General features: G+C 43.6%; 1 protein-coding gene across 1 annotated transcript; it reads left to right on the forward strand.

Moving 5' to 3' along the window:
* The first annotated feature begins 705 nt into the window (after positions 1-705).
* On the forward strand, positions 706-50,089 carry MAPK11 (mitogen-activated protein kinase 11). Its single transcript, XM_066591868.1, has 12 exons — positions 706-885; positions 15,901-16,030; positions 22,853-22,911; positions 26,679-26,790; positions 30,015-30,044; positions 31,635-31,682; positions 31,786-31,900; positions 39,660-39,731; positions 40,763-40,842; positions 41,218-41,296; positions 41,997-42,170; positions 45,011-50,089. Exons 1-12 carry the CDS (start codon positions 773-775, stop codon positions 45,082-45,084), a joined length of 1,086 nt encoding a protein of 361 aa, XP_066447965.1. The 5' UTR covers positions 706-772; the 3' UTR covers positions 45,085-50,089.
* The last annotated feature ends 5,044 nt before the right edge of the window (positions 50,090-55,133 follow it).

Below are 55,133 nucleotides of genomic sequence, written 5' to 3' on the forward strand. Positions count from 1 at the left end.
CGGCTTCCATGGACTTCAATGGAAGCCATCTGTGCAGGATCCACAGTAAGGCCCCCTGTCCACGGGCGTTGCAAAGATTCGCCGCGGGAGCAGGAGCCGGCAGACGAATCGCGGCAATTCGCAGCATGCTGTGAATTGCCGGCTGCGAGCGGAGAATCGCAATGATTTTCCGCTTGTGGACACAGGCCGGCGGTTTCCATAGCAACGCTACGGAAAGCTTCAGACGGCGTGATTTGCTGGCGATTTACCGCTGGCAAAATCATGTCCGTGGACAGGGGGCCTAAAACGGAGCGTGCGGAGACTTTTCATCCGCGAGCGGAAACTGCATTTGGTGTCACTGGTGGGCATGAACAATGCGGATTCTGCAGCCCAAACCCCCCGGTTTGCAGCAACCTTAGCGGTCCTGCTGTCCTTCCAACACACATCCAGTGAGACATGGCGGGCTGCAGCTATGTGCCCATGAGGGGGCTGGTGTCCCTGTGTGAGGGGGCACTGTGCTGCACCGCCTGCGGCCTCACGCTTTTGTCAGTCCGTGCTGCGGGTCTGAGGCCGCCGGGTAGGGGAGGTGATGTACAACGGCTGTGGGGCTCCTGCAGAGCGGCAGGTGTGCCGGGCACTAGCAGGGATGGCAGACATTACTGTGAGGCGCTTCCCATGTACCGGCCCTGCTCCCTCCACCTGACCGCTCTCTCCTCCCACGCCCGCCCCGCGCTTTCCTCTTCCCGCCTCCTTCCTCCCGGGCAGACAGAGCTGTGTTTGCCGGTTCCACAAAATGAGCAGCCGCGGCGGATTCTACCGGCAGGAGCTGAACAAGACGGTGTGGGAGGTGCCGGAGCGGTACCAGCACCTCACCCCCGTGGGCTCCGGGGCCTACGGCTCCGTCTGGTAGGTGAATGGGCCAAGAACAAGCCCCGTCCGCCGCTGCAGGGCCGCTGCAGCTAGTGAGCCCTGGTGCAGGTGCCGGCTGGTGCCCGCTCAGGGCTGTGCAGAGGGTACAGTTGGTAGCAGCAGTGTGCCACCTACATTACTGCCCTGATGAGTATGCAGCAGCCGCCTCACTGCCACCATGGGAAATCTGGTTTTTAGATTTTTGGTAAATAATGCAGCATTCTCATGGGGTTTTATAGCACTTTGGGATTCCATCGGGGGTTCTGCCGCAGGTGCCGAAAACCGCATCGTGATGGGACCTGTGACCGTGCACTGACGGGAGGGTAGCGGGCGTCACTTTGGGGTTCATTTGGTCTGGTTTCCATTAGTTTTCGCCATCTTTGGAGTGTAAAATAGTGTCGCTGATTATTCTATGCGCCAAATATAATGGAACCAAAGTGGAGTCCGTTACGCTCATGGCGTCACAATGCTGTTTTCAGCACCTGGGATGTAACCGCCAGATGGAATCCTCCAGTGCAGGGAATATCGCTGTGGGAGCGCTGCCTGGGCGCGCTTTCATACGGGCGGAATTATTCCACAACGATGTGCAACTTGCGGAGTCCTCAGCACCAAAATCCATGTTGCGAAAGTGCAGGTTTTGATGCGGAATGAAAATGGTGTAATTCTAACTGCAATTCCGCATGAAAATCCGCACTAAAACTTGCGCAATTTCAGGATAGCATGTTGTGGAATAATGCCACCTGTGTGAAAGCACCCTACATTATACCAGCAGTGGTTTACAAACGGCTCTCCCTCTACTGATGCCCCAAGAAGAGTGTAGGGGGGGAGCCTGAGATTTAGGCCGGCTGTAGAGGAATGTAAGTAGCCGCCTGCGGTCCTCATGTGACAGTCGTGCGGCAGCACAAGTATGTAATGACATTGCGCACTTGCTGTGGGCCGCTGGTTGCCATGGACTTGCAAAACAATACACCAAGATAGAACAAGGTGTGATCTTTATTTCACGTCTCTTCCTGGCGATACGAGTGACTGGCGGCATGGGAGCCTATGGCAGAGTGGTACAACGTATTCTGCACACGGAGTATGCTGTAACAACACGGTCACGTGAAGCAGCCCTTATAGCTTCAATGCCATTCTTCTCAGTGCGGCTCTAATGAATCCTGGTAATACCAGTCACTTGGAAATCCTACAAGGCCGCCTGCACACGAACGGATCTTTGCTGCGGAATCCTCGGCCGGCGTCTGCACCAAGTACCATCCATAGTATGCTATGGGAAATCGCTTTTTCCTGCACACCATTTGGTTCTGCGAGCGGATGAAAAATCGCAGCATTCTCTATTTTTGCGCAGAGTCCACGCAGACGGCTTCTATTAAAGTCAATGGAAGCAGTCCGACCTGCAGCCTGTCCACAATTATTATTGTGGACAGTTTGCGGATCCCGCATCATCGCCTAGCAACGGTGCGGGAAAAATCTGTACTGTGTATGTCCGACGGTGAGCCGCGGCCAACTGTAGTACAGATGAGGAGGACAAGAGACGGGTACGGGGGACGCCACTGCTGTCGGGTCGGATTCTGCTGCATGCTCCGCCATGTGCAGGCGACCTCAGAAATGTGCTATAACTCCATGCTACGCACTGTATGTGCCACTAGTGAACTATGCTGCGCTACTACCGCTGATGGTCCCATCATGCAGGTTATATACAGCTACGTCTCCCATATACTGTATTCTGAATATTAGGGACATCCCACGCTCATCAATGACTTGAGGTCCGTGTTGTATTCTGCATGACTATTGCTGTAGTGTTCCCATTGGTTATCACAGGAGCCATACAGCTAATGCACTCAGCAACAGCAAGTGACTGAAGTTCCAGTTGTACCTGTTTATGATTTACTATAGATCCTGAGAAATCTGGTTGCCGTAACTATTCATTTAAGAAGAGCTAAGTAATTGCTTTCCCACTTTTTTTTTTCTAACCAGCAGGTCTCTTAATATTCTGCTGTCCTCAGTGCTGTAATGGCGTTCCTCAGAGTTGATCTCATGTACCACCAGCAGAAGGGGTGCAGGGATTGTTAGTAGATATGTTACTTTTAATGGAAAGGCCTATGTAGACACAAGATCCCTGTCCGACATATCTAATGTGTGCAGTGGTGTCTAGACTTCCCCCAACAGCAGATGTCGTGTGAAAGGAGTGTTGGACATTTGTTTGAGTTCAACTTGCCCAAGCCTTTAGAGTGCTTTTACACGGGGTTATCTAACGGGCAACAGATGCCGGACGGGCTGTCCCCATGATAATACTTTCTGTGGTTTTACACAAGAATAGGAATCATTGACTGATTGACGGTGACGCAGGTCGGGGATTGTTCCAGGCCGCCTCCACAGTAAACAGGCAGTTGATAAGTGAACGCTACCTGTTTACATGAAACGATATGTCATTCTGTTTTCTGCATGCAGAAACTAAAGAACAAACGAGAAGTGAAAGACTTCTTGTTCGCCGTTTAGTCGATGCATGCATTTGCACTGATCGATTAACGGTCAGACTCTTCCTTGAATCCCGGCGATAATTGTTCAGTGTAGAAGCAGCTTTAGTTTTTGAAAGAGGTAAGCTACCACCAGTGGGGTGTGACAGCGGATAATTCTCCTCCCCTACACACGGCCAGATTTGCATTGCGGAATTCGCAGGAGCGTCCGCTTCCAGATTCCGCAGCAAATGCCACTCATAGCATGCAATGGGAAAGCGTTTTTTTGCCTGCGCACAAGTGGAAATTCAATTTTGATTTTTTTCCGCTCACGGGAGAAAAATCGCAGCATGCTCTATTTGAAGGCGGATTACGTGCAGACTGCTTTCATTGAAGTCAATGGAAGCCGGTCGACCCAGCGGCCCTTCCGCAATCACCGTTTTGGAAAGGTTGCTTAATCTGTGTCATGGCCTAGCAAGAGCTCAGCATTATGCTGGCACGATGGGCGGCATATCCACAGTACAGAATAAGAAAAATCCGGACAGGTACGCAGTGTCACCAGCCGGGCACAGGGTCGGTCTCTGCTGTGGGATCCCGTATGTGGAATCCAACCTGGCTGTGTGCAGGCGGCCAAACAGTATAAGTGTATGTGGGGGTTAGAAGAAATGGCTACCTAAAATGAAGGGCCAGCTTTAATCCTCTGACCTCCCCATAATTTCAGTTTGATCATCATTTCTCCCTTTTCTGTTGTCCATAAACAGTTGGAAGGCCCTCATACACACTTTATCTTCAACAGATCCCACCAACATTAGTGTCTAATCTTTACTGACACCTATTAATTTTTGGCCATATTCAGACATGAATTCTAACAGTTTTCAGGCATGATATTTGCACCTAAGTCCTCTTAGAATCTGCTAGTCTTCCTCCAGCAATGCATGTGGGTTTACTATTTTATATCTCACTGCTGATCAATCAGAAAAAAAAATTGGTGCAAAAAAGCAACATGCCATAAATTTCAAAATCCACATCTTATCATTACTGGTGCTGATTCCAAGCAAAACCCGCCCCCCCAATAACAGTATTAAATTACAATGACCCTCATCCATCCGTGAATGCATATGCCAACCGGAGTTTGTTCCTGACCAGGTCCCAATGGAGGCCCCAGCACATTCATGCATTATGTGGGTGACCATTTGAATGCGCGGCTGCCTGTAGCTTACCCTGGCGATAGCAGCTGATTGCAGAGCACTAAAGAAGCAGGACCTGCAGTCATAAAGTGACCCAACACTTGTTTCTTCCTTTTTGAGGGTCTATCTTCATGAGACTGCTCCCTTTTAATACCTTCCCAGTTTCTAGCGAACTTGTACAGAGCATAAGAATAACTTCAATAGAAAGATATTAGTTCCAGAATGCTGGTTCTATCTTTCTATTGAAGTTATTCTTATGCTGTGGGGATCCACGAGTCCGGATCCATTGAGGAACCGTTTACCAGGTGTTTTTTCCACTCTTTCCTTTGATTGAAGGTTGTGCTGCTCTCCATTTTTTTTCTATACTACTGGTACAGAGCAGTGAATGAGTTGTTCCCACAACCACTGCACACATATGGCACAATGATGGCCGCAGCTGTAACATAGCTGACAGCTTGCAGCAACTGTTGGTGATCTCCATTTGCGTATGTTTCACCCCTTAGATGCCTTTGTCAGTAGTAACCGTGGTATCTAAGGGGTTTGAAAGAGGGCCTGTTTCCCCCATCATGGTATGCAGATGTATTGTCGTGGTAGAAGCACAGGTTATGGGGTAAGTTTCTGATTGTTGGGGGTCTGACTGCTGGGAACTCCACCGATTCTAAGAATAGGTGTACCGAAGGCTCTCAATTGAAGTTGTTATCATGCACTGCTGTTCGATTTACTTCAATGGCACTGCTAAAGATGGCAGAGTTCAGGTGCGTGGCTGTCTCTGGCAATACCATTGAAATGAAGAAAGGTGTGTGTGTGTGTGTGTGTCCGTGTGTGTGTGTGTGTGTCCGCGTGTGTGTGTGTGTGTGTGTGTGTGTCCGTGTGTGTGTGTCCGTGTCCGTGTGTGTCCTCGTCCTCGTGTGTCCTCGATCGCCGCTCTATTCATTCATCCGAGGACTTTCAGGATTGGTGGGTGTCCCAGTAGTGGAGCCCCTTTATTTTACTACAGTGTAACAATACCTTTTTTTAACACAGTATCATGAGGAACATCTTTACAAGAACTGACACAATGTATTGTTAGATACCGTACACTGCTTCCCTTCCCATCCAGTAAGCTACTGCTCATACTAGAACTTCCATGACTTGGAAGCATTCAGTGCATAGGTCGTGTACTCTGCTACATAAACCATAAGGGTGGGAGGAAAGCTGGCATACAGGCATCAGATGTACTGATCAATGGTCACCTCCAGGATTCATACCACTTATATGCCAATTTCGAAAGAGTTCAAATATTTGCTGTTTTGATATCTAACAATCTACTGGATGCCCTGGGAAGATAAAACAAGCCGTCTTCCTGTGGTGCTGGGAAGAAATTAGAACATTTAATGACATTTTCTTTGAAGCTTGGTAATGTGAGCCGATAAATATCTGCCATGCGTGGGAATAAGATAGTGTTGTCTTTGACCTAGATGGTTTCCCTTTTGCTGATTAAAATGTGTCCCAATGTTACGTGAGAGCGAGCTGAGACATACAAGATATATCCGCTGCCTTCATTTGGAGGGGGGAAATGCGCTATGAAAATCTGCAGCCTAAATTGACCTGATTTTCCCCGCTGCGCATGGATGTGACGTCTACATTCCCAACCACAATGCTTACACTGTAACTGCTGCAGATTATTAGCAGCTAATTCTTACTCCGTGGAAAATTGTGTGCAGCAACTCTGACCCGTCAAACGTACCTAAGTGAACTTCCATTCACTATGGAAGTTGTGTTAGACGCAAACTACTACTGCAGTGCAAAAACTGCTCAGTCGCATTCAATTCACAGCACGTCTCTGGTGCTTGGTTGGTACATACACGGGAAAAGTATCCCAACGTATATTCCAATATGCCCATACATAGACTTCAATGGCCAAAAACACTAAAAGGTGTTTATTTTTGTTTTTTCTTTAAAACATAAACTGGAAATTTTGTTGAAAATGAACATTCTTTTTAATACAGAAATATTGTGCCCGAGGGATACTTTTTTTCCCCCTTTAAGAGAAAAAAACTGCAAGGAATGTATTAAAATGCCATATTTAAACCTACCCGATCTGTGATGTGGGGACCTTTTTTATTTCAATAACTACTATTTCAGGTTTGCACTGTGCAGCAGCTACACTACAGCTGATATGTCAGCACTCCACAAAACACATGTTCTATACTTGTGTACATTGTTTATAGATGAGTGGAGCCTTGATTCTCTTACATATCTCATCAAAGAATACACTCTTAGCAGAAATCTCAGTATTCATTTGTCTAAATGAATCCACTTTCAGCAAATGCTACCAGTAGCTTACTTGTGTTCATTTCTGAAAAAGTGGTGTTTGGAGTGGTGAACTCAAAATGTGTTGTAGTGGCTGCACATGGCAGAGATGGAGCCCGCAGCGGAATCTGAGTGTGGCAGCCAGCGGGTGGGCCGCATGGCTCGCCGTCAGGCATGTGCAGTATAGATTTCTTTCTTTTTTTTTCAAACTCCTGCTTTTCCTGCATCATCGCCTAGCAATGATGCAGAATCCGCAACCTTTCTGCAATGTCAATACTTCTCTCGCTACAGGGAAGTATTTCAATGTCTTGGAATAGTCTAGTCATAGCCCAGACCTCCATCCAAGTAAGATCCTGTGGCTGAGGACTGCGGGACAACAACGCGGCCCGTCTAACTTGAAGGAGTTTTGCTTGGAAGAATAAGTAAAAATTCCTCCTTTTAGAAGTGCTACGCCAATAGAGATACACCGATACCCCAAGAGACTTGCATCTGTGGTTGTGACAATTGCAGCTCCACAAATTACTGATATCAGAGGGGTGAATACATTTGCTCATTCAAAATAATAGGCATGTTGTAGAAGTCAAATGGTACAAACCCTCTAAAAGCCCATTTTAATTCAAGGTGGTGGTGCAACAAAACAGAAAAAGAACAGGAGGCAGGTGTATAATTTCACAAGGCGCTGTACCTCGATGACATGTCATTTGTAGCCGTTGTCACCGTGACACAGTTTTATATATATAATTATCATTCATCATGTAATGTCTGCTCTTCCTGCGTCTGGTTTTTCCTAACATCGTGCCCTATTTATACATGTTGATCTCTGGGGTTTGGTTAATCATTTCATCTATAATAAGTATTTCAGGTCCTGGAACCAGTCCTTCCAGTTACATGGATATACTCCTCCCTATTAGTATGGCCGTGATGGAGATGTGTAAGCTAGTAGTCACTGGTGGCCCGGCAGGTTCTCACACACGGAGCGCTGATACATTGTTGGCTTGTGATTTAGGTCCAAGCTTAGTAGTCGGTAATACATCCAGAGAGTGCGGCGCCCTAGTTAGTGGTAGTAATCACATGAGCGCTGGCTTCTCTACAGGTAAATATTTTGATAGGATTAGACAGTCTTTACAGGGAGAATTTGCATCATAACTACAAGAATCCTGACTATTAGGGGCCGGGCTTGTGCGTTTCACCGCTGTGTGAACCGGTATATGGCAGCGATATTTTATTTATTTATTTTTTCATTGCGAATGACAGCGTGTGGCCGCCTGCAAATGGCCGGGTCGGAACCCACTGCGCGAATTCCCGCAGCGGGATGCAGACCCGTGCCCCTGCAGAGACCTCACCCGCTCCCGGGATGCGAGACCCGCCCAGAAACAGAACATGCCGTGATTTGTTTTCCGCGTCTGACTAGGATTTTTTTTAATGCAATTCTATGGCAGCGGCCACGGGCGGAAATTTTGAAGGAAATCCCGCTGCAGAATTTCCGCCCATGTGCAGGGGGCCCATCATGTATGTTGTCATGTGCAGTCTGACTTAAACAATTTTTTCAATTTCCCTTTCTGTCACTTAGCGATGTTGTGTATAAATGTCACACATACGCAATATAATTGCGTACGTACAGCATTATTACGCTCCCTAGAGAACAATGGGGCTCTTTCGTGTATAATACAAGGCAAAATAGAGCATGTTGCATCAATGAAAATCAATGTACTGTCATTGACTCTATTCACCACGTATTATGCGCACATAATATGCAATGAAATTACACTTTTCTGACCCTCCCCTTACCTGTAAGGAAACTTTCTTAGGTCTTCTGTACACGGGCGGATTTACATTGCGAAATCCGAAGCTGGATTCTGCAGCAAATCTGGCCCATAGCATGCTATGGCAAAGCAGGATTTCCTGCCCACAAGCAGAAATTAGTTGCGATTTTCTGTTCGCGTTGGAAAAATCACAGCATGCTACGGTTTTGTGCGTGCTAAGCACAGCCGGCTTCTGTTGAAGTCAATGGAAGCTGTCCATCCCGCAGCCATTGTGCAATGATCATTGCAGAATTGCCCCATCATCGCCATAGCGATGGCGCAGCGTCCTCTGTACTGCGCATGTTTGCCGGCGCGACGGCTGGCACATCAGCAGCAGAGAAGACGGCGGAGAGGTACGCTGGGGTACTAGCCGAGCAGCGGGTTGAACTAAGCTGCAGGAATCCTGCAGGCGGCCCTATACAATCAATATTTACTCTCTACAGTCAGTATAAAATATTTCCACTTTGGTCACTATTATAATAAGTCGGGTAATGATAACATCCGTCTGCGTGTACGGTAGTTATGGCTACAAATCGGCATTTTAAGAATGAATGCTGGATTAACTTTTATTTAAAATACACCTAATTGAAACCAGAAGATTAAATATACAAGAAGTATAAATAAATAATCATGGCATGGTGATATTCAAATAACCTACGGCACTATAGAAACATTATATTCATTAATGACTCTACTTTTGTGCTGCAGACATTAAAGACGTTGCAATATACTTTACCGTTTCAGCCCTCTTGGGCCTCATGGGTCATTCACACTGGGCAATTACTGCTCACAATTTGTTCAAATGAGCGATAATGGTGCAATGTAAATGCACCAAAACGGCTGACTTCTTTATAAACCAAAGCTGGATGGCGGGCTTCTTGTTCTGTATTAACGCTCAGCGCCTCCCATAGGAGGGGAAACGCTGAGCAGGAAACGGCCGAGAAGCTCGCGATCCAGCGGTGACGTCTTTCTGCAGAAACGCTCTGCACGACCGCTAGCGACCGTAGCGGTGACGTCGTTTACCCAACTGTCAGCCCGTGTAAAAGGGGCATTAGTCACATAGATGGCAGACGCCATCAGAACGCCAACAGAACAAAGTAAAACTATTTCATTTTTTAAAGGATTGAAAATATTTTTAATTTACAAGATTTACTAATATCTTTGTTAAATGGAATTCGGCCCCCTTCACACCAGCGTTACGGCTCCGTTCAGGGTTTTCAACTCTCTGCTGCGTTTATGGAGGAGAGAATCTGTAAAAATGAATTATTCTTTTTTTTCCTGTCATTTATTTCAGTGAGCAAAAAAAAGCAAATGGAAAAGCTTCCATCCCATCAGGTTTCCATTTTTGGGTGGAAGAAAAATGCTGTAGACTGCGCTATTCTCCCGTCCAAAAAAAATGGAAACCTAACCCCCCCCCCCCCCCCCCCCTCCACCACCAAAGAAAAAAAAAACTATGGGAGCTTGAACAGTTTTTTTCTATTCTATTTGTTTCTCCCCAAAAATGGAGCAGAAACAAAACCCGAACTGAGCCGTAACGCAGGTGTGAAAGCAGCCTTAATTATATCAAGGTGCAGAATCCTGGCCTGCAGACATGAGGCCAGAAAATACAATATACTCGACTGTCCATACACTGCGGGCTCTTCTCCATGCAGGCCAGATCTTTTTCTTCTGCATGGTGGATGCGCTCAGGACGCTGGCGGTCTTTTTCTTCTTTTTTTAAACACCTGCTTTCCGGCAGTCCGCGGCACGGACACAGTGACAGCTGCATCTGTGCCGCGTATCTGGACGACTTTCATTGGCTTCAGCGGGACCCGTCCGTGTGGGAAAACCACATTAAAATGCAGCGTGCTGCGGTTGTTTTCCCGCGCATGTGATCCACTCTCCGGAGGAAAATGACATCTGCAGATATTTAATTACCTGCGGGTGCCCAATGATTCCCTATGGGTGCAGATCGCACACGCGGGAGACCTGCTTGGATTTTGTAAATCCTTTTATGCCGTGGACATGAGGCCTACGTCAGGGCTCTGGCATCTGTAGGGCATTGTCTGTGCTAGTACTTCTTCCCTGATACTAGTGTGTGTTGGAGGATCATTGTTATTATTTTTGACACAAGAGAATTCAATTAGTATTTCCTCTGAGTGCCACAATTGCTCCCTCTGTGCCCATATCAGTAGGTTTAATTGTTGTAATGGTTCGCTGTCTGTAACGGCAATTAAGCTCCTCGATATGCATGTAAATCTCTTCTGATTAAAATACAGACACAACCAGCAAGAGGGAGGGGGCTAAACTGTGAGCTGTATGATGTGATAAGGGGCTATCCCCTAATCTACAGACACAACCAGCAAGAGGGGGGCTAAACTGTGAGCTGTATGATGTGATAAGGGGCTATCCCCTAATCTACAGACACAACCAGCAAGAGGGGGGCTAAACTGTGAGCTGTATGATGTGATAAGGGGCTATCCCCTAATCTACAGACACAACCAGCAAGAGGGGGCTAAACTGTGAGCTGTATGATGTGATAAGGGGCTATCCCCTAACCTACAGACACAACCAGCAAGAGGGGGCTAAACTGTGAGCTGTATGATGTGATAAGGGGCTATCCCCTAACCTACAGACACAACCAGCAAGAGGGGGCTAAACTGTGAGCTGTATGATGTGATAAGGGGCTATCCCCCAACCTTACAGACACTACCAGCAAGAGGGGGGCTAAACTGTGAGCTGTATGATGTGATAAGGGGGTATCCCCTAACCTACAGACACTACACCGTGCCGGAGCCCTCAGTCAGTGCAGCAGTACGGTCATGCAGGGCGACACACTGAGCACTCGGAGCGTCTAGGAAAACTCTTACGTCCAAGGTGGGGGAGTTAAACCTGGAAGGGGGAATGGGAGTTCTGTGTATCCCTGACTCTGTGATCAGTGTATCCTCGTGTGTAAATAACATGCTGACTTTATCTGTATATATATACCTGATACACAGATGAAAACCGTACAGATAAGCATCATCCCCTTGTGTGCTGCAGTGCGAGAACTGCAGCAATAAGATTTTGGAGGTGGAGCTAGGTTAGCAGGAGAGGATAAGGGAGGGGCCATGAGCCCAGTGTGCTGCTGGGAAATGTAGTTTAGAAGCAGTCACATGGTCTCTAAGGCAGGACAGCCCAGAATGAAGGCACTCATAGGATACATATTGCTGGGAAAGCCGAGCAGAATACATTCATGGGACAAAAACCAATTCCTCCCCTAGAAGGAGTTGTCAGAATCAAATGATGCTCTCTGTGTGATTGTAATGTTGGTATAAGTGACTACAACGTCACAGCAAAAGGAGAATTTATTGTAGAAAACTGAACACTTGTATGGAGGCTCTAGTACCCTATTGTAGTGCCTCCAGCTTGGCCACAAGATGTGATACGGGTGGGCATGGAGGCTCTAGTACCCTGTTGTACCGCCTCTAGCTTGGATACAAGATGTGATACAGGTGGGCATGGAGGCTTTAGTACCCTGTTGTACCGCCTCTAGCTTGGATACCAGATGTGATACAGGTGGGCATGGAGGCTTTAGTACCCTGTTGTACCGCCTCTAGCTTGGATACCAGATGTGATACAGGGGGCATGGAGGCTCTAGTACCCTATTGTACCACCTCTAGCTTGGATACAAGATGAGATGTGGGGCGGGCATGGAGGCTCTAGTACCCTGTTGTACCGCCTCTAGCTTGGATACCAGATGGGATACAGGGGGCATGGAGGCTCTAGTACCCTGTTGTACCGCCTCCAGCTTGGATACAAGATGTGATATGGGCGGGCATAGAGGCTCTTACCATGTTGTACCGCCTCTAGCTTGGATACAAGATGTGATACAGGCGTCCATGGTGGCACTAGTACCCTGTTGTAGCGCCTCTAGCTTGGATACAATATGTGATACAGGTGGGCATGGCGGCTGTAGTACCCTGTTGTACCGCCTCTAGCTTGGATACAAGATGTAATGCTGGCGGGCATGGAGGCTCTACTACCCTGTTGTACGACCTCTAGTTTGGATACAAGATGTGATACGGGTGGCATGGAGGCTCTAGTACCCTGTTGTACCACCTCCAGCTTGGATACAAGATGTGATACGGGTGGGCATGGAGGCTTTATTACCATGTTGTATTGCCTCTAGCTTGGATACAAGATGTGATACAGGTGGGCATGGAGGCTCTAGTACTCTGTTGTACCGCCTCTAGCTTGGATACAAGATGTGGCATGGCTGGGCATGGAGGCCCTAGTACCCCATTGTACCGCCTCCAGCTTAAATACAAGATGTGATACGGGTGGGCATGGAGGCTCTAGTACCCTGTTGTACCGCTTCTATCATTGGATGCTAGATGTGATACAGGCAGGCATGGAGGCATACAGGCTCTGTATGTTATCCTGCAGCATATCTGTCCACATTTGCTGTAACTGAACCTCTAAATCGTGCAAACTCTTAGGCCGCCTTCACACAGGCGAGAAAATCACACGATTTTTTGAGCGGTGCGAGAAAACAAAGAATTATGAACCCAATAATTTTAAATTCCTTCCGTCCCATGTGCCATGTTTCCCGTCGTGCCATGTTGCTAGATTTGGAAATCGCAGCACGCCGTATCTTTCTGAGTTTTGCTATTTATTTATTTTTTTTGCCCATGTTTCCCTATGGAGTCTCCAATTTATCGCATCGCACGAACTTGTGATGTAGATGTGATGCGTTTCTAACATTAGCAACTCCTGTTGTCGTCGGCATCGCATGAGCAAATATGTGTTACCGGCGCGAGTTTCTCACGGCAATATCGCGCCCGCCATGTGAAGTAAGCCTTAGGCTGCTGTGCGTTTTTAGTGCTTGTGCATCTTTTTTTACATGCGTGTTTAATCCATACTTTTTTCACATGTTCAAAAAAAAAAAACGCAAGTGGGCTGAATGGATGTCACATTTTTTTTTTACCAACTGTCTCCTGGCAACATGCATAATAGCGTCCCGTCCGTGATGTTATTGCAAGGTACCGTTCGGTTGACATAGCAGCCTGGGGCCTTCTGAAGACCCATAGTGCTGCCATGGCTGATTGCCTGTGGAGTGGCTTGGTAGAACGCCTGTCAGATGGTAGTATAATGCAATACTGTGGTAGTTGGCATGCAGTTACAATGGGGTTTGGAGAATCCTCCCTGCTGTCATTAGTCATCACATACTTGAATACATCCCAGGAGCTAGGATAAGGGGAACATTCATGAAGTTTGGGGACTGTTTCTTTGCTGCTTGGATCTGTTCCCATTCATAACAAGTTCATCAACTTGCTTTCTCTTTGCTTGGCAGTGTATGAATAAATAGGGACTGCAGCGTGATTTACTGGATGGGGAAACACAGGGAAGCTGTTTATACCTACTTCATTCTCTAGTCATAATGATGCAGTAGTTCCCCCAACAGTGTGACGGTCACATGAAATCTAAGTACAGAGATCACCAGGATGGCAAACCTGAATCTGCCTTTTTACTGGACAACTTAAGGCCCATTTACACAGGATGAATGTCGGGCAAACGATGCCCGACATTCGTCCCTCTGTTTCTTCGCTCCCATGCTCCTGCAGAGGAGCTAGCAGAGCTGGCTGGTTCACTGAGCAGCCAGCAGGGGGGACGGGGCAGTGCAGGAGATTTCTCTCCTCTCGCTCCCCCGCCCCTCTCCATTGCCATAACACAGCGGCTGTTCACTACTGAACGGCCGCTGTTTAAACTAAGCAATGAAGCTCATTGTTTATGCAGCATAAAAGATCATCGATAAGCTCATCGTTCAGTTTAAGCAGCGGCCGTTCAGTAGTGATAGCTAGCTCCCGTGCAGGAGCACGGGAGCGAGGAAACACAGGGACGAGTGTCGATCATCGTTTGCCCAACATTCGTCCCGTGTAAATGGAGCTTTATCCAAAAATCATGGACAACCAACATTTTATTAAGGAGTTAAAACGCTTTTACACGCAAAAATAATCTTAGACAGCTGAACAATTGAATGACATTTTTGCATAAAATTACACATACAGATACTGTAGCTAAAGTAAACTCAGTGTTTGTTTGCTCAGGTGGGCTTGTGTTTATGCCAGGGATTATCTGGCCAGAAGGATTCGATTGTTTTGTCCCGGCATGAGTCTCATTATGTATGCAAGGCAAACAAACACTTACCCCTCCTGTCGGCAAGGTGCAGGAATTCCATTCAAATGGAACGAATTGAGAGAGACTTGAGGCTAAAAACCAGCAGCAAATGACAAGTGAACGAATAGCGCACAGCTGCCCGTGTTTACACGTAACAATAATCGCTCGCTTTCGGCTGTTTGAACGGATTTTGAACGATAATCGTTGTCTAAAAGAGCCTTAATTCTAAGAACAAAATGAATCGCACAGATTAGTCTTACATGTCCATAGCTTAGAAGATTCCTAAAAAGACATTAGTAATATTAAAGGCCTTTTCCGGGACTAAACTATCGATGACCGATTCTCCATTGATCAGTGGTCTGCTACTAAGGGCCCCCGCTGATCTATTCCGCCCACACCAGGCACAGTGCCATATGTTGTAGAGCAGCTCCATCCTATTTATTTGTAAGGGGCAGAGCTGCTGTCAGGCAGTGTGACCAGCAGACATGCTGCAGCCTCCTCAGGCAGCTGAAAGCTGGGGGTCCCGAGTGGTGAAGCTAAAGCCCCCTGGTGCAAGCACCGAGTCATGACCGCCTCCTAGGGTGACGTCACATCTAGACTCTTCTTGCAGGGGACGTTTGCCATTGCTTTCCCTAGTCCTCTTTTTACCCTCCAGCAAGCTGGGTACTCATTTCGCGACCAAGTCGGGAACACCCGGCAATCAACTATTGATGACCTATCCTGCGGACTGGAAAACAATAGTTTAATCCTGGAAAACCCCTCTGTGAACTGTACAATAATTACAGTAGTCTTCACAGGCTCCTGCAGCTCTTTAAAAAATAAAAAAAAAATTAGGTGTTTTTTTTTTTTTTTTGTTTTGAGAATGCTGGGGAAAAGATTTCCCTATTTTTGCAGACTGTCTAGAAACTTACCAAAAGTTGACCACCCCGATGGGCCTAATTTATGTCACACATGCTGTTCCTGTGCAGTGGTTGCAGACTTGGTATATTTGTTCTTGGAGGAAACATTTTTTTTTTTTTTTTTTTTATTATTATTATTATTTATTTATTTCCCCTAACTGTTTTAAGCTAGCACACTGATAAGGTAACTGCAGGACTTTTATTTCATCATCTTTATTGTATTGTATTAATTCTCTTTCAGTTCTGCCTATGACACAAAGACGAGACAAAAGGTGGCAGTCAAAAAGCTATCCAGGCCTTTTCAGTCCCTTGTCCACGCACGACGGACCTATAGAGAGCTACGTTTGCTCAAACACATGAAACATGAAAATGTAAGTAACCTATTCCTGGAAAGCTATTCATGAATATAACAGTTAATGTATCTCTGTGTAAATCTCTTATAGCGGTCTAAGACCTCATTCACATAGATGGAGGCATAAAATCAAATCTCAGGCCGGCTTGCACAGGCGGATTTGGATTGTTGACTCCAGGTGGTCGATTCGCACTAAACAGTGGCCATTGCGAGATATGTATTTTCGCTCACACTTGCGGATACAAACCGTATGCGTAAAACCCTGCTTTTTTTTTACTGCTGTGGAGCCTGCGGAGAGCCGGCCTATCGCTGTGTATGGCAGTATCTTATGCGCGCTGTCATATACAATCTTCCTGTTTTTTCTTTTATTTAAATTTCCCGCTCTGTAGTTTCGCAACGGTGTGCATCGATGACCGCCTTACGCTATGTAACTTGGAATGGGCAACGTTGATTATGCAACCATAGAGAACACTGGGCTCTTTTGCACATAATATGCATTAAAATAGAACACGCTGTGTTTGTTGTTTTTTTTTTTCTGGCTTGTGTATTATGAAATTCTTATATGCAAATATAAGTGAAACAGTGTAAGAAAAAGCATTTGATTGCCCGCGAATAATGCTTTGTATGCTTCCACTCGTTTGAGCCCGATTCTCCTGTAATTTATTAATGAATATAAACAGGAGAAATGACAGAGGAAAAACCCAGCATACGAGTTATACGAAAAGATATTTCAGAATTATCATCTGATAAGAAATGCAAGTACCGTATATACTGGAGTATTGGCCGACCCGAGTATAAGCCGAGACAATAAGTTTCACCACAAAAAACTGGTAAAACTTATTGACTCGAGTATAAGCCGAGCTATACTCGAGTATATACTAGGTTAAAAAACCCTCCATACACACCTCCCAGCCGGCGTCTGTGTGAGAAGGTGCTTGAATTCTACCTGCTGTCATCCCCCGCCGTCCTCTCTGGTCGGCTCTGTCAGTGCTGTGTTAAGTAAGCACTGTGATTGGATTGAGCGCCAGCCAATCACAGCGCTTACTTACACAGCACTGACAGCAGGGGATTTGAAAGCTGAGCAGGAAGAATTCTAAAGCAGCTGGTTTGGCTGTGAATGATCGAGCACCCGCTGTCATTGGCCGACGTGCGATCCAATCACAGCTCTTACTTACACAGCACTGACGGAGGGGGATGACAGCAGAGAGAATTCAAGCAGCCTGCCGCCGAAGCCACAGATGCCGGCTGGGAGGTGAGAATGGAGGGTTTCTTTTGTTTGTTTTTTTTTAAGCCTTGCCTGACTCAAGTACAAAAAAATGTGTTGAAAAACTAGGCTTATACTTGAGTATATACAGCAACTTATTAGTGTGTGTATGAAATGTTGCATCAAATCACATTGAACAGTGTGACTTTAAAAAAAGAGAACAGCCTAATCCGTTGGTGACCACCAATACACCTTTTTATGGTGGTCAGTAATGGGCTTTCTTTCGATGCATGCACCTTTTTACTTTGCCCCATCAGTTTGCCTGCCACTGGTGTCCTGCCTGTGCTTGGTATGGTTGGCGCTTGGCTGTCTGACGGCTAGTTTACCCATAAGCTCCCTGCAATACAAAAACTGAAACTGTCATTAAGGGGTTAAAATGTAATTCTTTCCTGTGTTGCCAATATATATCCAGCTGATACTTTGAGGAAACCGATTGCCTAAGCTTCCTTCATTACATTCTATCACTCGTCAGTTACAGATTGTGTGGCCATCCATGTGCGTCATTGCATAAGTCTTTCCTTTCAAGACCTATTGCCATTACAGCGAGACACGAGAAATAGGAAAGCTCTCAGTTTGCATAATCAAACCTGATTCTGTACGTCCTGGGGTACGTTCACATGTTATGGACTTACTGAGGATTTTCCGCAGCTGATAAAATCTGCACCAGACTTTACCACTTTAATGGATGGGATGAAATCCGCTGTACATCCGCAGCAAGTGGTAAATTTGATGCAAATTGTGGTGTAGATTTTTTTTTTTTCTCAGCTGCAGAATGGCGGTACTCCAGCATGCACTTGGTGAAACCAACAAGATTGTGTACAACACAGTGAAGATGGCGACTGAGGCAAAGGTCAGATATGATCAAAGCAGAGACGGTCTCCAAATGATGCCAATGCTATCTGCCTGTTCCTCACTGGAGTTGGACTGTAACTACTGCAGGTTTAAACTGCTGGCTTTCTGACATTGACAAATGGCATACTGCAGCATATATGTGTGCTGTAATATGTGGTCAGATCCGCTGGGCAGGAGTCATTGTTACTTGTTTGGAGACCAAGTAATTAGTTGTTGTTGCAGTGATTTACTGTGCGGGCCCCACAGTGAAGTGTCTTTTTTTGTTTGTTTGTTTTTTTAAGTGGTGTAATTGTTCTGTGTTTTTATTGGTTTTAAAACCTATTGGTTTTAAAACCTATACTTTTATTAATGTCTTTATTATTGAGCCGTGTGGAGAACTGTTTTTTTGGGGTTTTTTGGGTGTTTTTTTTGGTTTTTTGGTTTTTTGAAATGATTGTATTTTCTGGTTTGTAGATGCCATGCGTCTTGCCACTATATATCTCCATTCTATTTGGGTTTATGAGCTGCCCTGTAGGTTCGTTATTTCATGCCAATCTTTTCCAGTGTGTGATTGTTCTCAGTAAGAGAAACTAAATAATCTTGTAGATATGATAGCTTTTAATGGCTAACAAAAATACATAATGTTAATGCGAGCTTTTGGGGATATTTCACCCCCTTCGTCAGGCTAATGAATGAAACTAGTTTGGATGGCACATGATTATAACATACAGATGCAGAGGGGAGGAGAACACATTCCTCTTGATCTAAATAAATGTTCACACACAGAAATCTGAGACTGTTTTACACTCAAAACCTAAAACAGACAAACTGAGCCGAGATATAAATCATAAATCAGGCCACTGAGCTCAGGACAGATTTATGATGTGTATTATCTCTCCTTCAACCTGCACATGGAAGGTGATGCAGCACTACCTAGTGGATGACAACATAATTACAAGTCAAGTTCGGAATTTTTATGAAGTTACTTGGTTTCCCCCACTGAGAACAATCACACATTGCTCTACTGGCTAACACAGGACCAAACTTTTTTTTCGTTTAATCTTTCAGAGCATGGGAATGGAGTATAAAATACCCAATTTACATGAGTTGCTGGCAGAGTCTTAATCAAAACCTATGTGACAGAAAAATTCTCAGCTTTATTTATGTAGGAATAGATTTTATCAACTTTAAACTCTTTTGCAAATCCTGTAAGTTAGTTCGCTCGCACACTTTCTATGTTTGAATTGCCACACAATGTAAGTAAGTTCTGAGCAACTAGAAAACATGGTAGCTTTTTTTTTCTGCATAGACTAAAGCCTCTTTCACATGGCCATGAAAATCGCACAAGACTTGTGTGTTGTGGGACGCACAAATATGAACCCCATTCTAAAGTGTTCGGAGGCGTTTTTGATGCAGAAACGCCTCACATCGCGGGGAACTCGCACGTACCCTAGCGTAATATTAGGCTGAGATTCACAACCCGGTATCACACTAGCCCATGAATTCCCTGAGAGGCAGGCGGCTACATTGGATACAGTCCGCTTATGTTCAGACAACGAAATCCATGTTTGATTTTCCTGTGCAGGTTCTGCCTCATGGCAGACATCAGCGCTGAGCCGCAGATTGCTGCTGTGGGTTTTCACTTCCGTGTACTGCAGATCCACACATAGATTTACCCCTTATCAGTAGGCAAATCTGCAGATTTTCCGGTGCTGACTCTGTGCTCAGAAGTGACATGTCGCTACTTTCTTTTCTTTGGCCCATAGATTTCAAATCTGACTATGGAAAAATCCAGACCTTATAGACTGTGGAGCAGATGCCATGTAGAGGCCGTGCTTATTGGATATGGACTGTCCATAAAACCCACAGCCAATAAACGCCGTGTGAACATATATACCTCTGCTTTGCTGACACGGTTCTCAATTCTCCATGTTGTCAAAATCGAAGAGTCCAAACTAACTAGTTTTATTAAAAATATCCAAGTGCCTCTATGGCGGAAGGAATATCTCAATAGGTTACAGTAATTAAGACCACAAGTGTATTTAGTTTTGAAAAGTCTGCAGTAATTACAGAAGAAGTCACGTGGATGAGACTTCACCAATCTCATCCACATGGTGCTGGAAATAGTTCACCCGCTCTGCAGTGGGGCCGCCGTGTGGTGCAGGCATTAGTTACAGGATGTCCATTTATACTGTGGACTTTCAGTGTGGATTTCACCTCTTTAATTGAGGGAGGGAAATCTATATTCCAAAATCCACATGATGCATGCGGTTTTTGACAGATTTTGGCGCATACCAAAATATGCTACAGGTGCGCATAACCTTAATGTTTTCACACAGCGAGTCTTTTTCTATATGCAATTAAGTTTACACAAGTATAATATAATACATTTCTATAGTTGTAAAGGTTCTTTTAGTGTGTGTGTGTGTGTGTGTGTGTGTGTGTGTGTGTGTGTGTGTGTGTGTGTGTGTGTATATAATATAAAAATAATATACCAATGAGCGTAGAAAATCTGTCCACAGATTTATTCTGACTTAGTTGTAGATACAAGTGTGTGGTGATGAAGCGACTAGTGCGGGCACACCTCGGTTCCCTGTTGGTAGGCATGAGCTGGCTTCCTTTAGCTTCTGCATTGTGGACATGAGTCAGTGCCATCTCCCAGTAGTGCGGCCCTCGCAAACCTACACTCATTCCTGCTGTCATTTTGCTGTGAAAGACCAGACTAAAATACTCCGTGTCTGACTGTAATGTCTTGGCTGCAGATGGACCTAATAAATGTACAAATACTGCAGTGAGGAGGAACAGACGCTGCTCTAATAAGGAATATACTTATGAAACTGCAGCCTTGGTTCCTTTTTAAGCCTATTTGTATCACTCATTTTGTGCTCCAATCTAATTATACTGCTGATCTAATCCATCAGAGGGTGATTTATGTGACTCTTTCGTAAGCGCTCCTATGTGGAGATGTTAGAATTAAATTAACCTATTGATGAATGTATGAAAGGTTTTCTCCTCCTCCATACCATTTATCCATAGGATGTGGTACATCTCATTAGTGACTCTCTAATGCAGGAGCTTCGAACACTGGCCCGCAGGCTAAATCTGGCGGTGTAGTTGTATTTGGCCCATTAGAGATCATACTGCACTTGTGGGAGGAGCCTAATAACACCAATCCCACAATGCTCTGTTGGTGGGTTGGCGCAACAATCGGTACCCACAAGCACCCCCTCCTCTGACATTTATTACTGCTTCATTCATGCCAGCAGTCACATAAGTCCACTCCTCCCAAAAATGGCCGAATGAAAGGTGGAAAACGGAAGCTTTCTAGAAAAGTAGGAAACAGAATGTGTTCACAAATATAAAGGACAGAGCTGGCAAAAGTGCCAGGAAGTAGAGCAGATGAAAAGAAGTTTGGTTTTACGGCAGACTAGGTTCACAAAAGCCATATCACAAAGTGAGGCTGCTGTAAAGGCTAGTTTTATTGTGGCAGCAGAGATTGCAAAATCATCCCGGACCTTTAATGAGAGTTTGTAAAAAAGTGCATGATCAACGTTTGTGACAACATGTGCCCAGATAAAAGCCAAGCATTGTTAAATGTGAGCCTTAGCAGAAACCTAGTAGCTGTGCGGGTCTTCTGCCGGCCGGACCTTCTTTTTTCAGCATGGCGGATTTGTTCCGGCGCAGTAGGAGTTTTTCTATTTCAAACTACTACTTTCCTGTGGGATCCGCAGCACTTCTGCAGTGTCAGCTGCGGTGGGCCGAGGATAGGATGTATCAACTTCAATGGAAGCCGTTCCTGTGGGATCCACAGAAAAATGAAGCATGCCGCGATTTGTTTTCCGGACCAAAAGGCTTATTTTGCAGGCGCCCATGATTCCCTTTGTGTGGCTTAATTTGCAGATCTCCCTCGCGGGTTCTGCACATCTAACCCAACTATGGACATGAGGCCTCTGAGTTGCAGTAGAAGAGTTCTGTAAGATTTTTCTTTTATGTATGTGAATTGGTTTCCATTTATTTTATCATTTTTGAATTAAAAGTTTTATATATTGGCAGCTAATGCTTTGATGTGTTTCTCCATGTTATCAGCAACTTTAGTAGCCTTGTTTTTCAAGTGACCCTACAGTTTTGGGACTGGAGAAGAATAGTGCTATGTTACCTGCAGTTGTTCTCTGCCCTCCCTCCAATCCACCAGGCCTTATTTTCAGTCATCTAAGATGGCCGATGCGAACTTTAGACTCCCTAGTCCCTACAGTTCATTGCTAGTGTTAGCCTACCAGTGTACTATATCGGCTCTGCTTGGCCAGAGCTGCTCACATTATCGGCACTGGCCAGTCAGAGCAGTGCACAGTGTGCATTAAGTAGTTCGAAAATTTCTGCAACCATACTACATGGCCAAAAACTGGGCTCAGAACTGGGAGATCAGAATGGCAGCAGAGATGAGCTACAAGTAATAGACTGTACTTCCCTCCCCTCCTGGCCCGGGCCAGAATTTTATCCTGAAACTGGAGAGTAAAGTAAAAAACTAGAAAGTTGACAGCAGAAGACAACCACATGGTGCATTTAGCCTTTCCTTTTATCTCTCTCTCTCAGGATAGATATAGGCATATCCCAGGCATGCACTAATGTCACTTTAATATACTTCTTTTGCCATCTTCTGTGATGAACATATAAAAAAAACTATGGTTCAGCTTTTTTTTTTTTAATCAATCTATGAACGACTTGACTTAAGTTTCATTTGTTTTTCAGGTTATAGGACTACTGGATGTTTTTACCCCATCTACATCAGTTGAAACTTTTAATGAAGTGTAAGTATTCATGCCTCCTATAGTTTCCAGGCCATGGTGTACATACCTGAGTAATTATACTGTGCAACACAATTTTTATAACAGATAAGCAGATAGGCGGCTTATAGTAACTTTAGTGTACTGAATTCAAATATATCTTTTTTTTTTTTTTTTTTTCTGCCACGTAATGTTTTCCAATTATGGGGAATAATGTAATTTAATTGCCGTTGGATTGTATTTTTTGGAAATATTCTTATACAATTAATCCAGTCGGCTCGCCATTAACCTTGCTTAATAAGCAACTATTCCGCAATCACTGTTACACAGCGCGTGCTGACTGAACACTATAAGGGTAGGTTCATGTAACATATAGAGTATGTTTCCATGTGGCATAAACACCGCGCATCATCCACCAGTTGGTTGTAGTTAATGAACAGTGTTTTTACAGGTCATTGATTAGACTAAATAAAAGAATTAAAATCATAAAACAAAAACACATGCTTGATATCGCTGCATCCGTAAAAGACCGGTCTAAGTAATGCATTATTTACCCCACACTGTGAATGTCGTCTGGAAAAAAATTAGGAACGCCATACTGTCTCCAAGAATAAAATAAAAGGTGATCAAAAAGTCATTTGTATTCCAAGATGGTACTAACGCAAACTACAGGACGTCCCGCGAGAAGTGAGCCCTCGCACAACTATGTGGACTGAAAAATTAAAAAGCTATGGCGTGCAGCAGATAACTTTTAAAATATTAAATGTCTTTGGAAAAAAAAAATAAAAGTAGTACCGCAAAAAAGAAAAAAACTACATAAGTTTGGTATCGTAGTAATCGTACTAACCCATATAATAAAGTTATGAGGTCATTTTTGTTGCAGTTTCTGGGCCATAGAAACAAGACGCGCCGAAACATGGCGGAATTTGTTTTGGGTTTTAAAAATTTTTTTTTTTTCATTTTACTCAGAACTGTTTAAAAGTTTATCAGTACATTATATGGTACATTAAATAGTACCATTAAAAAATAAAACCCGTCCCGCAAAAACAAGCCGTCATACAGCGACGTCAATGGATAAATAAGAGTTACGATTTAAAAAAAAAAAAAAGCTTGGTCACAAAGGGGTTAAATAACTTGAAAATGAGACGTGCTGCTATTATTCAGTTTTACTGGTGTAATTAGCATGTTTTAACTTTAGATACATATCAATATACTTTGTTACGAAATTAAAAAAAAAAAATTGTTGCACAGTGTAATTGATACAGAAATCCCAGAAAAATGGGATTACCCGCGTATACTCGAGTATAAGCCGAGGCACCACATTTTACCCCCAAAAAACTGTAACAAAACTTGTTGCCTCAAGTATAAGCCTAGGGTGGGTTTGTACTCGAGTGAGATCCGTGCACCATTGCTTTCAAGAAATGGGCTGTGTGCAGTGATTTTCGGGGAAGGGCTTTAAATATAAACCCTTCCCTGAAAAATCATCCCTTAGACAGAACGATTATCACTCAAAAGATGGCTTTGGAGCGAATTTTGAGCGATAATCGTTGTCTAAATGAGCCTTTACAATCCATCTGAGAGCACATAGTATGCATATACTCTGCATCAGAATCGGTACATAATAGGCAAATGTATTTAACTTTTTATGGCGACTGTATCTGTGGAAGTGTAAAACTCTGTTTGAAAGGTGAACATACAGTTTCTAGCTGTCACGTCTCCCGCATATAGCCACATCTCCAAGAATAACCTAGAAACATCTTGTACAACGTGAAAAAATAAGAATACGGAACTTGTCAATCACTGCTTCTGCTATTCAGATCCTTTCTTTCTGCAATTCCTCAAATCTCCCCAGCGTATTGATGTGAAAGCACCAGCGCCGTCCTCTTAAGAAGTCCTCCTGTGACAGAGGGCCTAAAAGAATCCTGTTCCTTCACACATCGTGCTCAGATCAGTTGTACAAAGAAAATGATTCAAATGATTATACACTAAAAAGGGTTTGATAATTCAAGTCTAGGAGTTTGATTCTCTCTGTATGCGCTAATGCTGAACGCCACACTTGTGTTTTTCAATCATACATACAATTTAAATTTTCTTTTGGTTTAAAATAAATAAATTACATTTTTAACACCACAACCATAACAACCCATACAGTAAAATTAGCAATTTTTTTCAAAAATTTTTTTTTCCCACTAACATGATAAAAATTATCAAAAAAAGTTGTACCTTAAAAGAGTGCCAATTAAAACTATACCGAGTGACCTAAAAATAAATCCTCACATGTTATGGGTTTTTAAATGCTAAAAATAATTTTTTTGGTCAACAAAGGAGGTCTTATTGTACAAAAGTAGAAAATCCTAAAAAAATATATAATTTTAGAACTGTCGTTATTGTGCTGACCCACGGGGGAAAAAGTTAGTCATTAATTCACCATTATGAACACCTTCAAAGAGCCAATCCTGCGGAAAAATTTTTTTTGTCCATCTTTGCTTCCTCACCTAATTGCCTGTTGCACTCTCTGGAGGTCTCCTATGTATAATGCAGTCACTTCCATGCAGTGCAGCCTCCTGTCTGATGCTTGTCAGGCAGCATCTTAAGGGCTTATTTAGACGACCGTATATCGGCTCGGTTTTCACGCCGAGCCGATATACAGTGTCCTTCTCTGCAGGGGGGAGGAGGATGGAAGAGCCAGGAGCAGGAACTGAGCTCCCGCCCCTTCCCCACTATTTGCAATGGGAGGGGAAGGGGTGGAGCTAAGTTCCGGGACTTAGCTCTGCCCCCTCCTATTGCAAATAGTGGCAAGGGGCGGAGAGGGGGCGGGAGCTCAGTTCCTGCTTCTGTCTCTTCCACCCCCCCCTGCAGACAAGGACACCGTATATCGGCTCGACGTGAAAAGCGAGCCGATATACAGTCGTCTAAATCAGGGGTCTCCAACTCCAGTCCTCAGGTCATGTTTTCAGGATAATGGTAAGAACACCTGAGGCACTGACAATAATTACATCACCTGTGCAAAACATGACCTGTTGGTGGACTGAAGTTGGGAAACACTGGTCTAAATAAGCCCTAATGCAGAGATTTCTCTATGCTCTACTAAGATGATGCATCAGCACAGCATCACATGACCAGCTAGAACCAGTACCATCTCTGCCTGCTGGGATAGGACAACACTGACATTATCTCTTTTTTTTTTTTTTTTTTCCCCCTGTATTTGTCTAAATAAATTACAGCTCATAATTGTACAGTCAGGAGGCTGAACTATCATATCCTTTATTATAACTGTGTGACAACATTATTTCTGTGTGATATTACACAGACTGAAGAAAGTTTCAGGTGGTCAGATTGAGATAGCATGACCCACATGAAGGGGATAGGAAGTTTTAGATAGTATGGAGTATCTAACCTAGGTAATACTAGCCAACTTATGTATACTGGGAGACTAGTTACATAACGAACGAAGAAGAAAAAACTTTCACTGGAGTGGCCTTTAAAAAAAAAAAAATAGAGGAAAAAATGCCATAGCAGAGTTGGTGTACGTACGAGTTCACCCTAACCCCATTCCCCTATAAATCTCCCCCCTTCCCCTGAAAAAAAATATATATTTATTTATTTTACATATAATGCTTTTTTACATCTAGATAATAGCCATGTTGGAGTCTCTGCATTCTCTCTCCTTCATAGAAGCTACAATTGTCAACATTCAAAGCTCAATATGTGGAACATAGAGAGCAATTGTGGGCTTTGCAAAAGCGTTCTTGTCTGATTCTATAATATGCCTGCTTGTTTCTATTTAACAGGTATCTAGTAACCAATCTAATGGGAGCAGACCTCAATAACATTGTGAAGTGCCAGAAGCTGACAGATGATCATATCCAGTTCCTTATATATCAGTTACTTCGGGGACTCAAGGTGATACATTTATTCCTCTATGCAGTGCTGCCCTGTTTTTCTTATGGTATAACTATAAGACATCTAGGGACCATCTTGTTCTTTAGTTTTACATTTGGGCTCCTTCACATCTGTGCTTATATTTCTGCCGTTCGGCTCCGTTCTCGAAGATGCTTATAGTGCCAGATCTGGCATATGCCGAACATGAACAGCGCTGGGCACACCTCATTGACTATAATGCAGTCCTTCTGGCTTCCAGTAATGCCGTCTGGCATTTTCTTGGCCACAATGACACAGAATGCTATACTATTTCATGTGGGATGTTATGCCGATCCGTGCTGGCCTCAGTAATTAAAGGTCTGCATCTTCATAATTCAAGCATCAAACGTCTTGCTCATTTGTCTCTTTAAAGTCCACCTGTTATTATAATCAAACCCCGAACAAAACAAGATTGGTCCTATATACAGACTAGGGAAGGGTCACAGACTTTGAAAGGGGAAAGAGGATTGGTTTAAAAGGTGTTTTGCAAAATTAAGGATTTTTTCCCCCCTCTGGTATTGCCACTTGGACCTAAATTACAGCTCATTAATGTCGTTACACTGCCCAAATTGTTATTTTTCCAGCAAATAAAGCTAGTTTGTGATGAATAGGAAAAATGTAAGAAAATCAAGGCTAAATTCATTTGCAAAACCTTGTGTATGAGTATAAGGCCTCCTGCACACGGGTGGAAATTCCGCGGCGGGATTCCCCGCAGAATTTCCGCCAGTACACGCTTGCATATATTTGCATTACAATTCGCAATCCTACACAGACGGCCGCGATTTGCCTGCGCGAAATCCTGCGCCGAAAACAAATTGCGGCATGCTCTATTTCTGTGCGGGTCTCGCAGAGCCCCGCACAGAAATGTCACTCCCCGGCCATCTGCTCCGGTCTGCGCGTGCGCCGGCAGCCAGCACATGAAAGATCCGGGGCCGCGGGAGCAGGTGAATGACGCGCTGCTCTCTGCACGGGCTCTGGTCGGGTCCCGCTGCGAGAATTCTTGCAGCGGGATCCGACCCGGCCGTCTGCAGGCGGCCTAGAGCATGTTGTATTGCTTTGAGGTGTACATGGGTTCCCTTTAGTCTATCGCCAGGTCCATGCTGCTCGATCCAGGGACAAGTATGTATATCGTGCTTATGTATGTGGTGTTCTGAAACGCACCTGCTCTAGTCATTTCAGTGGGAGCACTAGAGATTGCCTCGCGCTTGTATTCCATTTCCGACACTCCCGTTGAAATTAATAGATCATCCAACATTTATTTGGGGGCCTTTTGGGACTCATTCTCAGGATCATGGAGGTCCCAGCAGTTGGTCCCTATCGATCATAGCTCTTCAAGAGGGAAATCCACTAGAAAGTATTTTAGATGTGACTATGCTTGTTAGAAGACCAAAATCATGGCAGCAGCATAATGGTCCAACATTGTAGGGAAGGCTTGAAGAATTAGAATATTCCTACTGCTCTTCATATTATCAGTTGCAGTAGTATGAACAGTATTGTAAGGCCGGCTTCACACGAGCGTGACGGGCTCCGCCGCGTAATATTCCGCTGTGAAGCCCGTCACGGCGCCCCCCAGAGACCCCATACTTACCAGCGGAAGATAGCGTGAAGACGCTTCCCCGCCCACCGCCGTCGCGTCGTGACACGCCCACCGCGTCACATGACGCGGCCGGCCGTGTCACGTGACGCGCCGGCCGTGTCATATGACGCGCGGCGGTAGGCGGGGAAGCGTTTTTTCACGCTATCTTCCGCTGGTTGCAGCGGGAGATAGCGTGAATGGACGGCTTCCATTGACTGCAATGGAAGCCGTCAGTGCGTACACCCGCTGCAAATAGAACATGCCGCGGGTGAGGATGGAAGATTTCACAGTGTGCGAAATTCCGCGGTGGAATTCCGCACCGTGAGCATTGTGCTATTAGGTTCAATAGAACCTAATAGCAGGGGACAACGCAGCGGATTTTTGCCACGGATTTACGCGGCGTAAATCCGTTCGTGGGAAGGAGGCCTTAGTGTTCTAGCACAGAAAGGGAGAAGTTTTCAGAATGTAACATTTTATTAGGCAGTGTTTATGCCAGGGAAGAGGCCGGCTCTCTAATAGTATGTTCACATGTCGGAATTCTCTGCTGAATTTTCCACAGTGAATTCCACCTCAAAAACCACCTTTGAATCCGTGACGAATTCTGCCGTGTGAACATACCCTCAGTGCTTTGATGCATTTTTATTTTATTGAACTATTTTAACCTTTTTATTAATAAATTACTGACATCCCAAAGCTGCAAAATGACCACAGTGAAACTGCTAAACAGCGGAGAGCTTGGAAACATCTGGAGGCGTTGTACTAAATTAGACTGTAAATGAAAATTTGGTTCTGAAGGAATGGGTTGTTTGCCAGTACTCTGCTAGAGTGCTAGGAGTATGACCTAGTGTCCTACGGAGATTACCGTATATACTCAAGTATTAGCCGACCCGAGTATAAGCCGAGCCAATAAGTTTTACCAGAAAAAACTGGTAAAACTTATTGACTCGTGTATAAGCCTAGCTATACTCGAGTATATACTAGGTAAAGAAAAAATGCAATACTCGCCTACCAGCCGGCATCTGTGTCCCCGGCGCAATGGTCTCCCTGGCGGTGCGGCAAGCTGCTTGAGAATTCTCCCCGCTGTCATCTCCCTGCTCAGCTTTGAATTCCCCCGCTGTCAGTGCTGTGTAAGTAAGCACTGTGATTGGATCGATTGCCAGCCAATCACAGCCGGCGCTCGATAAACCAATCACAGCCATTCAGTGATGTCATCCACAGAATAGCTGTAAATGATCGAGCATCGGCTGTGATTGGCTGGCAATCGATCCAATCACAGTGCTTACTTACACCGTGCTGACAGCGGGGGAATTCAAAGCTGAGCAGGTAGATGACAGTGGGGAGAATTCTCAAACAGCTTGCCGCACTGCCGGGGGACCATCGCGCCGGGGACACAGACGCTGGCTGGGAGGTGAGTATTGCAGATTTTTATTTTTTTTTTTTTTACCTCACTCGAGTATAAGCCGAGGGGGCTTTTTCAGCATAAAAAAATTTGCTGAAAAACTAGGCTTATACTTGAGTATATATGGTATATTGTGTTTTGAAAACTCTACAAACCCATTTACAAAGAGAAATGCTGCATGCCAGATCGTGATAGTTGCTGCATAAAAGTTTTTACATTTTATTTCCACAGTACATCCACTCAGCAGGAATCATCCACAGAGTAAGTCCTGTGTACATCTTCGATTTTTCTTTACTGGTAAACTAGGCAGCATGATAATGGAAATGACTAATATCCTTGCCTAGGTGGTAAAGGCCCATTTAGACACAACGATTATCGCTCAGAAGCCATCTTTGGAGCGATAATCCTTGCATGTATATGTACCCATCTTTCAGTTTTCTGCCGAACGATGGAGTTCAGTTCGGCTTGAAATCTGTCCTTCAGCAGAACAGCTGATAAGGACAGCACTCTGTGTTCTGCCAGGAAGCGCTGATTACATTGTCTCAGCTGTCAGCCCTGTCGGCAGAACAAAAGGAATTTATTCAGAGAACAGTGGGCGGTCCTCTGAATAAATTCTGCTCCCTGCGGCTCACACGCTACTAATTGGTACTATTGGGCATTAGTACCAGTTAGTAGTTTATGTAAAATGATCGCTCAAAAGCCATCTTTTGAGCAATCATCTTTGTGTCTAAACGCACCTTAAGACCCCATTTACACTGATAGATGATCGCTCAAACGACCGTTTGAGTGACAGTTTTGAGCAATCCTCTTTGCACTGTCTATAATAGTTAAGTAGCTACTAAAGAGCTATGCAGGTGGAGCGGGACATCGACGCTATTGTTCGGCGAACAATACATCTGTTTGCATAAGCAAACAGTTGCATTGTTCTCCGAGCTTACAGCTCGCGTCCCGCTGTGAACTACCAGTGGGAAACGAGCTGAAAGAATCTTATCAGCGCTACTGACCGTGATAACAGCCTGTACCTCTGATAAGAGTTCATCGCTCAATTGTAGAACGCTAGAATTGAGCGAGGAACGACTCGTGCACGAAAACTACACGATGTCTGTGCATTTAGACGCAACGGTTCTCGCTCAAAAAACGGCTTTGAGCGAATTTTGAGCGAGAATCATTGTGTCTAAATGGGCCTTAAGCCAGTTTGATATCAGTCTAAAAAGTATTGTGAAAGAGAAGTAGGAGCCGGCCAGCTATCTGACTAGTCCAGAACAGGGGCACAGCCTTGGCTCAGCTGGACATGTGCATACTGACCAAGAACAGCGTGTTGTCCAGCACCAGACAGTATGGTAGTTTCTTGCAACCTAGTTTTTGTTGTAGCTTTTAAATGGTTCCAATAAAGTATTAATCTTATTTTAAGTAGTTGTTTCCTGCTAAGCCAGTCTCTGCAGGGTTTTGCGAGTTTTTCACGGATTTCAACCCTTCATTTGAAGTGTAAAATCAACACCCTAAGTTGACGTGCTGCAGATCTGAAATGTGCCCTGCATGTTGGTACCGCTGCTGATTTTTTTTTGCACACCATGTGGGTGAGAGTTGTTAAAGTCTCATCTACATTGTTTGTATTGTAAAAGCTGCAAAATTTCAGTGTGGAAATTCCACGCAGAAAATCAGCAGCATTTCTGCTACGCCTGAACATACGATTATGGGGCTTTGTAATATTTCCAATACAGTTGTAGTAGTCCATCTGGTGCTGGACAACATTTTTTAAAGCACACAGCCATTTATATATTTTCTTATGTACTGTTTCCTCCTGCTGTGATAACATTGTACTTGTATCTGTTTGTTTTTAATGTATTTTAGGACTTGAAACCCAGCAATTTAGCTGTAAATGAAGATTGTGAATTAAGGGTAAGCATGCTCCTTTTTGGCAGTTTTCCACTTAAATATATCAGTCCTAAATAATCCCGAATAGCTATTGGTGTATATATACTTATTTCTCTCTGTCCTGCAGATTTTAGATTTTGGTCTGGCAAGACAGACAGATGATGAAATGACTGGATATGTAGCAACCCGATGGTATCGAGCCCCAGAGATAATGTTAAATTGGATGCACTACAACCAAACAGGTAATGTAGGAAAAAGCAACATGCAAAATCTATTAGATTGCTCTTGTGAACAAACTAGACCAAATACTAGTTTTCTGGTAGAACAACAAGTAACAAACTACAGCTTTTCCTAAGAAGTCATTTTTCATGCACATAGACTAAAATTAGAAAAGTTGAGTCTTTGGAATGTCAGTGGGGAAGAATAAAAGAAATGTCCAAAACGTTGCCTTTCTACAGTTTCTAAAGCTGCTTTATTAGAACAACTCCCTTTTATGATGTTAGTTTGACATGCCGCAGATGGTACAGGTGCAGTAATTGGGGCCCCACTGGTGGCAGGGAATTCCAATTCTTCGTCCTCGGGAGGCTGGTAGCTTCACATACTTGGTCATTCTCCAACAAAAAGAATAGTGACTATGAGTTCCCCTCAGTCTTGGAATCAGTGGGCTATCTTTATTCTGGACCGTTACAAATTACAGTTTTACCATTAAAAATGTGTGTGTTTTTTATTTTTGTTTGTTTTTTCTTTTCTTTTTAAAGAATCCTTTTCTGTGTGTTCATCTGTTACACTTTTGTCACTTGCTTTGGTATAATACCCCAGCCCTCCTTCACAGATAAAACCCTAATAATAACATAGGTTGGCACTCGGGAACTACCAGAGGTTTCTTGACTTATTTGTATTGGACGAGTTTCCTTGTTTTTGGTTAATGTTGAGTCTATGATTTTAAATGTTACTGGAGGTTGTATTAGATCCCCTGTACTATCTTCTCAATGTTCCCCCATTCATAACGGGTTTGTACACGGCAAAGCTTCTGCTTCATATTTTCACTAAGACTAAATGTCTTGTATTTAGGAAATGTAAGCAAACCTTACCTTCCACATTTATAGAACTATATGCTAAAATAAAGGAAGTATAATGTCCCAGATTGGGAGGTTGGAATCATTCTAGCTGTTACAACTCCCACCCGGATACATCACAGTGGAATATTAGGGACTCGTGGTACTGGCTGGCTTCTGCTCCCTGGTGTGGTGTAGTGTGTGGTCCCCAATAGAAGAAAGACAGAGGATTCAGGCAGATTAACGTAAAATATATTTATACATCTTTTCCAGTGGTGAAGGATTAACAATCTGTTCTAATCTAGTCTTTTATTGTCCAATCTGAAGGTGGTGGCTCATGGTGCTATTGCGTTTTATATCTGTTCCTGTACTAGGTTTCCTCACAAGAGCCCTAGGATACTTTTAGCCAGCACTAAGCTCCTTCAATCCTCCTCAGAGTGACTGGTCAAGACCTGAAATGTTACATCCCTTAAGCCAGCTGTCTGCTCAACTACACCTGCTGTGTCTCTTCTGAAATTTCAGGAACATCACAAGGATTTATATAACTTTAGCTCCCCTATTAGCTTGATGCTGATTGGCCAGAGAAATGAGCCAAGTCATTGGGCTGTTCTATTTCTTACTAAATTCTATAGTCTTTAAAACACCAACTTCAAACCTAGGCATTAACATATACGTTACATCAAAATTGAAACTATTACATGTAGTGACCATTCTAGAATACCACATACATCCCCCTCTTTTTAAATAAAGACGTCCTCAGCGTTGGACTTCTGTAGAACTTCAGATCAGGCACAAATGTTATTCTAGGAGATGGAGGTAGATCAATGCTATAAGATAAGTGCAACAATAAAACTCTATAAAATACTTCTTGCATAATAAATAATATAATATTAAACTCTTCAATAAAACATTTCAATGGCACTTTTGGCCCTAAAATATAATAATCATTTCGTTAAAGGAGAATTTAGGCCCAAAAAAACATTTGCTCTGGAAATTTCTTTTTAGTAGCATCACGCTGGTCCTCATCTTTCAACAAGCAGAAGAGCAACAGGAAATCACACACACACAAAAAATTACGTCCGACTTCATACAGGTGAAAAAAATCTCGCACTTGTATGACCCCATTCTCTTGACAGGGGTCACACAGGAGTGATGTTTTTTCTGCATTGTGGTATGTACTATCTTTCTGCGTGCTCTTGCATTGCAGTGCCCATTGTTTTCAATTGGGTCGGCAGCAGCATCGCACCGTGTGCTAAGTGCATGCCATGTGAGGTCTCCCATTGAAAACAATGGTAGAATCTCTGCGATCCTCCGCCTTTTGGCTGTCAGCCGTGAGGGAGGATCGCGACTTCCCCGAAGTGATGCGAGGCAGTCTTGAAAGAAAAATGCCTCACATCCTCAGGAAAAAAGCATGTTGGCGAGTGTGAAATTGGGCTGTGATTCATGGCCTGATATCGCACTTGCCCGTGTGAAGTTGCCTAAGGCTACATTCACATGGGTGAGAGTGACATTTGACCCGCTATCACACTTGTCAGTATGCGTTTTACCTGCATGCGATGCATTTGACTGCCCCATTGAAAACAGTGGGCGATGCAATAGGACATGCAGCAATTTTTTTTTAACCCCACAACCACGCTGAGGGAAAACATTGCTCATGTGTATAACTGCATTCAAATGAATAGAGTTTAGACATTCGCATGTCTTACAATGCACAAAACTCATGCGAGATTCACACTCTTGTGAATGTAGCCTAACCATTATCCCAAATAAATAGGTCTTTTCCTGCCTACCTGGGATTCATCAGTTAGTACGCTTTGTTGCTTATACGTAGCTCCTTTCACAACGTCCGACCTGATCTATGGCGGAGGTTTTGTCTACCGCTCTCATCCCCCTGGCTCTCTCCATTTTTCCCTTGCAGGAAACCCTTTCTCCTGGACTTCTATATGAGCCATGGAGGGATTGCTAATTTGGGGAGAGAGAGCCCATGGTGGTGGTTGTCATTAGCTGCAGGTTCAGCATGTGGCAGTTCCACGGTAGGGAATGCAGTGGATCAGAATGGTGTAGGAAGTGGAGGTACTAGGAGCATTAACCATAAGGTTAGGTGGTACAGCCTCTGGTGCTTCTGCAACTTGCTCAGGAGCTGGTTCTGGAAATGGCTGTAGGCCTCCTTCCCACGAACGGATTTCCGCCGCGTAATTCGCGGCGAAAATCCGCTGCGTTGCCCGCAGCTATTAGGTTCTATTGAACCTAATAGCACAATGCTCACGATGCGTAATTCCACCGCGGAATTACGCACCGCGATTTCTCCCGTCCTCACCCGCAGCATGCTCTATTTTCTGCGGGTGAGGACGGGCTGTACGCACTGACGGCTTCCATTGCAGTCAATGGAAGCCGTCCGTTCACGCTATCTCCCGCTGTAACCAGCGGGAGATAGCGTGAAAAAACGCTTTCCCGCCCACCGCCGCGCGTCATATGACGCCATATGACGCGGCCGGCCGCGCACGTGACACGGCCGGTGACGCAGCGGCGGTGGGCGGTGACGCGGTGGGCGGGGAAGCGATTTCACGCTATCTCCCGCAGGTAAGTATAGGGGCTCTGGGGGGCGCCGTGACGGGCTTCACTGCGTAATATTACGCGGCGGACCCCGTCACGCTCGTGGGAAGGAGGCCGTAGTCTTGGCTCCAGTTTTGGCTGTGATTCCTGTTCTGCCTCTGGTCTAGGGGCTCATCCTGCTTCTCGGGTGCATAATAAAGGTGCTGGTGGGGTCTCAATACCCCTGCTGTCCAGAGCCCCCTCTCACCTTGCATTTTTGCTAAGTCCACTGGCTCAACGAAACCCTTCCTTCCTACACCAACTCTTGAGCCACTGGTTTACTTCCCTAATCTCCTGCTGCCTTTCTGGTGTGGCCCGTGGTACAGGTAGAATGTTAGAAAATACTACTTTTGGAGGCCCTTGTCTAAGCTTACATCATAGCTCCCTAAAATCCCTGAAATTTTGAAGGACCTTCCACCTACCTCTAACTTTTTTATTAGTGCCAATGTGTACCACAACCGGTGAGTCCTTGCCAACTCCTCCCATTAATCTGTTAATCTGATCCACAATGTGTCGAACTCCAACTCCAGGAAGCCAACACACCAACAATCTACAATTAATACTATTCACTAGGCTATCAGTCCAAAACTAGCTATAAAAGCACTCAACACTCTGATATTCAGTCTGTCCGTTTTAACTGAGCCATTGAGCTTGCGGTGGTTGTGTGTGTGTGTATGGCTGCCTTTAACCCTTTCCAATCCATTTATTTTTTCTCACCCATTCTCCCCAGCTCCAAATAAATTGGAGCTGGGGAGAATGGGTGAGAAAAAATACATTTTCCCTGCACCCTCCTGAACTGACAGAGTTCAGGAGGGTGCAGGTGCTCACTGCACCGTGGAGGGCTCTGCTTACCTGTCCGGCGGCTTCTGCATTCTCCTTCTGCCTCCCGGCTCGGCGATCAAGTGACCGCTGGGGTCAGGTGGCACCTGGCGGTCACACGATCGGGCCGGGAGGCAGAAGGAGAATGCGCAAGACGCCGGTCAGGTAAGCAGGTCCTCCCACAGTGCAGGCTCCCGGCTCGGCATTCATGTGACCGCCGGGGGTCAGGTAACACCGGCGGTCACATGATCGCCGGCCGGAATCTCTATGCATTGCATAGCGCTAATTGAGCGCTATGTAATGTGTAAAGGAGAAGGCAGAAAGGGTTAAAAACCTTTTCTGCCTTCTCATCGTGGGTCCTCGATGAGGACCAGTGCAGGAGTGCATCTGCACCCGATGTGTCTGATGATCGGGTGCAGATGCACTCCTGCACTGCAGTGTCGGGCCTGCCCCGACATCGGAGCTGTGGAGGGAAATTATGATGTCGGGGCAGGCCAGACATTGGACTGGAAAGGGTTAAAGCACTCAGCTGAATATCAGAGCGTTGAGTGCTTTTATAGCTAGTTTTGGACTGATAGCCCAGTGAATAGTATCAAGTCTGACACTTTAGTCTTTAGGTTTGCGGTTGCAAACAAGTATCTGGTTCATTATTAGGCTATTGTGCAGACGATCTGAGACATGGAACGTATTAGTGGTGTATGAATTCAGGAGTCTGACAGTTGTACATTAAGGCTGGGTTCACACAGGGCGGTTTTGCCACGCGGAATTTCGCCGCGGCAAATCCGCCCGCGGCCACTAATCTCTGAATTAGCCAGCCATGTGGACGAGATTTCTCAGAAATCTCGTCCACACGGGACGGCCAATCCGCTGTGGTAAGTCCGGCTGGAACCGCGGCTGCAGCCGCGGTTTCAGAATATGGAGCATGTCCATTTTTTTTTAAAGCTATTATCAGGGCTTTATACAGACTTCAGTCATCCTGAGTATTAGAGAAAATAACTGTCCCGGTTTTAGGAGTGATCTCCTCTGTATGATATATGTGGTAACCTGATCAAGTACATTAGTACTCCCTGCCGGTATAGCAGTTACAGGCTTTAGGTTTCCTAGTGGCCTCTCTAGTGTAACCCTAGTAATAATACTATCTCATCTGGTTGTTCTACAACATTCCAGGTGTTTTTTTCTTGCTGTTGCTCTTCGTTCTTTAGGTTTTGTTATTTGTTTATCTAGATATTCGTCTATAACTTTAGTAGTGGACCCTACTTTTTAGTAATCATTAATAAAAGGTAAATTTTAATAAGCAATAGTGAATATTAAGTTCCCTCAGTGACTTTTTGTATTTAGGATGTAGATGAAGGTTTTGTTCTTTCTTTATTATTTTTTTTACAAGAATGTGGATGTACAGAATGTATAAATTATACTGTTAGGCCCCCTGCACATAGACAGAAATTCTGCGGTGGGATTTCCTGCAGAATTTCCGCCACTGCACGCCTGTATAGGATTGCATTGCAAAACGCAATCCTATGCAGACGGCCGCGATTTGTCCACGTGAAAGTACACGCAGAAAACAAATTGCGGCATGCTCTATTTCTGTGCGGGGCTCGCAGAGGCCCGCACAGAAATGTCTCTCCCGCCTCCGCTCTGCACATGCGCTGGCTGGCCAGCACATCATGGAGCCAGAGCCGCTGGAGAGGTGAGCGCTGCACTGGTCCCTGCAGGGGCTCGGATTGGGTCCTGCTGCGAGAATTCTCGCAGCGGGATCCGACCCGGCCGTCTGCAGGCAGCCTTAAAGGGGTTGTCTCGCGGCAGCAAGTGGGGTTAAGCACTTCTGTATGGCCATATTAATGCACTTTGTAATATACATCGTGCATTAAATATGAGCCATACAGAAGTTATTCACTTACCTGCTCCGTTGCTAGCGTCCCCGTCGCCATGGATTCGTCTAATTCTGATGTCTTCTGGCGTTTTTAGACGCGCTTGCGCAGAAGGGTCTTTTCTCTTCTGCTCGGTCCGGACACGAGCGGCGTTCTGGCTCCGCCCCCTTCTACGCGTCATTGCGTAGCTCCGCCCCGTCACGTGTGCCGATTCCAGCCAATCAGGAGGTTGGAATTGGCAATGGACCGCACAGAGCCCACGGTGCACCATGGGAGAAGACCCGCGGTGCATCGTGGGTGAAGATCCCGGCTGCCATCTTGGAGAAGGAAGAAGTAGGAAGAAGAAAGAAGTTGCAGAGCGGGGATTCGGGTAAGTAATATATATTTTTTTTTTTTTAACACATCCCTTGGGTTTGTCCTGCGCCGAACGAGGGGCCTATGCAAAAAAAACAAAAAAAAACGTTTCGGCGTGAGACAACCCCTTTAAGCATAATAAGTTGATGTTTACAGATACTAAAGTGAGTCGTAGTTTTGCTATCTACAAACTGCAACATATTCTGAGCTTTCTTGGCCGTAAGTGTAAAGTGTGTGGGTAACGCAGCGTTTTACCGCTGTGGAACTGGCTGTGATCTTGGCCAATCGTCACATATGACAGTGAAATGTTACCATACATGTGCAGCCCGCCTCCCTTCCCCACTTTTTCCCTTGTTTATTTTTCCTGCTGCATTGATTACGCGCCCATAGAGAACAATACGCGCTCTCTTGCGTGTAATGTGTGGCAAAATACAACATCTATGTTCTTTTTTGCGCTAGAGTATTACGCAATTCCTATATGTTACTGTGAGCGCAACTGGGTAAGGCAAATTGCCTCTTATCATATGAGCGTACAGTTCACGTGTAATATGCGGTAATCTTGCACTCGTGTGAGCCCGGCCTTATGATTTATACCATTGTTTGTGTGTCTGTCTGTACATCCATCCGTCCAGCCATCCATCTTGGCCTGATATGGTCAGCTTTGTTAACAAAGCGACTTTTTCCTTGTGTATACATTATGTATCCACTATGCTTCTTACTCACAACAAACTTCATGCCTCCCCTCCTCTCCATCCACACAAGCGGCATGATGCTACCTCTCTCAATCAAACACGAGCCTACATTGTAAAATGTCCACTTTTTCATCAATCCTCTACTGAGTACAGCAACGATGGTTTCACAAAGTTGCAAAACCTTTATTTCACAAATTCTAAACTTAAGCCTTGGGAAATCCTTGTACATCTTCGAATATATAAAAGGGAAGAGGAGCGGCGCAAGCAGAGAAAATGATATGACCGAGCGACCTCAACGTTGCTTTGCTCTGGGTGTTTCCGGTATTTGAACTAGCGGACTGCTTTTACATTATAACACTTATTGCTAAATCCACTGAATAATGTGCCTTAGTATGGAGATAGATACAGGGGGATCTCTATATAGATAACCTTTATTGCAATTGCTGCTCTGGGACAGGCTTTCCTCTAATGTTAGATTTTAATAAAATTTTAATAGAGAAAATATAGCTAATAGAATTTGTCACTAATTGACAGAATTAAACTGTATATATTGTATAAAAATTGGCGCTTAACATTTTTGTTTTTTTTAACATCTTTTGTGCTTTTTTTCTTTTCCTGCAGTTGACATTTGGTCTGTTGGATGCATTATGGCGGAGCTACTGAAAGGCAAAGCTCTTTTTCCAGGGAATGATTGTATCCTCCTGTCACAGTTTAAAGGCTTTGTACGCCTTCGTACACCTTTTTTTAATTTTTTTTTAATGTAATTTTACACAAAAAATGTTTGCAATTGTACAATACAAGTTGTACGTTGGACTATATTTCTTGCAGACTGACTGATGGATTCTGCATTTGGGAGATGGGGGGGTAGTTCATTCGTCCACTTGAAGTAAGGGAGCAGTGATATTGCATATTGAACTATGCAGCCAGGAAGGGTGGGGCTCAGTAATAATGAGCTTTTATTATAATAAAGCTAACTTTTCCTCTGAAATACAGCTTAGAAGTGCCAGTTCCAAGCACTTCTCTCTGCTTGTAATTACAAGCACTTGCCGCTGGGAACCTGTTCGTGAAGTGTGCATGGTTCTGTCATCATCCTAAGGGCTAATGTCCATGGGCATATGTGTAAAACGCCGTGGGTCTCCAGTGACGTCACGGCAGGGACAGGGTTACATATGGAGCCCATAGATGGGCTCTGTATCATACGCAGAGAAATAGAGCATGCTGCGATTTATTTCTCTTGCTTATGGACATGCTGTGTCCACACGCCTCCATTCACCGCGTATCATGCTTGCATGCAACTCGTGTAACAGACAGTGAAACAACGCCCATGGACATGAGCCCTAAAACATGGCTTTACCTGCACGGTTATGTCTGTTGTAACTGCTGCCCGTAGTCCCTTTTATCTCCCCTCTCAGCCTTCTGTTCCTCCAGCATCAGTCTATTATTGATGCCCAATCATGAGGATAGACTATCAATAGTTTAAAGCTGAACAAACTCATTAAGAAAAATAGCACATTTCATACTCCCCTTTTTTTTTTCTTTTTTGCACTCAAACTGGAATAAAATTCTGACACACATGCATAGTAAAGCCTCCTCTTTCGCCCTCGGATTGAGCCAAGGACACTGGTGGGATAAATAGATTGCATTACTCTGAGGGGCAATAAACTGACAGAATCCAAGGAATGTTATTCTATTGTTTTTACATGTTGTTTCCTAAATGGGTTCAGATATTGACCAGTTGAAGAGGATAATGGAAGTTGTTGGCACACCTAATTCTGAATTTCTTATGAAGATTTCATCCGAACATGTGAGTTCTCTACACTTAAATCACTACAGTTGCTCGAAAACAAAACATGTCAATGCAGCTTTATTTTCACGTCTAAATGCACAAAATGTAAATATTGTTGTTCAAAATTTGTATATGCCAAAAAAAAATCATGGGCAAACCTTACCTGTCCGACATTTATTGTACATACAGTCTAACTTGCATTATGATGAGTCTAGTGATGGAAAGTCGCGGATACTTTATCAAATCACTGGTTTGGTTGGTGGTCTGGCAAACTGTTACTGGGCTTTTATTTTTTTTAAAAATGAAATTAAAATAGCAACAAATCCACTTTAATGTAAGACTAAGAACATCATTATAGCCTTTTTTTATAATCCACTTCTTTTGTATAAGTAGGCTAGAAGGTATATTGAATCTTTGCCACACATGCCGCAACAGGATCTGAATGAGGTGTTTCATGGTGCCAACCCTCTAGGTATGTTCCTATTCTCCTGTAATATTCTGTGACTGGTATACTTGGCGCAGGGAACATGATTGTTGTCATTGATAAAATATAATCACTATTATTAAAATAGCAAGTAGATGTGCAGGCACGGTCATTCTTCAAAGAAATACTGTAAGAAGAAATCTCACCAAAAAGTTTGTGCACCCTATAACCAGATTAGCAAAAGGATATAGTGGTGCCAAGTAAGTACTTGCTTAAAGATCAGCCAGAGGGCTGACCAAGTGCTCTGCCGACTCCCTGAGAGTACTGTGAGTCTGCACGGTTCTCTTCCTTCCTGCCCAACACTGATGATTGAAATCTGTGCTGGGCAGGAAAGGAAACGCGGCATTCAGCCATCAATTCCGGGAGAGGACAGACAGTAGTGGCCTACCACTGCGAAGGTCCATGAACCATTAAAGCACAAATGGAGAAGCAGCAATAACATGTATAGGACCTTTAATGATCATGTGATTGTCTGATGCCTGGGGGAGGCGAGTGAATCGCGCTGCAAAAGGTTAACTTTTTATCATGAGAACGAAATGTGCAAGTACATGTAGCAGAGCTGTGGGTGTGAATTGCATGTGTGCACACAGCATGGCTGTATGTAGATGTGAATGTTGTGTGGGCCAGCTGCCAGCTTGTTACTGTAAACAGTGCCCAGATTATGACAAGAAATGTTTTGTCTTTTTAGCAATCGATCTGCTGAAGCGAATGCTGATTTTAGACAGTGATAAGAGGATCACAGCCACTGAAGCCCTCTCACATCCTTACTTTGAGCAGTATCATGATCCAGAAGATGAGCCCGAGGCCGAGCCCTACGACGAATCTACAGAGAATAAGGAACGCACAATTGATGAATGGAAAGGTACAAAGCTGTATATCTGCAAGCAGAATGCAGAAGTGTGAATAAAGCCAACATGTGTGTCCCTACCTGTAAATATAGAATATTCACCAGTGACATTGGTGGTCACCAAGGGTCAAAAAGAAAATGGTGTGCTACACAATCCAGAATGAAATAACGATTTATGTAAAGCAATACAAAATTTTTATTGGTGTACCAAAACAGGAAAAAACAATTAAAAACCCCTAAAAGCACAAAGTGCACATAATCAGGTGGTGGTGCACTCATATGTGCAAATATCGTAAACTTCCCCCATCAACAGACAAAAACATAAAGTAAAGGTGATATGGAACCTGTGTCCCTAAAGGCCCATTTAGACACAACGATTATCGCTCAAAGCCATCTTTTGAGCGATGATCGTTTTGTGTAACTGCACTGACATCATGCAGTTTTCGTTAAACCATCACTCATCCTTGTCTTTCAGCATGCTGAAAGACAACGATTCTTATCAGGGATTCACAGCGGAATACAGCTGATACTATTGTTTTGACTGTATCCCGCTCCCTGATGACAGGCGGGGTATAAAGAACGCAGCTGTCCAGCTGCTTTCTCTATACCCCGCTCGGAGCGCTCGGCTGTATAACTGCCAGGAGCTCCATGCAGAAAACACCTGGATGCAGAAGACAAGCGGGTCCACCCTGCTTGTCTTCTGCATCCTCCGCTCAGAGCGCTCAGCTGTATAACAGCCAGGCGCTCGGAGCAGTGAACAGCTGCATGCAGAAGGCAAGCGGGGACATCCTGCTTGTCTTCTGCATCCTCTGCTGGGAGCGCTCGGTTGTATATCAGACGGGTGTTCCCAGCGGGGAACAACTGGATGTTCTCTGCATCCTCCGGAGAGCAAGGTGATTGCTCAACGTTTTGAGCGATCATCTTGCGATGTAATTGACACAACGATTATCGCTCAAAAGACATCATTTGAGCGATAATCGTTGTGTTTGAATGGGCCTTACTGCAGAAACCCTTTATAAATTATAATACAAGCTTAAAGACTAATGCATCAGGCAGACGACATACAAATAAGGCATGGAAATACAGTTACCACCTAAATTCGATATGGTGCTGGTGAAATACAAATGCGCCACAGGCATAGTCATCGTTGACAGCTGCCGCAAATGGAGCATGCTCAGCTTCTAGGTCCACTCCATAAGCTGGCATCTGCCTTACTTATACGGCAGATATTAGGAAGGGGGGTTTCAATTATATGAAATTTTTGTCCGATTATGGACAAACAAAGATGGCCTCTCTAACTACCCGATAACAGACTGCATTTGTGCACATCAATAGTCTATTAGGTGGTCAGAGAGGCAGTGCAACCATCTTTGTTCAGGATCAGACCGTCGCTTTAAATGCCCTTTTACACGGGACAAGTGTTGGGCAAACGATGCCAGACACTTGTCCCTGTGTATACTCTGTCCTGTGCTGCTACATGGGAGCCAGTATCGCTCACAGCGCGGCGAGGCAAGACGCTCTTTCCCCCCGCCCGCCTCCATCCACTGTAAGACGACTGCTGTTTACACTGAACGGCTTGTCGTTCAGTTCTCAAGCATGCTGAAACCCGAATGACTAAGTGGCTTCGCTCAGTCGTTCAGTCTCTGCATGCATTTACACGAAACGATGATCGATCAAAATCCTACTGGTGCGCGAGGTTTTGAGCAACTATTAACGATGTCTTAAGCAACACCAAAGGATAGATAGAAGTGCTTGACAGCCTAAAAAGATAAATGTCATATTACACTATTTGCTTTATAAGTAACTTATCACGACTCGCTGTGGGCCAGTGACGAAGGCCTCATGTCCACGGCACACCTGGACTTTTCATTTGAATTTCTGTAGCGGATGCACTGCGAGTCGTCATTAAATTGATTTTCTTTATTGCTTGTGGGAAATAGCAGATTGCTTTTTTTTTTCTTTCTTTCTACATGGATGCAATGTGCATCATCCGCATGGATTAACCCTTTCCAATCCACTGTCTGACATCTAAAGACATTCTGATTGAAGGCTGTACAACTCCGATGTTGGAAAACGTCCGGCAGGGTATTCCTACTGTAGATTACTGGCCGCTCTGTTGTCAGGGGCCTCTCCAGCATGTCACATACCGCAATACTGGCCAGCAGATGGTGCCATTGTATAATGGCAGAAAGAGAAAAACCCCTAGGAAACCCTGAATCCAAAATTGGATTGCAAAGGGTTAAATCCGCAACCCCACCTCCCTAATTGATTTTAACCTTCAAATTTGCAGTGCATCCCCAAATGTATTTGCAGATGCACTGCGGATCGTAGGCTCTCATAGAGATGAATGGAGCACATCCGCGGATTTAGAGTATTACCCATATGTGGCATCCGCAAATCAAATAAAAACAAATCCGCAGGTGTTAAATAAAGTGTGGACAACCAATGCTTCCCTATGGGCGGCTTGATTTGCGGATCTTCTACACGGGTGCCACATGTGGATTCTGCAAATCAAATCCACCCATGGACATTGGGCCTAAATATTTGTTTTGGGGGTCTTTTTTTTTTTCTTTATTTAGTTTTTGCCAAAACAAGATTCTAAATAGCAGGTACCCACAGATATGGATGAGAATCCAATTACGTGAAGTTCAGTGCCCGACCTACAGATAATGCGCTCTTAAACTTCCTAATATTGGGAAGTAAATTTACACTCCTTTCTTGCACTGTTTTGAAAACGAATGACTACTTGTTTTTGATGTCCACTGCTTTTCTACATTTTTATGATACATTTTGATATTAAATAGAAGTTCTTGAATTCATAGAAACTTTTTAATATGGCTTTGTTTTTTCCTCAGAGATTACCTATGAAGAAGTGGTTAGCTTTAAGCCACCTGATATTAAAATTGATAATCTGGAAATTGAACAGTAAGATTGGCCTTTCTCCTTCTCACAACGGACAATTACAGTATTGGCTTTGGCTTTTGCAACGTGAAAGGCTTCTGTTGACCAAAGACAAGAGGATCCTGAAAATATCATTGCAAGCTCATATCTGCTGCCATAAACCCATCATCTTTCTGGAAATAATTTTTTCAATTAAAAACTCCCATTTTTATAATGCTACATACAAGCACAATTGCATGTAGTTTTAATGTCATCTTACCTGTATATCTGCTATATGAATGTTAGATATAAATATCTGTCCAACTCTTATCAGAATACTTGAAACTTGGTTTTATTTATTTTTGTAGCCATCCACAGGCCAGTATCATGCTGTTTAGTCCAAGCACTGAATGAGCTCTAATTTAGCTAGTTACATAAATATTGTCAAGACCACTAAGTGTGCAGGTTGATCAGCTGGATTTATACATACAGAAGGTCTTAGTACAGATGGAACTTGATAGTGCAACTTAAAGGGCATCTGCGTTTCACTTACAATCATACTTGCCTACATTGCTGAAGATAGATAGGGTTATTACAGCCCTCTATGGTCACTTTCAGGCTGTCGGCACTACAGAATAAGCAGCATTAATATTTGCACAACCCTCTACAACCTTTAGTTCTCTTGAAGCAATCCGTAATGTTCCCTTATCATTATAGGATCCGGTAAAGGTGCTTTTACACACAGCAATTTACCCTTCATACAAGCGGATGATGTCCGAGTTCGCCTCTGCAGCCAGATACATTTTTGCTTTGTTCACTCACTAAATCCTTCACATTCACTGAGCCAGTGAATGAGAGCGACTGATCGGTATTTAAACAATTAGCAGACGAGCCAACGATTATTTTCATGCTTGCATGAAATGAGCAATAATTTGTTCGCTTATCATTTATCAGTCGATCCTTGGCTGTGTTTACACTGAACGATCAATGTTCATTTTCTCTTCCTTAATGACCGCCCATACATTTTTTGACGGTGGCACTTGAGGGACTTTATTCTGCAGCGCTCTCAAAAGACGGCGCTGCATTTGAAGCCTGTTGGTCGCCCTTGCCGGGGAGAGCGGGTGCTCGGCTGTTGGATGACAGCAGGGCATTTGCTGTAATAGCAGGAACCAAAGAAATCTTCGATTCCCGCTATTTAACCCATTACACACTGCAGTTGCTGCGACAACAGCATGTAAAGAGCTGACAGAGGGAGGGAGGCTCCCTCTGTCACCCAGTGGACACCTGCGATGTGATCGCAGGGCCCTAATGGATTGCCATGACACCCGGAGACTTGATTATAGTCTCTAGGTCTGCTTGCTATAGTGGCCCATGAGGTTCAGCCTCTGGATGAGCTTCATATCCATTCTAATACACTGCTGGAGTGAAGTATAAAGTCCCCTAAAGGGACAAAAATAAAAAGTTAAAGTATAAAGAAAAAAATTAAATAACGTAAAAACCTCAGCTTTCTCGTTTGCTTTGTAAAAAAAATAAATAATGTGGTATTTCTGCGTGCCTATAGAAAAAAGTTTGTACATTATTTAACCTGCAAAGTGCACAGTATGGGAAAAAAAATACAAAAAACATGGTAAAAAGTAGCTCATTTTGCTTATCTCACCTTACAATAAAACTGAATAGAAAGTGATTAAATTGTTCTACAATCAACAAATGGTACCACTTAAAAAGTACAACATATCCAGGGAAAAAAAAGTCAAAGGCCATTGACTAAAACTAAAACAGAAACCATGTTAGGGAGGTCTTTAAATGCAGCCATAAATAAAAAATACATTTAAAAAAAAAAATTCAATTTTTTTTTCCCCCTCTAAAAAAAAGAACAATAAGATGCTATTAGAAAATACAACTTGTCCTGCAAGAAACAAGCCCTCATATGCCTATGTCGACGGAAAAATTAAAAGGTTGTGGCTTCTGGAATGCGGCTATGAAAAAAAGCTAAAAATTGGTTGGTCATTAAGGTGCAAACAGTATTTGTCATTAAGAGGTTAAATAATGTTTTGAACAATTTTTCTGTGTAAAAGGGCCCTTGGATTTTCCTGTGCTGGGGGACACACACCCCACTGTCCCCCACCCTCCAGACACTGGGTGACTGGACTCTTCATGTGCATAGTAACACCCAAGGACCTGCCAGTCGGCCTCTGGAGGGAGGAAAAGTGTCAGGCGAGTGTTAATATATGAATACACATAAGATTCATAGGGGTGTGTAATGGCCCGTGTATTATACACACCTTTAATTTTCTGCACTCAAAATACGCAGTACACAAATATGCTGCATACAGTGAAGGAAATAAGTATTTGATCCCTTGCTGATTTTGTAAGTTTGCCCACTGTCAAAGACATGAACAGTCTATAATTTTTTTAGGGTAGGTTAATTTTAACAGTGAGTGATAGAATATCCAAAATCAAAATCCAGAAAATCACATTCTCTAAATTATGTATATTTATTTGCATTTTTCACAGAGAAATAAGTATTTGATCCCTCTGGCAAACAAGACCTAAGACTTGATGGCAAACCCTTGTTGCCAATCACAGCAGTAAGACGTTTTCTGTAGTTCATGATGAGGTTTGCGAAAATGTGAGAAGGAATTGTGGTCCACTCCTCTTTTGCAGATCATCTCTAAATCTTTAAGATTTCGAGGCTGTCGCTTGGCAACTCTGATCTTCAGCTCCCTCCATAAGTTTTCTATGGGTTTAAGGTCTGCAGACTGGCTAGGACACTCCATGACCTTAATGTGCTTCTTTTTGAGCCACTTCTTTGTTGCCTTGACTGTATGTTTTGGGTGATTGTCTTGCTGTAAGACCCAGCCACGACCCATTTTTATTGTCCTGGTGGGGGGAGGGAGGTTGTCTCAGGATTTTACGGTACATGGCTCCATCCATTTTCCAATTGATGCGGTGAAGTAGTCCTGTGCCCTTAGCAGAGAAACACCCCCAAAACCTAATGTTTCCACCTCCATGCTTGACAGTGTGGACGGTGTTCTTTGGGTCATAGGCAGCATTTCTCTTCCTCCAAACATGGTGAGTTGAGTTGATGCCAAAGAGCTCATTTTTTGTCTCATCTGGCCACAGCCCCTTCTCCCAGTAACTCTCAGAATCATCCAAGCTTCAGATGAGCCTACACATGTGCCTTCTTGAGCAGGGGGACCTTGCGGGCACTGCAGGATTTTAATCCATTACGGCGTAATGTGTTACCAATGGTTTTCTTGGTGACTGTGGTCCCAGCTGCCTGAGATCATTAACAAGTGTCCCCCCCCCCCCCCCTTCCCGTGTAGTTTTAGACTGATCTCTCACCTTCCTCATGGTCAAGGATACCCCACGAGGTGAGATTTTGCATGGAGCTCCAGATCGATGCTGATTGACAGTCATTTTGTATGTCTTCCATTTTCTTACTATTGCACCAACAGTTGTCTCCTCACCCAGTGTCTTACTTATGGTTTTGTAGCCCAATCCAGCCTTGTGCAGGTATATGATCTTGTCCCTGACATCCTTAGAAAGCTCTTTGGTCTTACCCATGTTGCAGAGGTTAGAGTCTGACTGACTGAGTCTGTGGACAGGAGTCTTTTATACAGGTGACCATTTAGGTCAGCTGTCTTTAATGCAGGTAACGAGTTAATTAGGAGCATCTAACTCGTCTGGAGGATCCTGAACTCTTAATGGTTGGTAGGGGATCAAATACTTATTTCTCTGCAGAATGCAAATATGTATAATTTAGACAATGTGATTTTTCAGTTTTTTGTTTTTTTTGGATATTCTATCTCACTGTTAAAATTTACCTACCCTAAAATTATAGACTGTTCATGTCTTTGACAGTGGGCAAGCTTACAAAATCAGCAAGGAATCAAATACCTATTTCCTTCACTGTATGTTAAATACCCATAGCCTATATTGATGCATATTACGCACCAAAATAGAACATGCTGCTTTTTGTTTTTTGGGGTTTTTTTCCACACGCGTTTAACTGCAGGTGTGAGAAATCAATGGGCTTTTAGGACCGCATAATACGTGGACCACATACACCCATGTGAGTTAAGATTATGGCCTCATGTACACAGCCGGGTCGGATTCCCACTGTGAGATTCTTGCAGCAGGATGCGACCCGTGCCTTTGCAGTTACCTCTCACTTACCTGCCCAGCATCTTCTCTCTCTGCTCTGCAATATGCTGGCTGGCGCACGTTCGCAGAGTAGAGCCACGAAATAGCACATGCCTGGATTTTGTTACGGCGCAAATTTTCCGTGATCAAAATCGAGGCTGTCTGCATAGGATTGCTTGTACACATGCAATCCTATGCAGCGTGCAACGGTGGAAATTCCACGTGGAATCTCGCTGCGGAATTTCTGTCCGTGGGCATTTATTTACTACTGCTGGAAATAGAAGTATGTTTGTAGTAAGCGCTTCCTCCTCTTAGCACTGTAATTAGCTGAAGGGTCCACATACCCGCCCCTGACCTGCTCAGTCCAACGCTCTTGTGTTTTATAGCTACTAATTGTTTTCTGAATTCTCTAACAAATCAACTTGTCAGATTCACTGTGGGACAATCTTGTTCATCTGCACTTCCTTCCAGTCTGAAGTAATGATAGAGCGCCATGAGCACGGTGATGTGTGGGTGTTCACAGGTCGTTTTGACATAATCCGTAAACAGTGTGGGTGAACATTATTTATATGCACTGCTATATGATGATGCAGCACGGCGTGTACGTTTATAGTGACAAATATTTCCCATGAATGTGAAAAGCTGCTTTTAGTGTGTGATTTCTGCATGTTACAATTAAGTTCATAATGAAGGGGAGCTCCATCTAAAATGGAATCACTTGTCAGGTAAACGTTTACTCCTCTGATGGGGATGGTATTTGTCAGCTTTAATAGCGGGTGCCTTCAGAGGGTGGCTGGGCACAGTTATGCCTACTAGTTCTCTTTGACTGTCTTGCAGGTAATGTGAAAAACAAATTGTTGGTAAGCCTTGTATTTCTTCTGCTGCCAATAAAATCATTCTTTTAATTATTTTTGTGTCTTTTCTGTTCATTCTCTTTTTTTTCCCTGGCACAGCTCTTATGGAGGCAAAGTAAAAGAGGTGGATAATGTTTTTCACAGCCTACATTGGTAAAAATTTATCAGTTGGCATGACTGAGTTAGTAATTTGTTTGTTCCTAAAGGGACATAATAAAATTTATTAAAACTTACAGGCTGAATATCTTTATATACAAATTTGAAACAAGCAAGACATACTTTCTACTTTTTTTCAAAGCAATTTAAGTCTACATGCAAAGATTCTGTCAAGTCAGTTTTTGAAAATAATGTATTGGAAATGCGCAAGTGTAAGAAGCCTGTGTGCCTTTTGACATGGGCCAAATTGTGATACAACTGGGTCAGAGTATGTCCTGAATCGCGGCAAGCCTTGTGGGAAGTTCCTGGTATGTAATGGTTAGTACCAAAAGTGGTTCATAGAGAAACAAGCAGTATGAGGATCACCAGCCCTCAAGATCATGATACATGTGGAAAGCAATGGACTACACTCACTGAAGAGCTACTATAGCACATTGCTGAATAAGTTAATACTGGCTGTCATAGATGTCAGAACCCAATGCCTTGCAACTAGATGCATATGGGACTTTGATGCCGTAGACCAGTCACCACCAAAAGTGCTTACAGTGGGCCATGCATATCCGAACTGGACTGTGGAGATTGGTAAGATGGTGACCTGGTCATCATGGTGGCGGCTGGATGTATCGGAGTCTCTTACTTAAGAAAAATGACACCAGGATTCTTTATTGGGAAGAATGCAAGTTTGTGAAGGCATTGTTAGGCTCTGGATGATGATCTACTGGTAAACGTTTGGTTTTGGCATTCATATTTTGACATGTACGACCTACCCAAATGCTATTGTAGCAGCAGTAGTATTCCATAATGCCAGTGGCCTCTTTCAGCACAATGTGTCCAGTCACACTGCAAAATGTTTAGGAATGGTGTGAGGAATATAACAGTTCAAGGTGTTCAATTAGCTCATGAATTCCCCAGATATCAATTCAATCTAATATCTATGGGATGTGTTGGAGAAATTGGTCCAATCCATGGTAGCCCAACTTAAAAAAAAACACATATATACAACTCTGACAACCTTTTAGTAAAAGCCCATTCCCCATGCTACAACATAAATAACCAGAATATAGTCTCCGCTCCCCGCTATGTCCCACGGCACTAATCGGTCCTCTGCTCCTTTTGTTTACAAGCTGTAGTCCCTCCGAATTCACAGGGCATTAAAGGTGCTGCAGCCAATGACTAAGCTCAACGATCAAGTGGTGAGCTTGGTCATTGGCTACAGTGCCTGTGACGTCCAGTAAACAGGCTGGGGCAACCTGTAAATGTGATATCAGAGGGGGGACACGGAGCGGTGGCATGAGACACAGTGTGGAGAGGTGAGTATACATTGGTTAGATATGTTATAGCATGGTGAACAGGGTTTTACTTTTAAAGGGGTTGTGTGTGTGTGTGTGTGTGTGTGTGTGTGCGTTTCACCTAAACGGCTCTGGTCTATCGAGACATGAACTCCACATAACCACAAAAACTGTCCCATCCTACATGGCGTGAAGATGTTAATTACAAATACTAAAAAAAAAAAAAAATTCATATACACATTATAGATGGATCTTTTTATTTTTATTTTTTTATTATTTGTAATTAACAGGACAGCTTTAGAGGTTATGTGGCGTTCTTGTCTCTATAGACTAGAGCTGTTTAGGTGAAACAAATTAGGCTCACACAATATTTAGTGTTTTGTTTGGTTTTTTTACTCGTTTTTATAGACTTTTCCATAATACCATAGCATACAACAAAAATTAACCCAACAATGTCATACCATACATTTGAAATACATTTGTACATATAACCTGTGACTTAATTATGTCAAACTTTCACACAAGATTTCAGTTTTCCAAAGACTGTTCACATATTATCACCTTTGCTCATTACTAATATTCATATGCATATTAGGAACCCGATGCTTATTACCCAAATGAGATGTAGAAGTAACCTATTTTACATTGTATTTTCAAAAAGATGTTTTCTACTGTGTCATATATATATATATATATATATATATATATGTGTTAACGCACATAACTTATCAACTTTTAACCCCCCATAAAACCCCCCATTCATTAAATGAAGAAAGGTGGAAATTAATGGCATGTCAACATATGTCTTGCCTTGGTTTTCCGTTTACTATTTTAGGGCTATTTTGAATCGAGATCCAAAGTTATAATTGGGCCTTAGATGAAACTTCTCCTGTATTGTCAAGAATTAGCCCTTTCTGTTATTTTTAGGTTATATTTCATTTCCCTAAACAATTCACGTCATCTTGGATATAATACCAGGTTGTGTTGACAAATGGGTGCATGCATTTAATGATCTTGTGCAAGTCAAGAAACCTTTCCATAAAAACTCCACATTTTTTAAGAAAACTTTGAGGCTTGGGATTCTGCGCATTTTTCCAATTCCAGTCTTTCCATTCTCAGAAGATATTTTAATTGCTGTAGTATATCTGATATTGTCGGGGATTTGGCTCGTAGCAGTTTGTCACCTTTTGCTTATAAGAATAGTGTGTATCATACCAGAGTTTCTAATGTGACTAGGGGAAGAGTAAAATACACAAACTTGTGGGGGTAACTGTATGGTCAATCACGCAATAGGTCAGGTAGGTAGTTTTAATATTAAGGATGATGAGATGTAACTTGCATAGAGCATGGCAAATACTGCAGCATGAAGTCTAGTAGAGCTGAGTGACTGTTCCTGTGAAAGTGGTAATGGCAGCTACAATAGCTATCAACCCAGCTCCTCATAGATAAATATGGCTCCTAAATAGCGGAACATTACTTAATTTTGCAGAAAACGACAAGTGAATTGTGCATGTTCTGTTGATTTTTCTTTTCTTTCTACCTTCAGCATAAAGTAAAGAGCTCTTTTACATTTACCAGCTTATGTGTGGTTGTTCTTGGATTCCTTGATTTTCCAAGGATAAACGTGGATCATAGCTGAGGCTTCTCGGTACTAAAAGGATTTCTGTAATGCTTATCGTTAACAATCCAGCATTTTTATTTTTTTTTAAATATTTTAAACAATTGATCAGTGTAAACACGGCCAACGATAATTCATGCGTCTATCATTCATGTAAATATAAAAATCATTGTTGGCTCATTGGTTATCGTTCGGTTTAAGTACCAGCGAATGACTGAATGATTTAGCGAACGATTTATCTTCCTGTGTAGACAGACTGCAGGGACAAACTTTGACATTGTTCACTAGTGCGAATGATAAATCGATACGTGTAAAAAGCGCCCTGTGAAAAACTAAGAACACCTGATGTAAAAAAGTTTCCCAAAGTTTGTTTTTAACCCCTTAGTGACCACACGTTTTTGCTTTTTTCAATTTTCGTTTTTTTCCTCCCCCTTTTTCAAAAAATCGTAACTCCTTTATTTATCCATTGACTAGCTGCATAAGGGCTTTTTTTTGCGGGACGAGCTGTATTTTTCAATGGTAATATTTAATGTACCATATATTGTACTGAAAAACTTTAACAAAATTCTAAGTGGAGAGAAATGGAAAAAAAACGACATTCCACCATCTTTCAGTCCGTCTTGTTTCTACGGCGCAAAAACTGCCTCAAAAATGACATGATAACTTTATTCTATGGATCAGATTTGACAGCGGCATTTAAAAGGTTAACTTCCCGAGATCGTCCAAACTGGGCTGTTTCTCATAGGTGTCAGCTGTAATAAACAGCTGATAGCTGCGATCTGTGTCCCTCCATACACGTTCCACAATGGCAGGACGTAAAAACACAATAGGGTGGTCACTAAGGGGTTAAGTGTGCACATTTGTTGTTTTTTTTTTTGCTCCATGACCTCTCAACTACATGTACTGAAATACTTACCGGTGTTCACACCAGTGAGCTGACCCATGCTCCGTATCTACTGCATCAGATCATAATATACATGAGCTGCATAGGTGAAGTGAATAAACAGTCATATGAAATGGTGTGTTTACACAGAGAGGATTTGCTGCATCAAATCTGCATCATTTTGGTAGCGATAATCATTGGGACGACTGTCGTCCCATTTAAAGCTGCCCTTAAAATTCGCACTGCAGGTTAATTCACGTTGCAAGTTTTTTTACTTGGGAGATTTCTGTAACTTCAACCCACTTTGCTGTTGCTGTAAGGGTGAATGTCCACGGACCGATTTCTACCCGATTTCCCGTGGCGGAAATCTCTAGCTATTACGTTCTATTGGTCCTAATTCGAATTCTACCACTGATTTCGGCGACGGGTAATAAATCACAGCATATTCTATTTGCCGCGGATATACACCGCAGGAGGTCTCCATTAATATAAGATTAATGGAGACTGCGGAATTCCGCAATCAGCAGCAGGCACTTTTTTGTTATTAATCGCAGTCCTCTCACGAGGCTCGTGGGCATACGCCTTAATGCACATATCCTCCCCTATGTAAACATAACCATACAGTTGAGAAAGCAAGAACTCAAACTGGATACAAAGTAAGGCTAACGTTGAAGAAACACGATGATAAAGCATTTGAAGAAGTATATATGTCAGACCTTAGCGTCCATTAAACCTATTTCATATGTTCTAGGAAACCACTGTCCTCCCTCTTGTCAACCTCATTAGAGATCAGCAATCATATAATAAGCTAAACACAAAAATATCATTTACAGGGGCAACTCTGGATCTAAATGGCATTAAAACAAAACACATTTGAAACCCAGCATGCTACAATTATCTAAGTGACAGCCATCTACTGAGCGTAGATCACTGCTGAGGGGGCCAGTCAAAACAATTGTCATTGCTGAACAGATTAAAAATTAGAACTATCGCTGACTGCACTGCGCCGTCAATATTCACAAAAGAGTGAAAGCAAGTCCTTTATTCAGCACAAAGGTTCAGGTTCGTTAAAAAAAAAAAAGGATATCTACTACTCACACAGCTCTCACTACCATGGAGCAGCCAGCACTGACTGAAACAAAGCGAAGCAAA

Source organism: Eleutherodactylus coqui, chromosome 2 (genome assembly GCF_035609145.1).
Source record: "Eleutherodactylus coqui strain aEleCoq1 chromosome 2, aEleCoq1.hap1, whole genome shotgun sequence".
Lineage (NCBI taxonomy): Eukaryota > Metazoa > Chordata > Amphibia > Anura > Eleutherodactylidae > Eleutherodactylus > Eleutherodactylus coqui.

Coding starts and splice junctions, on each gene's coding strand:
- MAPK11 (XM_066591868.1), top strand. CDS start 773: ATGAGCAGCCGCGGCGGATTCTACCGGCAGGAGCTGAACAAGACGGTG. Junction 886..15,900: donor GGGGCCTACGGCTCCGTCTG/GTAGGTGAATGG, acceptor ATTCTCTTTCAG/TTCTGCCTATGACACAAAGA. Junction 40,843..41,217: donor TGAAGATTTCATCCGAACAT/GTGAGTTCTCTA, acceptor TTGTATAAGTAG/GCTAGAAGGTATATTGAATC.